This window comes from Coenobita brevimanus, chromosome 46 (assembly GCF_032717465.1).
Source record: "Coenobita brevimanus isolate Jiangsu-jjx chromosome 46, ASM3271746v2, whole genome shotgun sequence".
Classification (NCBI taxonomy): Eukaryota; Metazoa; Arthropoda; class Malacostraca; order Decapoda; family Coenobitidae; genus Coenobita; species Coenobita brevimanus.
The window spans coordinates 42,690,728-42,762,816 of NC_136999.1; positions in this window are offsets into that span (position 1 = coordinate 42,690,728).

Sequence of the window (72,089 nt, forward strand, 5' to 3'; positions counted from 1 at the left end):
ACCCTGAACTAAGTGACCCAATACCAGTTAATAAAGCCTATCTCAGATCATCTCTCACATATCCTATCCTGGATCAATATACTAACAATATGCCTCACTGCAATATAACAAAGTATCATTCGTAAGAATACATACAATAATTTATACATGCTGCATGACTATCACACACGTAAGGTAACTACTGAGAAGAAATCTGTACAGTTGTATAATACAGCACACTGCAGTAAACATAAACAGGTCATTAACTTACACAGTACCTCCCGCCACTGGAGACCCATCAAGATACTGGATCACTCATAGCACCAAATTTGTTCATCCTACATTACAAGTCCTGAATCCATATGCACAAGCGCTGGTTTCTACTCAGAAATCACCAGCCCAGAGCAGCCGGCTTCCACGTCACAACCACGGCTGCCTTGCTAGAACTAGCCTACTGTGTTTCCCTAGTCATGAGGTTACCTCCCAAGATCGTACTTCTTAATACTAAAACAATCCCATTACACAAAAACAAATTACATACAAAAGTAAATCAGATATAGGTAACTATCTATCTATATACCTAGGCTGCTTCCCCCAAGGAAAGGGAGGTAGCCGAGACAGGACAACACACTCCCCATTTACTCATCCATTCAAACACATTCATTCGCATCTTAGCCCCAAGGGGAGAACGGACAGATCCTCACCGCACCACACCGCACAAGGGTCAACTGTACAATGCAATCAGTGACATCCGCAGCAGGCCCCGACAGCAGAGCTGGTTTACCCCTGCCACATCATAACAGACCCATCCTCTTACCCGCACCTGACCTGACTAGCTGATCAGACCAAATGCGGGAGAATATCCCCTCAGGGCTGCATCATCACTTATTCATTCACAATTTCTCTCCATTTATTTCTGTCACGCACAGCCACTCTTCCTTGCTCAACAGACATCCCTCTCACATCCAGTGCTCTCTTCACACTGTCCATCCATCCTATCCGTGGTCTTTCTCTCAGCCTTACACCTCTCACATCAGATCTAGTTATCTTTTTCACCAATCGCTCATTATCCATTCTCTCCATATGCCCAACACAATGTTTATATAATATTATTTAATGAAATAACATATTAAAATTTGTTACTAAAGAAACAGAAAACCTTCCGAACAGATTACACTGCACTAATTCTGCATATCGTCTCTGATGATACATATACTATTGTGTGAAAACCAATATACTCTTGTACTACAAATTAATTCATATCAAATAAATAAATATTTACAATAATGAGTGGTTTGGAATAGTTACCCCTCCCAAGAAAACGTCTTCTGTGGAGCCTGGCCTGAGAGAACACAGTACAAAGGTGAGGGTACTTTCCCTGTATTTGTATTTCTAAACTCACCTGAGCACTTTCGATCCGAACTTTCAATGTTTCTCTCAAAAGCGGAGGTTTTAGAAAAAATAAATAAATAAATAAAATAACTGCTAGGATTGGTGGGGGGGGGGGCATTGGTGAAAAATCTGCCGGGATGTGGTGCATTAAAGAAAGGGAAAACAACACCAAAGCCCACTCCAGTATCAGTCTTAAACTCGTCATTATAGATCGGGGACAGAAGCCTCATGAATGGAGACATGTTCTAAAAAGAGGCAGAGGGACACTTGAGAGGGAAGTGAGCCCTTTTTACACACAACGGGATTTAAAAATGTCACACATGGAAGTTACTAAAAACTCACCCTTGGGATCCAATGTGGACAAACTGTCAGTCTCGGAACACAGATGGCTAATGTACAGACCGGACCCTGTAACCAAAGGGCGTCAAGAAACTAGGACAGGTTTCATAAACAGAAGATTGAGAATCCTGGAAGATGATGGCACAAGAAATTCTGGAATGCAGTGAAGACGATACCAACACCTCATCATCAATGACTGGCAATGCAAGTCCATGGGAAGTACACCATCAGCCACCAACAAACTTGACATCAGGAATGACTTGAATGCCCCGGTTGCCAGCCGTGCCCTCCAATACACCATCAAATACTGAGGATCCCCAAGGCGATGACGAAGTCGAGAGGTGACTCGTTTGGCTATCACTGTTGAACTGCATAGTTCCACCAAGGAACTGGACGTTTAGGAAACTGACCCCTCATTCTTGTAATAAAAAACAGGGCTGCGAAGTGCAACACGTCAGTGAAATAAGACACCACCTCAGTAAGACAGCCAAGATCACTGAAAGAAAGGGCAATGGAACTTAATTCCCTGAAAAGTGGCCAGTCAGCCTTATCTAGAAGCCAGCAAGGAAGACGAGGCTGAGGCCCACCTGCACTAGCAGTTATGAGTAATGGAAAATGGTCACTGCCATATAGGTCTGGCAACACATCCTAGATAAAATCTAAAACAGCATGAGCTGAAGATAAGGACAAATCAATGGCAGTAAAAGTCCCAGTCTAGCTATGGAAATAAGTCATTGGAGTTTAAAATGCCCAACTCCTCATATTCCACTAAAGAGACCAGCATAACACCCCGACGGTTGGCTTCACTGTTACCCTGTAGTGGACTGTGACCATTCATATATCCTAATTACAGAAAGGGAGAAGGAAGGCTATGAATCAGGCATCACCCCCCACCCCCGTTACAAGTAGGCTTGGCGAATGAGCTTGGGTGGGTATAAGAAACTAAATTTAAAGGTGAATATAAGGGAGAGTAAAGTTGTGGTCTTCGAAAGAAATGAAGTCACTGAATCCATAGTTTTTTATGCAAGGAAGAAGGAACTAAAGGCCAGAAGCCTGCAAGATTGTTCCCTCCAAGCAAAAACTAAAACAAGATAACAAGGAGCCGTATCCAAGATCAGTTCATTTCGAGATGCTAGGACACACTGCATTTAAATGACGGGCATTAGGAAATACAGAAAGAGGGAGATTGATTGATTGTAGTAGAAACTGCCGGCACAACTTGCAGGTTCATATGCCACCGGACAACAAGCTTAAAGACGCAGCAAATAAATAGTGCATATTCAAAATAAAGTTAATTTCTATTACTAGAAATAAAACACTGAAAATAATAAAAGAATAGTTAAAAGAAAATATCAATTACTTATAAAAGTGGAAGGAGGCCCGCTTCCTGAAGAAAACTAAAAACATCAGTAAAATCGCTATAGGCTCCACCAAGCATTGAGGAGAGACAGTAGGCACCATCTGCCCCTCTATGCTTATGGAGGAATCTGTGACGCAAGTCCTCCAAACTTGGACACTCGACCAGCAAGTGACGGACAGAAAGCGAAACAAGGCAATCATCACAGTATGGTTGAGTCTCACCACTCATCAGGAACCCATGTTTAAGCCGAGAGTGCCCAATGCGAAGCCTAGCAAGAGCCACCTCCAATCGCCGAGGCATGGAAGGGAGAAGCCTTGGCACAACCACTCTCTGAAAGACCTCTTTCAGCTTATTATAAGCGACACCATCCCAGTGTCTCTGCCAACACATATGAATTCCGTACCGCAAGTAAGGTGTTACATCAGAAGCAGGTAGTAGACACTCAGTTGGGGGCTGTTGGGAAGCCGCAGCCTTGGCCAATGCGTCTGCCTTCTCATTGCCCATCGCACCAACATGTGCGGGAATCCAACAAAAATCCACCCTCTTCCCCCGACGACAAATGAGGAACAGCCACTCCAAGATAGCTAAAACTATAGGAATGGAAGAATTAAAAAGAGTCCAGGGCCAAAAGCGCCCCTTACGAGTTGCTAAAAGTAGTAAAATAATTGTCAGGGTGAACAAGCACCAACTTCAGGGCTAAAATGATAGCTGACAACTCTGCAGTAAAAACTGAGGCAACCAAAGGAAGACTACCTCCACGGCTAAAATTGGGAAATACCACTCCAAAACCAACACCAGATGCGGATTTAGAGCCATCAGCATACACAGGTACAGAACCATCATGATTAGAAGAGTGTTCTAAAAATAACTGTAAAAGACACTGAGGAGCGACAGAATCCTTTGAGCCTGCAAAAGACCTGCAGAAAGTTACCTTGGGCAATATCCATGGCGCAACCCTTTGGATTCAAACAGGACTGACAGGTACTGCTGACAAACCAAACTCCTCCATAATATTCCAAACCCTATAGCCAAATGGGCAAAGCATGCGAGGGTGTCTACTATAATACAAAAAACAAGACTGTTTCATCACACACTCACAGACAAGTGAGTCTGGAAATCGACGAATCCAGAGCCAGCACCGTGCTGCAACAGACTGATCCAGTAGATCTAAGGGAGGCAAACCAGCTTCCACCAACAAGCTGGGAATTGGAGATTACCAAAAAGCCCCAGTTGTGAGAAGAAGACCAGCATGATAGACATCATCTAGAGTTTTTAATCTGGACTCTGTGGCAGAGGAGTATACCTCACAGCCATTTGACAGCTTGGAGGTTACAAAAACCTGAAACAAATGCAAGCATCCTCCAATCAGCACCCCGAGAGGTATGGGACAGAACCCTCAATAGATTGAGAGCCTTCATACATGATGTATTAAGATTTACCAAGTGTGAATCCCATGTCAAACGGCAGTCAAACGTCAGGCCCAAGAATTTCGCCTCTGCCACACAACAGTCTCCTGCCACTAAACTGGAGATCAGGGTCCGTGTGTACCCTTCTCATCCTACAGAAGTGCATAACCATAGTTTTAGAAGTGGAAAAACGAAAGCCCTTGGAAGTGGCCCAGGCAGAAATCTTGTCCAAGGCAAGTTGCATACGCCGCTCAATAACAGACATTTGGGAGCCAGAAAACCATATAGCTAAGTCATCCACATAAAGGGATGAGGATACCCCAGCAAGCACAGTGTCAACGATAACATTGATGGCCACTGCAAACAGGGAAACACTTAAGACACTCCCCTGTGGGACACCCTCCTGACACAGTGGCGCAGAGAGGGTAGAACCCACACGAATCCGATACACACGATAAGACAAGAAGTCTCCAAGCAACACAGGCAGACGACCACCTAAACCAAAGGCATGAACTTGTCGGAGGATGCCATGGCACCAGGCAGTGTCATAAGCCTTCTCAAGGTCAAAGAACACAGCCACAAGATGTTGCCAGAAAGAGGGAGACAGTCCCTGAGTCAACCTGTTGCATACATGGAGGACTGGGAGTAATGGTTAGCTTTTGCATTAGAGAGTTGGATAGAGAATGGATGAGACCTTGCTGCTAGATGAGTGCTGCACACCCTTCGTGATGATGGAGGGATGCAACAAGAAAGTTCAGAGGAAAAATGACCATTGAAGTAACCATAGAAAAGAGACAAGAAGCAAGAGAGCAGCGAAGAGGCAGAGGTTGAAAGGAGCCAGGAAGAGGCGGAGAGTTAATGAGATGAAAAGCCTTTGACTCCACCTTGTTGAGAAGAGCTATGTGTGGGAAGCCTTCCCATGCGGGAGAGTTGACCTGTATGCAGGAGTGAAGAAACCTGTGAAGAAAGTCTACAACTGTGCAGGGGTAACGAAGACACAGAGTCGGCGTACCACCCCTAATCTCTTGGAAGGATATTTTAGAAGATAGGTAATATGATCTTTCCAAAATAAACCCTGAGAGAATGAAACCTGAAGTATGTTTAAAGATGATGCAGGATTGAGTTGGATGTTGTTAAAAATTAGAGGATACTCCTATGAAGATTTTGTTGGGTTGAAAGATGTAAGAACTGAGTTTTTGATGCATTAAATAGAACAAGATTATTTTTACCCTAATCGGAGATATGAGCAAAGTCAGACATTAGGTGTGCCATGGTTTCATCTCTTGTTTGCTGAAGTAACTGCTGAGATGGGCACTCAGAGAAGCGAATGGAAAGGTTATCAGTGGAGTATCAGCATATGATTGGATAGGGTTAGATGTACAGCTTAGAGTGTCACTGATGAATAGAAGAAGAGAGTTGGTGACAGGACAGAGCCCTGTGGAACACCATTACTGATGGCTCTATGAAACAAACAGTGGCCATCCACAACAACAGCTATAGAACGACCAGAAAGGAAGCAAGAGATGAAGGCGCAGATAGAAGGATAGAAACCATTAAGAGGGCATTTTGGATATTAAAGATTTCTGCCAGACTCGATCGACAACCTTTGAGATGTCAAGTGCAGTGGCAAAGCTTTCGCCAAAGTCCCGAGAGGAAGATGACTTGGAGTCTGAAAGGCAGGTTATAAGATCGTCAGTGGAGCGTCCCCGTAGGAACCCATACCAACAATCAGAAAGAAGCTTGTGGGAGGAAAAATGCTTTAATTTTTTGAGTGTTAGGAATAGACTCAAAAACTTACAGAGATACAGGGTGTTAAAGGAATTAAGCGATGGTAAGTGGGCTGGGAATGGTCACTGTTCATTGGGACAGGGTGAATGAGAACAAACTTTTAGGCAGGAGGAAAGGTACAAGTTGGAAGACAAAGGTGAAAGAGTTTACCTAGGCAGTGTGGCTGGATAGTGAGGAAATGGAAACCGTGAGTGCATTTAAGTGCTTGGGAAGTGTGATGAGTGTGGATGGAATTTTGGAGGATTAAGTGCTTGAAATGGTACAAGAGGGAATAAAGGTTTCTTATTCCCTGACAGTAGTAAGTGGGCATGGAAGCAGAAAATGTCGCTGCATGACAATATTGTGATCTGCACTCTAACGAATGGAAGCGAAGCTGGGTCCTGGTTGAAAGCAGACAAGTCAAGAGTGAGAGCAGTGGAAATGAGCTATCTGAGCGGAGCATTAAGAGTTACATGAAAAGACAGACTGGCAAATGAAGTGAAGGGGCGTTGTGTTGTCGATGTGGATGTGATAGAAAGCGTCAGGAGAAATACATTAGGGTGGCTTGGCCATATGGAGAGGATGGTGAGAAACTAACTAGGAGTGTGTACGGAAGTGACGTGGTGGGGGGGCGAGGGAGGAGGAAACCGAAGATCGGATGGAGGGATCGAGTAGATAGGTATACTGATTAGAGAGGGAGTGTAAGTTGGAGGGAGGGCAGCGAAATGGAAGGGGACAGGACGACCTGGTGGAAATTTGTATCTGGCCACCCCTTACGGATTAAGGCGTCTGGCTATAAATACATAGATAGATTGATAGATCTTTTTGCCAACACGTTTTAACTCCCTCCTCATCTTTCATCATTAGCTTAAGCCCGTCATTCCTTCTAAAACCTAAAATTTCAAACCGGTACCAGCCCTCTATGACGTCCTGGCAGAAAGGGCACAATAGAGCAATGGTAGTTGGGTCAGCTTTACCGACTGTGACTGTATAATGCTTAGTTCTGCAAGTGGCATGAAGACATTCTAAACAAAATGGTTTCCAAGTTCAATTGGTTATGAAGTCGAAGTGAAAACGTTTAATGTTTTGAAATACACCTAAAAACTCATTCACGTACAGTGTGAAACTTGGGAGATATAAAACAGAAAATTAACAACCCTTGAAGGAGGGACTCAAGTCGAGAGTGTGAGCAGAGGAAATGAGTTATTTGAGAGGAGCCTGTGGAGTTCACATGCGAGACAGACTGACAAATGAGGATGTGAAAGAGCATTGTGGTGTGGATATGGTTGCGATAGGGACCAGTAGGAGAAGCACACTGAGGTGGTTTGGGCATGTGGAGAGGACGGAGACTGAGAGACTGATGAGGAGAGTGTATGTGAGTGAGGTGGAGGGGAAGAGAGGGAGGGGAAGGCCAAGGATAAGATGGAGGGATGAAGTGGAGAGGTATATGAGAGAGGGTGTGTGTGAATTGGGAGCAGGGCTGTGAAATGGCGGGGGACAGGGTGACGTGGAGGCGATTTGTTTGTGGCCACCCCGTATAACTGATTAAAGCGTCTGGCAATAGATAGACAGATAGATAACAACGTGATATCAGAAGCTCTAAACAACCTTCTTATTAAACTGGTGTCATTTACAGCTGAGAGAGGTGGTTTGGTGCATGACTGTGGTGGTGGTGAGTGATGATCCAGATTTCCTGTCCACTTTTGCCGAGTCTTCCTTCAAAACTCACCTCCTGATAATTCAGACAACGAGGCTGCTTGCCTTCACTCGCCTCCCTCTCCACCGCCTCCACACCCTTCATCACCTTCACAAGACATTCTCTCGCACTGACTCACTCATCGCCATTATCAACGATGATCTGACAAAATTCAGGTAATGCTTTTAAGCCGATATTAACCCCTCCACTACAGGGATTTTCTATGGGTGCACTATTTGAAGATTTTTTTTATTTTTTATTTTTTTTTGTCTTACAGAAATCAACTTTAGCCTTCAGAAATTTCGAGTAAGTCGCACTGATTAAGAAACTGTACCGTCATTCCTCGCACAGGAATTTTCATGGTGTTTCGACATTTTTAGCACTTGCTGCTAGATTAGCTGAAACTGCCATTTCACGCGAGTTGTATTAAATTTGTTAAGTCTACACTCCTAAACTGTCAGTCAATTTATGCTGTATGTTGTGTAATTTTACAGCAGGCCATACTGGAGCCCCAAGGAGGCTTAAAATTGGGGTACAGGGGTAACTTAGCATGGAGAAGAATATAGACATGGTGGCATTGGCCTCCGAGTCTACTGTTATGGCTTCGAGGCTGGGATGGCCGGAACTGCCCTTTGGAGGCCGAATTTGTGGCTAACCACCGAGGCAATTTTCAAATTTATCTTTAGATCTTTCTGTTTTCCATTTATTTTCTGACACAATAGCTTGAGCAAGTGTGTCCATGTTCACGTGGTGACAACGATTCCCAAGGTCGACCATTTCCGGTGAGAGCAGCGTGGCATCAGAGAGCATGCGCACAGAGAGAGAGAGAGAGAGAGAGAGAGAGAGAGAGAGAAACCTGCTCCCACACAGTCGTTTTGCACCAAATTTTGCACACGCCTGTGGATGCGCCAAAAAACTTTACATGCAAAAATTCATTAAACACTAGTCACTTATTTTTTTTATTTATTTTTTTTTTTTTTTAAGAGGGTTAAAGAGTGTCACCTCTTCTTCAACAAATGTCCGCTGCCCAGCGTCACCAGGCGTGTCGTCACCGTGGCAGCCAACAGCCATGCCGCTATCTTGATATTCCTCTCTCTAATGATGGCTGCTGCACCGTAAATCTACTGGTTCCCTGCCGGCTCAGGACATCCATCCACTGCCGGCTCAGGACATCCAACTTCCGAGCTTCATACCTATTTTTAATTTGGCTTTATTTATTTATTTATTTATTTTTTTTACAGTTTATGACGACTTACTTATTGTACTGACTAAAGGGTGAAACGATGGAAGTCTGACATTGCCAGTATAAAGTGGAATAGATAGGTGTTTCAGGAATAAATGCGAGCGAAATGGAGTGTATGAACAATCAGTGGAGAACGCAGTGGGGGAAATTCTAATAATACACACAGAGAAAAAGCTTTACGAGTTACCAGAATTGTAGTGGCAACAAAGAGCGTGTGCGTTAGACACAGAGAGAGGGGAATGGGCGGCCAATTAGCCACCATTCGTAACTGAGCCAATAGAGCTGGCTATCTGTGTGTGATGTGTATTGAGCACCAAAACAGTGCATGCCAACAACTTATCAGCTCATGGTGCATTACAAACACTCAGAACAGCTTGCTATGGCAAGCCTGTGTTTTGAGCACCAAAGTGCTCCAAAAATGCAACAAAGGACAGCTTGCTATCACACAGAAATTTCTTTGACTAGTGGCTAATGTCTACGCCAAGGGGATTTCCTTAACCCTACGTTACTCCTGTGGGGTGTTTTGGCACCCTAAAATTTTTATAAAGCTCATATTTCCTAGGTGGCAACTTGATTAAATTTTCTCTCCGTTCCAGTACTCGCCTGATTCAGTGAGGGGAAGGAGCACGTGGAGTTGCGCGGTCCTGCCTGTGCTGTAGTGAGAGGCACACACACTTTTTTCCCCCCTGGGGTGTCCAGTCACCCCACCAGACTAACCAAGGTATATTTTCACGATTTATGAAATGTTTTTATTTTCAATGGGAAATGAATTTATGTAGATTTGTTATGGAGAATATATATCAGTCCTCTCTCTAATATATGTTTACAATGAATTGCTGCTCTCAGTGTATTTTATTACTCATTCAGTCATATAATTATGAGTTTAGCTAAGACGATAATGCATAATTGCATATAATTGTTTTATAGAAACTTTCTAATTGATAAAAATTATCCATCTTTTCAGGTACAAGATGGATGAAGCCGAGAGGCTAAGGATTCAAAAGATGTTGGAGGAGGCTGTTGTAAGCAGATCAGAAGATGAAGAAGTTGCAGAAGGGGATGAGTATGTTCCTGCCTCCGACACTGAAGGTGAAGATGATATCGCAGAAGAGGATAAACATGTTCCTGACTCCAACTATTATGAATTAGAGCCAGATGATCTACCAGAGGAGCCCCCCCCCAAAAAAAAAAAAAAAAAAAAGTGAAGGATGGATTAGGATATACAAAACAACAAAGTGGAAGAAGAATGTTCCTAATTTAGTAGGTCGTACCTGCACTCACAATGTTATCAAATTTAGAGCAGGGCCAAAAGGACCAGCCCTAAATTCCCATTCACTTACAGACCTCTTGGCACTCTTCATCACTCTAGAAATAATTAATTTATTGGTTGAGTATACAAATTTGACAATCAATGAGATGAAAGTGAAGTATGCTGAGCCCTATAGAACACGAGACACTGATATAATTGAAATGAAAGCATTTCTTGGCCTACTTATGTTAGCTGGTACTTATCACGCCAACAGACTACACCTTGCTGATATATGGAAATTTGATGGTACTGGAATAGAGATATTCAGGCTATGTCACTGAATCGCTCTCTCTTTCTGTTGTGTTGTCTAAGATTTGACAGCAGAGCAACAAGCGAGGCAAGAGAGAAGGTGGATAAGCTTGCCCTAATCAGACAAATATATGAGATATTTGTAGAAAATTGTAAAACGAACTATACTCCATCAGAAACTGTGACAATAGATGAAATGCTTGTAGCCTTTAGGGGCCATTGTTCCTTCAAGCAATATATCCCCAGCAAACCAGCCAAGTTTGGCATCAAAATACATGCACTGTCTGATGCAAAAACTTTCTATGTATCCAACATGGAGATATATGCTGGAATACAGCCAGATGGGCCATACAAGACTGACAAGAAATACAGTTCACCTCACACCGTGGTCACAAGCCTCATCTCTGAGATTTCAGGACCTGGCAGAAATGTAACATGTGACAGTTGGTATACTACCTTTCCACTAGTCGTATCACTACTTCACGACCACAAATTGACTTCCGTGGGGACACTCCAAAAGAACAGACGTGAGATTCCCCAGCAGTTCTTCGTGACAAAGGGTAAACCTTCTTGTGATGGTATGTTTGGATTTAGTCTCATACATACCAAAAAGTAAGAGTAATAACAAGAAGAAAAATGTTGTACTTGTGAGCAGCATGCACAAAAATGGCAAAATAGACCCATGAACTGGTGATTATATGAAGCATGAAATCATCACTTTCTACAGTTCAATCAAAGGAGGGGTTGATGTGGTCGATATGATGGTGGGGAAGTATGACACCTCCAAAAACAGCCGTCGTTGGCCCCTAACTATGTTCTTCGCTCTCCTCAACATCGCCACAGTAAATTCGCATGCCCTATATGCTCACAACCCACAGAATAAGCTGAGGCGCCGCTAATTCACCAGGAAGTATGTCTCGTGCTTATTGAGGACAGTCTAAAGAGGAGACTGCAGACCATGCATCTCCAAAGAGATCTCAGAGCAGGAATTAGAAAACTTTTGCCCACAGCTGTCAGATGTTCAACAACCTCCCAGCCACAGTCATCACAGAGGACAAAGCGATGTGCATTTTGTGCCAGGTCACAGGACCGAAAGGTGAAAACAGTGTGTAGCACTTTTGGTAAACATGTTTGCAGTGATCACAGCAAGGTGATTTTGAGTTGTACTGAGTGCCAAGTGACACTATCAGGTGGTGAATCAGAGTGATCGGAAATGGTGAGGATGTTCGGCAAAACCAATGTCTCATCCATGGCTTTGTAATGAACTGACATAGATTTTTCCTGCATTTCATTTTTGTTGGAACATTCTGTGGCTCTTCTTGATAAGTGATACATTTCTCTGTTACTGTATTGATGTGCTTTAGATAAAGTATACATCATATGTTTACGTAACAAATTTATGTTAATTATCATTACAATGACATATATGTTTAGTTATATTTGTTATTTAGGTCATAATGTGAAACAGATTGGATTGCATTTTACTTTCCCATATTGATTATCATAATACTGATAGAAAAAATAAAAAGCAACATAAAATGTATTATCCTGTGGCTGTTTACCTAATAAAAGTGTTTTGAATACGTATGTTATTTTCTTTTTTACCATTATTATAATTTACTGAATTTTATTGTTTTAAATTAATAAACACCAGCTACAAGGCATTCAATCTGTTCATTAGTGATTGGAGAGATATGCCGAAGCGGTAGTATAAATACATTTAACCCGCCCTGTCCCAACCACTTGTTCACCACTGGTACCCCCCAATCCCGACCATTTTTGGACCCAATTTTTTTTTGCTAAAACTTTCACTTTTGGTCAGAAACAATGGTCAATCACCAAGAAAGTGTTCACCGGGGTCCATAAGTGGCCTAAACAGGTATACCTTCGTCACACCTGATACCGTGTTCTCTGTAGGTGGTCTGAGGCTCTCACGTTTTCTATGGTATTATAAGTCTAGGAAACCAATGAAAGTAAGTAGATATGTATTTATTACAAACATAAAAACATGTGATACAAGAGTAAATTGGATTTTATACAAAAATAGAGCTGAAATAAGCATTGTACCATCGGGCGAACCGAGCGAAATCGGCCAAACTGTTCACGATGAATCGCTAACATTGCTGAATCATGATACATATCATTTTTTCTACTTACATAATACATCTCCAATAACATTATACCATTTTACATTTTACTGAACTGTTTTAACGTATTCACAGGCCTTTCGATAACATTTAGTGTAATGTTAGCGCTTATTTACGTAGTGAGTCAACTCACTGTGACTGTTGTTTCAACTCGTATTGTGTTTTTTCAACTTACATAATACTTTCCTAATAACATTATACACTTTTCCACTTTAGAGAACTGTTTTGAGATAGTTTCAGGCCTTACGTAAATATTTAGCGTAATAATAGCGCATAATAACACAGAGGGTGAAGTCGCTATGAGTATTATTTCAACTTACAACCTATTTTTGTACTTATATAATATTTCTCCACTAACATTACACATGTTTCCACTTGATATAATTGCTATCACATAATTGGAGACCTTACTATTCTACTGAGCGTCATATTATCGCATATTTACACAGTGAGTGTTATCGCGATATCATTTGTTTCATCTTACACTAGTATTCAACTGATGAATTACTTTCCTACTAACATTACACCCTTTTCCACTTTATATAATTCCTATCACATATTTACAGACCAGAATGTTCTACTGAGTGTAATATTTTCGCAGATTTACACAGTGGGTGTACTCGTGACATCAATTGTTACAACTTACACTATTTTTCAACTTATACGTTACTTTCCTGCTAACATTACACCCGTTTCCACTTTATATTCTTGCTATCACATATTTACTGACCAGAGAGTTATACTTAGCGTCATATTTTCGCAGATTTACACAGTGGGTATAGTTTTGATATCACTTCTTTCAACTTACACTATTTCTTAACTTATACATTACTTTCCTGCAAACATTACACCCATTTCAACTTTATATGAGACTTAGAAAATACTAACTGGCCTTACCATTATATTGAGCGTCATATCGCCATCCTACACAGTTTCAATAGTGTAGGAAGTTATGGTACTCTCTGAAACAGGGCTGAAGGCACAACGCAACATTGGTGGTGGTGGGGGTGGTTGGGGAGGTGGAGAGCGGCGCCTTTCATCACTCGCACTTCTCTTCTCTCTCCCTTTTCCTTTATCCTTTCCCTTCCCTTTCCTTCCTTTCCCCACATCCTGGGGCTGTGGGGAGGAAGTTTGGGAATATTGTGTGGCGAAAGACATGCTGGTGAGTGGCTCCACCTCCTCTCCCCTAGGCCTACGTGCACCATGTGCTCATGCTGCCTCCCTCACACCACTTTCCCTTTCACCCCGCACTCCTGCCACACAACTTTCCCTTTCATCCTGCGCTCCCGCCACACCACTTTCCCTTTCACCCCGCACTCCCACCACACCACTTTCGCCTTCCCCAGACAAAACACTAGAACCATACCTTATTTGCCTTCTCGCCCCACCTTCTGATCCTCGGGGTGAGATTTTTTCCTTCCCCAACCACGAGGCAACATCACGTCCTAAGCCGCCGTCCTCATCCTCGTCCTCGTCCTCATCAGAATCTCTCTCTAGGGGATGGAGAGAAGTCCGTGCAGGTGGTTCGGGTGCAGGCTGGCCTTCCCTTGCCTTACGATAGATGACATACCGCTTTTTCCGGGGCGAAGGGACCTCCTCATCACTGCTTGTTATTTCCTCTTCAGGCTGCACGTAATCACGATCCACCACATCATCATCAAGTGGAGAATCACTATCTCCAGTGAAGGCATCCAGGGCAGATTGTATTTCGTCATCTGAGAGACCTTTACACGCCATGTCTGACCTGGGTCACTGCTAACAGGTGAGTGACTGAGACAAGGGCGAGCGCGGGTCACATGGGGTCTGGGATTCTGCCTGCCTGGCAGCAGGTAGGGGAGGCTTGGGTAGGTGGGCGAATCGAAAATCTCGCGCGAATTTTGAAAATTGTGGAAATTATGAACCTTGCAATTGCAGGACATTAAAGTACGTCGACGGGATTGGCAGTGACAAAACGTGAGGACGTGGAAGAACGTCGACGGGACACCGTAGGTTAACATGCTGGTAACATTACACGTATTTTTTTAAATTGGGGTTTTTGTAACACCCCACCTAACCAACCGTGTTCAAAAACCCCACCGGACTAACGAAGGGTTAAAAACGACCCCATGAAGACACTTCATGGGTGGGGATGGAAGTCTTCCTGACTGTCAGGAAGTAACTACTATAAACATGCAGTAATTGCGTAATAATCATAGGAACACTAAAATAGCTTCACCTATCGTGATTTCATCATATATAGCGGGAAGGTGTGAAGTGTGTATGTTACATGCATGCGTTTGTGGAATGAGGGAGTTGCTTTATGAAAGAATGATGAATAATAATGAGTAATGGAAGACTGCTAAAGCATAAAAATAATCAAGATGTATATCACGTCAAGTTCAATCTTAATTCGATGAAAGTGGTATTGATCACTGCAGGTACATCGGGTTCTACTGTAGGTGAAAAGAAGGACAGGTTTGGGGATCAACTAGGCGGAATGATCATCCAAAAGTTACAGGGTTTTGTGATAGTGGACTTAAATGAGGGAGTGGACAATGGCCCTGTGAAAATAATGTAATAAGCTGTTCTGAAGTGGAAGGCAAGACGGACAACGAACATTCACTGAAGGCCGTTTATTAGGATTAATTGTTATAATATTTTAAGCACAAAGAACTACACAAGTACACGTGATATTGTGAGACTGGTAAGAATGGTCAAAGATCCTGACTGAATACATTAAGAAAAATATGTTTGGAAATACTGTTGACATTAGAGTGGGGAGTGAATTATACTGAGGGTTCTTGTTCATATAATTTTTCTATGCGTGGTAAAACCGATAAGTGTGTCGTGGTTAAAGAGAGAAGGGAGTAGCCTACTCTAAGAGAATAACTAAGAGTGAAGAAGCTGAATAAGAAACCAATGTGTATCATCATTATCAACATAATCATTACTGTCGCCTTTGCTGCTATTTTTTGCTGCTGTTGCTAGTGTTAGTTATACATTTTTTAAGGCGTTACTTTTGTTGATGTTTTCAGAGTGAAACTGTACTCGTCGTTGCCGTACAGTGATTCGTCTACTCTGCCACAACGAGTGGCCACCTGGACTGCTGACAGGGGCCTGGTTCTTGCCCCCACCACCCATCTCTTCCCTTCAAAGTTTATGAAGTAAGTGATTTATCCCCAGGTTTGTCAAGTAAATGATGTATACCTGTAGAAAGAGAAAATTTACCTATCCAGTGTAATATTCAACCCATATGAAGAAATACTTTACTTACAAAACTCTACTTTACCAGTTAAATTTTACCTGCACAAATAAATAGTTAACTTATTACTCTTGAGTAATAATTTACTTATACAATCAAGTAGTTACACAGAGAAACGAGTTTATCTTTACAAAGCATTATACTCCCCGTCTATCTATTGCCAGACGCCTTAATCCAAAGACTGTTGGCAACAAACAAATCGCCCTTTACACACCCAGTTCATTGTCATTTACCTTCCCTCCGTCCAACTTCCCCCTCTCTCATATGTATCTCCATTCCATCCCCCAGTCTCATTTTTGGTCACCCGTTCCATGGTCAATCTCTCATTCTCCATCCTCTCCCCATGACCAAACAAATATTTCTTGCGGACAATAGAAACAGATGAGCATGGACCAGATCGCGAACACAGCTGTGATTCGGCACCAGATCGTGAACACAGCTGTGATTCGGCTCCTTACCTCTTAAAGCATATTCATATACGATTAGCCTTCAATTGATACGCGATTAGACTTCAGTGATATACGATTAAATCTCAGGTAATATACGATGACGAGTCAATAAATGTGAAATTATGCCTCAAATGATTCGATTAAGGCTCAAGTTATATACGATTAGGCCTCAACTGATATACGATTAGACTACAATTGATATGCGATTAGGCATCAACAAATTATATACCACTCAGCATCAACTGATGTATAATGGGGCATCAACTGATATACGATTTGGCATAAAGTGATATACAGTTCAACTGATATACGATTAGGCAACGGCTTATTTACTATTAGACATTAAACGTATATTATTAGGCTTAAACTGGTATACAACTATGCATCAACTGATTTACGGGTAGGCTTCAACTGATGTGTGATTAGGTTTCAGCTGATATACGATTAAGTTTCAACTTAACTGAAAATCATTTGATCTTAATCATGTAAGCTTCAGTTGCAGTACGATTAAGATTAAATGATAAACGATTAGGCTTTAACTGATATACGGTTAGGTTGCAGTCATTTATACGACAAGAATTTTCCTCTTGTAAGACACTGGGTAATATCCACATTGATATAAAAAAAATGGAAGAGGTACCCGGCGTTGCCTGGGTAAAACTCTATGATCGTGCATTACGTGGGACCCTGGATGGCCACTCCTTGCAAGGGAAGACCCTCGGGTTCCAATTTTATCCTTAGGCCCATTTCCACAGGGTTATATTCTCCAGGGACCTATTTCTACCATGGACGTATTTTCTCACTACCCACCCACCCACCAACACTGCCTACTCATCCCACCAATCAGTTTACCTACCCATCAGACCCTCTGTTGCTAATAATATGATTGGAGAAGAAATTCAACGGTATTTGGCTGCCATCTTTCCACCACGCTGACTTGAGTATTTCCGACTGACTATAATCTTGGCAATCAGAGGAGCCACTTGAGCTTATGTAATGTACATGTTTAAAAAGTCTAAATTCATTGTAAGAAGTTATACCTGTCAGAGCCATTAAAAGTGTTCTATATGCATCCCCTTTGATTTCCATAGAGACAGACAGACTGGTTGACAAACTCTTATCTCTCTCTCTCTCTCTCTCTGGAGAGACATGAAACTCCACAGATATACCCTGCCGCATTTACCGCGTAATATGACATACAGACGTGTATTACTTAACATTTTGGGTAACTGGAGGCCCATTGCACCCGTTTTATTTATACGCATTCTTAAAGTTAGCAAATCCTAGGTACATTGATTAAAAAATTATTGCGCTGTAATGAACCGTTTTGGTTAATTAGAGGGTACAAACAAAGAGATAAACAGAATGGGCATTTTAGTAGTATATAGATAAGGCCGTGTACCATCCTCGAATTCCAGAGCACAGGATAAAATACAATTCTGAAACAGAGAGGATAATACTCGGACACTTTCATCTATACTGTTGCTGATTTCCATTTTGTGTACCATTGTTGCACCTTTTCTTATCCAGGAAAGACTAGGTTAGCCTTGGCCTCTTCGCTTAGAACTAGGTTAGGTTAGCTTATTAGTCAGTTAGGTTAATCTGTTAAGTTTGGGCAGGGTAAGTCACATTAGGTTAAAAAAAAAAAAAAAGCATGACCTTCTGCAGTATATAGTATACAGGGTGTCCTAGGAAATGTCTGTCAAATTTCATTTTCTTCTAGGGATAATTTTGAGTGGAAAATGCTATATATCAATACGGACTGAATTCTCAGCCGATATCAGGGTACAATTATTATTGATGACCATATCGGTGGAATGGTCTCTATGATTATTAACCCATAAGATTATCGGTCAAAGAATTTTCATATCATTAACTCTCGTTCTCTTACTGACTCCTTTCAGCTTCTGACTTTTTGCTGCACTGTTGCATCTTTATCTCATTTCTATCGTTATTTCAGTGGTCACAGCTCCTCTGGACTTTCTGCTTGCATCTCTCCACCACTACGAAGGGTCTGTAGCACATATCTAGCAGGAAACTCACCCCTTTTCTGTCCAGTTTTCTTATGCACAAGCTAACCAATACTCCCAGTCTTTCATGTATGCAGCAGGTCAACTCTGTACTGTACATGTCTGCCTATGACCTCCAGTCTTTTAAACGTATGTCCAAGGATCTTGAAATGAACGGATGTCGGATTTAGCTCTCTTTTACTCTTTCTTAAAGGAAACACTTCTGTGGGCTTCTAGCCGTTGACTTCTCCTTCCTCAGGAAAAAAAAAAAAAAAAAAAAAGCTCCATTATGGTCGCAAAGTGGACCCACGTTGATAGCATTTTTGACTCAAACTCACCCCTAAAATATCTTCCTGAAGTTTGGCAAACATTTCTTTGGGGACCCTCTACTTTACAATGTCCTCTTTTAAGATGTAGTGCCTATGAGCTAAACGTTAAGTGCTTATAAAGTGAGGACGGTTTCTAATGTGCAGATTATGTCTTTGGAATTATCAGCATAAGATATGCACTTTTTTCAGAGGCTTCGTTTGTTCATTGTCTCTGGAAAAGTGTCTTAAACTTCAATCCACATAACTTCGACATTTTCTTTTCGTGTCCTTCGAGGTCACTGGACTTTGTGAAGCGTGAAACAATTAGTGTAGCGGTAGATGGATTGTGTGTAAATAGTTAGTGACTGGGATTCATTCAGTCTAAGATTGTTAAAGGAGACCATACCCAAGCTTACAGACACAGTCCACATCCTATTCTTTCCTCATACAGGTGTGTTGAGTATACTGAATTCTCTCTAACTTGGCCAAAAATTGCCATCTCTCCATCTTGACTGCCGAGTTGTACCAAGATGTTAGCATTTAAGTATGGGACTAGTCACGAAGAAGTGCCACAAAAAGGATGCAGTCATAATGTGGTCTTACATTGCCAATGGATTACGTGGACTAAGCTAAAGTGTCGATGATCTGGTCCAAGTTAATGTAAAAGATGAATAAGAATATGTTCACTATATTTTGATTCTATTATACCATGAAGCACTAAAATCCAACTGGGAAAGCTAAATGTACCATTCCATCCTAGGTTCTCTCATCGGCCTCATTTGGTGATAACACAAGAAGAATTTCCAACACAAGTAGCAGCGATGGTGGACGACCCCACAGCGCCGGGGGGTAAGCGGCTCACCTTTACGGGACCCATGCATAACGCTATGGACTTCATCGCGAAAAGGATTAATTTCACGTAGGTCACACTGGTAGTCTAGTTTAACCCACTGAGTCCAGGAATAAAGTTACTACCTCCGCCAAGGAGATTATGTTTTTGCCTGCGTTGGTTTATTTATCTGTTTGTCTGTTAGCAGGATCACTCAAAAATTACGAACGTATTTTGCTGATTTTTTATTTTTTTGTGGGGTACGGTATGCCCCAAGGAACAATTCATTAGATTTTGATGGTGAACCGGATCATCATCCGGATCCAGGAATTTTTTTGTTTGTTTGTCCACACAATAATTGCAAAAGTACTTAATGAATTTCAGTGAAATTTGGGGACGAGAGGACCTTGGACAAAGAAAGTATTTAGTACATTTTGGGGCGGATCCGGATCCTACAATGCCATTGGTGGAGGTATGCGCGCTCTGAATGCTTTCTAGTTCTTTATGTACTTTTGTCCTCTACTGACGATTTTATTAAGCGTGGGATAGACGTTTTAAACTACAAGGGTTAGATCTGCCCTTAAGAAGCCTGTTCAGCATCACAAGACTTTCCTTACTTGTATAAAATTTTGAGGTTGCAGCAAGAAAAAACTAAAAAAAAGCGTCACCCTGATTCAAGGCAATCTAGAGAGTATAGGAATGCATTTATCTGTGCTTCCGATCTTTTGTCTCCTGAAAGTAGGAAACATTTACGGATATAGCTACACTTCCATTAATGTATGCAGGATTTACAGTTCTCCCGTAAATTGTGTCATTCATATATTGTTATTCTTTTGCAGTCGGAACCATACCCTTTACAAATATAACATTGCCGTACATGAATATGATGAAAAATATAATGAATGAACTACACAGAATTTTTTAAATAGTTATCTAAAGTCTGACCTTTTAGCCTATTCTGATCATATGATGGGGCAGTGGAAGGTTGACAATAAATAAATAAATAAATAAATAAAAACATGAGATCGAACACTGGCTGGGAGAGAAAACAGTTTGGGAATTCGAGGTAATGGGTCATCCTGATGATAAGTCCGTCATAAAAGTAAAGATAAAAATATTTCTACTATTATCATCACTTTGAGCATCTCGAATCTTTTGACAATGTGACGTGTAGACTACAATTTTCTCCAGATATACGAGCCACACCTTCACTTTGACGACATATAGGAAATAATCCTTGGAATGCAACACGGCGAGAGGGTCATGTGCTTTTCCTAAAGGGAAGACATTCTGCCGATAGGGTTTTTAACTTTCATTTGTAATCCTCCTCATTGAAAGTCAATGATTGAAAACCGATACACCTCAGGCACCGTCTCTAAGTAGCCAGATCATAAAGCAGAAGTTTAATGCATCCTTGATAGTACCAGTCATCCTTATTGTACACGATCAGTAGATGGATGACCAAGGGCTCCTGATTACTTGTGTTAAGCAACTCCTGAACCTGCCCCTCCCCCCCCTCTCTCTCTCTCTCTCTCTCTCTCTCTTCTGCATGCGCCTTTGTGAAATGAAGGTCCTCTGGTGTCGATTTAACACACTGATCACATGTGACCACATCATTCTCACCATTACCTGTGTTCAGTATCTCCTAAGGAAAATAAGGGTGAGTTTGTTTAGCTTTTAACACTTTGGATGCACATTTCCTTAGACTGATAACCTTCACTATACCATACTAAACAGCCATGGCGATATCACAGATCCCTGTCCCACTCTACTATAGACATGGAACCAGCAACTCAAAGGGCGCTGCCACACCAAGGCTGGAACCACATTTACTCTGACGTGAATTGTCCGATTATGTACGTTAGGAATAACACTGGAACAAGAACACCTGGTTTCACTGCGTCACATTCTGACCAACCCATTTTCATTGTTAGACATGATGCACGTAACAGCGAGAAGCATTATGGTCAGAATGTGACCCACTGGTACGAGGTGTTCTTATTCCAGCATTACTCCTAACGTACATAATCAGACAATTAGGATCAGAATAAGCCTGATTCCGGCCTTGGTATGGTGGCATCCAAACATTAGTACTCTTAAACAAGACTTGCTACTTTCATAGAAACTTAATGGAATTAATTTTCCCTTCCCTAATACATACGAAACATCTTTAGATTTATTGTATATAGTAAATTAAAGAGATATTCCGTTAACAACAAAATAACTTCAGGTACTCGTATGTGAGGCCAGATGACAGAGAGTTTGGCTCGCGGTCGAAGGATGGCACCTGGTCTGGCATGTTAGGCCAAGTACTCAGGGAGGTTAGTGTTTCAGCATATTAGTATAAGCCCATACAAATGAGAAAATAATCCTTTGGTATTATTACCTTCAAAATTTCCGCTCCTTCACCTTCAGTTCAGTAACTCATAATTCTTCAGTAGTTTAGATGAAATTCCATACAGTCACCACAGTTTGTCCAGTTTGTTCAACAGTTTTAATCAACAGTTAGTTTTAATTACCCTAACTAATAGTGTCATAAGTTACAGAAAGGCAAGAAGAGGAATGGAACTTTTGGAGGTAACAGTATAGTAGTCTAAAAGGCAGGATGGGGTGAAAATTATTTGTTGTTCACATTCAACTAGAATACCTGTGAGATGAAGTGCAGTATATCTAGTGTCACGAGAGATGGAAATCAGTAACCCATATATTAAAAATCTTGACTACAGTGACCTAGCCTCAGGACCTTTTACCTTTCAAAGTACGTGATGTATGGAACTGATTATTACTGTTTCACACCAATACTTGTAATGTAATTTTTCCAGATCTATAAATACCATACATAGGTTATTCAATAAACATCCAGTTCCTTATTTACCAGTTAAGTTCACTTTATGAAAGTGTGACAAACGAGCGAGCGCCATGTTTTCACAATTTCTGTAATATATTCTTTCTTCATGATGGTAGCTGAACAAAAAAAATGTACTGGAACGAAAGACATTCAGATACACCCCCCCCCCACACACACAAGTAATGGACGCTAACACCATCTTGATGATGGCCTTCACAAAGTTCTTCACCAAACAATGTTTCAAATGAAGTGGAGGCATGAATGCCTTTTCAGGGTCAACAAAAGGTTTGTCAAGACAGCTGAACCTTCCAGCCATATCTTTTGGTCGCATCGGTCATTCCTTTTGTGTGTAATGCTTAGCGTCTGCTCGGCCGTTCCATAAACAAAGAAAACACATGTGCTTTGTTTAAGCTTGCTGAGATCATAGAAGCAAGCAGATCACGTTCAGTCCCCTACAGATGTTCCAATGATGTGTTTTGTGGTCAGTAGCAGTCAGCAAAGTACTCAGTTTCATAACTTTCATTCATTCCATGGGCATTCGCAATTTTTTTTTTTTTTCAAGGAAGAAGAAACCAAACGCCAAAGGCCTGTAAACTGTTCCGTCCAAGAAAAACAAAAAATAAATAACAATACAAAAGAGAGCCAAATTCAAGATCCATTCATTTTGAGATGCCTGGACACATTGTGTTTGAAAGACTGGAGATCATAGGAAGTAGGAAATACAGATAAAGGGAGACAGTTCCAGAGTTGACTTGTTGCACAAACGAAAGACTGGGAGTAATGGTTAACTCTTGCATTAGAGAGCTGGACAGAAAAGAGATGAGAGTTTGTTGTTAGAAGGGTACGACACGCCCATCATAGAGGTGGAGGGATGCTAGCAGACAGTTCAGAGGAGCAGTGACCATTGAAGTAGCGACAGAAAGGAGATGAAGATGCAACAGTGTGACGAAGAGACAGGTTGAAGGGAGCCAGTAAGAGGAGGAGAGTTAATGAAACGAAAAGCCTTTAACTCCACCCTATTGAGAAGAGCTGTATGTGGGGAGCCTCCCCACACATGAGAGTTGTACTTTACTCAGGGGCGAATAAAGCCCGTGTATAAAGTCAACAACTGTGCAGAGGTAAAGAAGATACGGAGTTGGCTTAGCACACCTAGTCTCTTGGAAGCAGATTTTACAAGAGATGTAACATGATCTTTCCAGTGTAAGTCCCGTGTGGAAGATTTTGTCAGGTTGATAGGTGCAAAAACTGAGTCTTTGATGCATTAAAATAATATATATATATATATATATATATATATATATATATATATATATATATATATATATATATATATATATATATATATTTACCCCAGTCAGAGGTACGAGCCATGTCAGACATTAGGTATGCCATAGGCTCATCTCTTGCTTGCTGAAGTAACTGCTGAGATGGACATTGCGGGAATTGAATGGAAAGGTGAAGGAGCATTTTGGGAAATCGTAAAGGTCGGGCTTGGGTTGGCCGAGTTGGAGTGTGACGCCATCATTTTGGCATGCTACCACTGCTCTTAACTTGGCCACTCGTAAAGTAACAAATGCAACAGAAGAGGCCACTAGTGGGAGAAAGTCTCCGTCAGTGTGAGTTCCCAACCGTTCCAGCATGCAGTGGTCATCTTCTGTGACTTGGTTTTTGTCCCTTTTGACCAAGCTAAAGTCTGGATCTCAGAGCATACTCATACAAGTTGTGTTGCAGCATTGGGATGACCTATTAATGTGAAAGTAATTAAACTGATAAGTAATAATTGAGAGGTCATCTAGAGGATTGTCATTAAATTTAATTAAGGTATAGCTCATCTCCCATTTCTCAAAGGTACACGTAGTTTGCATTATATGTAGAATTATAGGGTATCTGTATTTGCAGTGTGTGCTATTTTGGTAACCCCTGGGGGTAGGAGGGTTTCAAGAATACTCCCCCAGTATCCCTGCTTGTCGTACGAGGCGACTAAAAGGGTTGGTGGTGGGTTAGTGCCCCATCCGGTAAAAAGAACTGACTAAAAAAGCAAATGAAGCACCTCGGACCCGGACGGACCATACATTGACGACTAAGGAATGAACAAAGGACATTCTTAGGGTGGGAACATAGAATGTGAGAGGAGTGAATGATGAAGTGAAAGAGAGAGAGATTGTTCAGGTGCTTGAGGATGCAAAAGTGGATATATGTGGATTGACTGAAACCAAATGGAGAGGTGAAAGGGTGAGAGAATGGGAATATGGTTTAGGTATATGTGCAGGAGTCAATGAGAATGAGAGGGCAAGAGAGGGAGTACGTTTGATGATAAGCAAGAAGTGGAAGGTGAATATAAGAGAGTATGGAACAGTGGGTGCAAGGATTGTATGGGTGAGGATGAAAGTAGGTATACAAGTGTGGGCGATTGTATGTGTGTATGCCCCGACAGAGGACCGAGTGGCAAGAGTGAAAGATGAGTTTTGGGCGAGAGTAGATGCATGTATGGACAAGTTTGAGAGGAGCGAGAGAGTGATTTTGATTGGAGACATGAATGGCAAAGTTGGGAATGTACGAGTGGATGGAGTGGTTGGTCAGTGGGGTGTGCCAGCTGAAGTAGATGAGAATGGTAGTGCTTTAGTGGAGGTCTGTGCTTGTAAGGGGTTGGCAATAGCCAACACCTACTTTCGTCATAAGATGATCCACCGGTATACATGGAGAGTAATGAGGAGGATGGATGATGAACTTGTTGAACGAAAGGAAATGATAGACTACGTGTGTGTGGATGAGCGAATGAGAAGACAAGTGTTGGACGCAAGAGTGTGGAGAGGGTGGGGGAATGGAGTCTCGGACCATCACTTAGTGACGGCCAAGGTAAAGCTGCAAAGAAAATGGCTGAGGAGACGAAGGGGAAGACAGTAGGAAACAGCTCCTGTGAGAAGAGTGGAGAAATTGCAAGATAGTGAGAAAATGACAGAGTATAAGAGCATAGTGGAAGTAAGATTGGGAAGGTATGAGCTAGAGCAGATGGAAGGGGTGGAAGACGTATGTAAGATATTCATGGAAGAGATAGGTGCAGCGTGTGAGGCGGCTTGTGGAGTGAGGAGGAGATGCAAGGGTGAGCAAGGGACAGCATGGTGGAATGATGAGGTGAAACGAGCTGTGGAACAAAAGAAGGCATATGGTGAATGGTTAGCGAGTAGAGGTAGGGGAGAAGATGAGAGAGAGAAGAGAGAGGTATATGTGAGCAGGAGAAGGGAGGTTAAGAGTCTGGTGAAGGAGAGTAAGAAGAAAGTGGATGAAGAGTTTGGGAGGAATCTGAATGTGAAATGGAGGGAGAGTAAGAAATTGTTTTGGAAGGAGGTAAAGAAAGTAAAGCAGTGTGAAAGGGGTAATAGTAGGAGAGTGAAAGATAGGAATAATAGATTGTTGGTGGAGAAGAGAGAGAAATTGAGGAGATGGAAGGAGCACTTTGAGGATTTGTTGAATGTAGAGAGTGAGAGCAGTGTGAGTATAAGTGGTTGGGGAATGGCTGGGAGAAGAAAAGACGAGAGGAGGGAGGAAGAGATCAGTAGGGAGGAAGTAGTTGAAGCGATGAAGAAGATTAAGTTGGGAAAGGCCCCAGGAATTGATGGAGTGTGTGGTGAAATGCTTAGGTATGGGGGCGAGATTGCTGTGGAGTGGATATGGAAGTTGTGTAGATTGGCTTGGGAAGAGGGAAGGGTTCCAGAGGACTATAAATCAGGTATAATTGTTCCTTTATACAAAGGAAAAGGGGAGAGAGAAGTATGTGGCAACCATAGGGGTATTTGCCTTCTAGGGGTATTTGCCTTCTTAGTGTGACTGGTAAAATATATGGTAGAATACTCATTGATAGGGTTAGATATATGACAGAGGAGCTAGTTGGAGAAGAACAAGGGAGATTTAGGAAGGGAAGAGGGTGTGTAGATCAGATATTTGTTCTAAGATGTTTAGTGGAGAAGTATCTAGAGAAGGGAAGGAAAGTGTAGGCTGCCTTCATGGACTTGGAGAAAGCTTATGACAGAATAGATAGGCAAGGTATATGGAAGGTATTAAGAATATATGGAGTGGAGGGGAAATTCTTGAGTGCTGTGAAGAGTAAGTACGAGGGAGCTAAGGCTACGGTGCGAGTGGATGGTGAGCTGAGTGAGTTCTTTGATCTCAATGTGGCTCTGAAACAGGGTTGTGTGATGTCTCAATGGCTGTTTAATATATACATGGATGGGGTTGTAAAGGAGGTGCAAGGTAGGGCAGTGGATGTGGGGGTGGCTCTGATGAATGAGGTTGAGATTTGGAAGATTCCATTGCTGCTGTTTGCTGATGATACAGTATTGCTGAATGAAGATGAATGGGAGTTGCAAGGTTTGGTGAATGAATTTGAGACAGTGTGTAAGAGGAGGAAGCCGAAAGTTAATGTAAACAAAAGTAAAGTTATGGTGTTTGAGAGGAATGAAGTCACAGTGTACAGTGAGGTTGGATGGTGAGGATATGGAAAATGTGAGTGCATTCAAGTACTTGGGTAGTGTGATGAGTAAGGATGGAACTTTGGGGGATGAAGTGCATGAAAGGGTAAAGCAGGGAAGGAAAGTTGTTGGTTCACTGAGAGCAGTGATGAGAAATAGGGAGGTGAAATGGAAGTTAAGAAGTCACTGCATGATAGTACTGTGATCCCTATCCTGACGTATGGAAGCGAGGCGTGGACCTTGCAAGAGGGGAACAAGTCAAGAGTGAGAGCAGTGGAAATGAGTTACTTGAGAGGAGCACGTGGAGTGACGTGGAGGGACAGGTTGACGAATGAAGAAGTGAAGGAAAGTTGTGGGGTGGAAGTGGATGTGGTTGAGAAGATTAGGAGAAATACACTGAGGTGGTTTGGACATGTGGAGAGAATGGAGAATGTAAGACTGGCTAAGAGGGTGTATGTAGGTGAGGTGGAGGGAGGGAGAGGGAGGGAGAGGCCGAGGATGAGGTGGAGGGATGGAGTTGAGAGGTATATGAGTGAGGGGGGGTGAGTTGGAGGGAGGGTAGTCAAAGGGTGGATGACAGAGTGACTTTGAGGCGTTTTGTTTGCGGCCACCCTTTGCGAGATTAGGGCGTCGGGCTATAGATAGATAGATAGACTGTTTTGGTGTTGCAGTTGATTGCTTATAATTCATGATGAGGTCCTAGGTGGAAAAATTATTTGACCTTGAAACTGAAATGCATGAAGGATTAGGTGTGAAGCAGAAACCATCTGCAGTTGATGAGTGTTTTGTGCGTATTAGAGCTTTGGAGGAGATGTTAAGCCCACCCGGACTTGCCCCGACCAAGATTGGAGGCCCACCACAGTATACCCCTATAAAGTCTGGAAATTCATTTAGGCAGTCAACTCCACAGTAGTGAAACTTGGTTGTAGGAGGTATGCAGAGCTATCAGGGAAATTCAGTAGTACTAGAGTGCAAGGATGTTGACGTTCTAAGGATGAGTGAAATGTATGGTCTACATACTAGGACCCTAGTGAAGTACTTTTTAATGCAAGTGGAGTCAGTGACTGCTAACTTAGAACAGAGAAAGGCAGTAGCGCTAACCCGTATGGAGATAGAGTTGCATACAAATGTTCTGAGAGAGTTAGCTTATGTGAGGCAGGTAGTACTTACAGAAACAACAAGACATTGTTGCAACAAGAGTTCAGAGGTCCCACAGGGATAGCTGATGCATTCCACAAGCTTGCAGAAATGGAGTATAACTTTGAGAATCCACCTAAGAGGTTTGTTAGACAGTTCAAGAGTAACTTTAGGGCAATTTGTAGAGAACACCCCCATATTAACCCTCCCAATGTGGAGCAGATGTGCAAAGAAAGCTGTGCTACATAATGTACCCCAGGAAATTAGGGAACGATTAGAGTTGTTTAAAGATCTGGGAATGGAAGAGACCTTTATTTCAGAATCAGACAGAGAGAGGGGTTATAGACAGTGGCATAGACTGGCAAAACTTGTGGATGAACAAGAGTCTGGTGTTGTGTTCCAACCCCTACTAGAATCACGCATCCAGTTGTTAATGACAACGCTCATTCATTGACTCAAGTACCAGTACGTCAGGTGTCCTTTAAACCTAGACCTACAATGTGGCCTTGTGGGTGGTGTTCAAATAGCAGTAAACATGACTGGGCGAGTTGTCGAGGGAAACCCGAGCTGGAAAGTTGTTTTGATTGCTTGAAAGCTAACTCTAGAAGGGATGCCCTGGTAGACCTAACATGAGTAGAGAACCAGAGAGAAGTGCGCCAAGTATACCTCCTGCAACAGCTAATTCCCTTCCACAGCAGGATTCTCAATTACATCCAGACTCCCAACCGCCTAGAGAATGACTAGAGGACCCTGAGGTAAGGCAGGCTGCCGGTCATGCTGTGTGTACCATACAGGATGTAGAACAGAATAAGACTCTTCAGAACCTTTCAGATGCTGGGGTGGAGGAAGTCCAAAAATTTCGAGGCAAAGTAGACACTCCAGTGACTCGCTTGATTTTGGGACAGTATCAGGTTTCAGCTTTTGTAGATACCAGCAGTGTAGCAACACTGGTGAAAGAGAGTACAGCAAATAGATTAGGATTAAAGATTAGCAAGTGCCAACGTTCATTGCACTCAGTGTCCAACCATAAGTTAAGTGTTGTTGGCCAGGTTTCCTCGGCAGTGCATATCGCCCCCAGCACAAGTGTAGTGCAGCAATTTGTAATGGTCTCAGACAATTATTTGTCAACAGAAGTGCTCATGGGTGTCGACTTAAATGGTAGGGCGATTTTCACTTGGGACGGAAAAGGTCAGGTGATGCATTGGGGTGGTCAGCAGTACGAGGTCCAAAATAAGCTTTGTTAGATAGTGAATAGAATAGGGTTCCGGTCTAACCATAAAAGAAAGGCAGAAGGAGAGCTAGTACAAGCGAAGTGTAGGACTATGATACCTGCACTGACATTTGTCAGTACCATTGTGTTAAAAGACAGAAACCCCAGAGATGTCTTACATGTTAGTAAATTTCAGAAGGCCAGGGGTAAAGCTTCATTAGCACAAATTGTTCCGTGAAAGTTAGTGAGAACGGAACATGCTATTTACCCATTACCAACGTAACCAAGGGGCCAGTGAAGTTAAATCCAGGACAAGTGTTGGGAATGTACCATGTTGCTGACGAATCGAATATTGCTTATCTTAGACCCAATGAACAGGACAGAAGTCCACCTGAATTAGTGCAACCAGAAGTCGAGGCAGAAGGTGACCTTGTGGCACCAGTAGTTCGGGTCGATAATGCTTTGTTACCCCACATGGATCAGGCATAGGATGAGAGTGACCGATGCGTCGTGCTTAATTCAATTCTCAGAGGGCTGAAGTGGACACATTTGTCTCAGTCACAGAGGGACAAATTGAGAGAACTGATATTGGGTAATGATGCACTGTTCATTCTTGGTCCGAAGGAAATTGGCACCCTTAAAGTACCAGAAGCCCACATTGATACTATCGACTCTGAACCAGTGTGTATGCCTTGTATCGGCATCCTGAGCAAGTAAGGAAGATCATCTCTGAGATAATCAATGAGATGATTGATAAGGATGTGATTGAGGAATCGACCCCTGCATAAATAGCCCCCATAGTCTTAGTCAGCAAGCCAGAGGGCAGTAAAAGGATGTGTATTGATTATCGGGCTCTAAATAAATAGGTCAAGATAGATATCCAACCCCCACCCTTATTACACGAATTAATAGGGGAAAGTGCTGGGAAAATGTTTTACTGTACCCTTCATATGAAAGACACCTACCTCCAAGTTCGGTTGGGCGAGAGCACTCAAGACTTGACAACTGTTTCTGATGGGGTTAATTTGTTTAGATACAAGCGCTTACCTTTCGGATTGTCTGTGAGTCCAGCTATTTTCACTATGAAAATGCAGAAAGTGTTAGCCCCTTTAGTTAGAGAAGGTTGTGCCGTAACTACGTAGACGATGTTGCGATTTGGGCAGACTCTTTTGATCAGATGCTAGACCGACTGAAGATTACCCTTGGAAGATTAACCGAGTTTGGAATGAAGCTGAATGTTAGTGAATGCTCCTTCATAAGGCAAGAAATTAAGTTCCTGAGACATGTAGTGTCGGAGAAAGGAATACACCCTGACAGTAAGAACCCTGAAGCCATTGAACATACCTTATGTCACGACCAACGAAGATCAAGGAAGTGAGACGTTTTGTGGACATGTGTAACTTTTATTGCAAACACATTCCTAACTTTGCTGCCATTGCCAGTCCTCTCACTAATTTGCCTAGGAAGAACGCAATATTTGAATGGTCAGAGGAGTGTAAGAATGCATTCTCAGTTCTTAAACAAAAGTTAAGGTCAGCTCCAGTGCTAGTAAAGGCAGATTAAACTAAACCGTTCGAGTTACACACAGATGCTAGCGACTCGCACATTGGCAGAGCTCTTATGCAGCTGGAGGGTGAGAAAGATCTGAGACCTATTGGATACTTTTCAAAGAAGCTTACCCCGACAGAAAAGAAGATACTCAGTAACCGACAAGGAAGCCATGGCAGTAGTGAGTGCATGTAGATTCTTCAGCCACTATTTTTGTGCAAACCCTTTTCCATCATTACTGACCATAGACCATTAACCACTATCTTTAAGAAAACGACTAAATGCTCACGTATGTCGCGTTATTTGTTGGAGATGAGAGACTACGATTTTGTTACAAAATATAATAAGGGTATGAATCATTATGTCCCAGATCTTTGAGTAGACCAGTAGAAGCAATCGAGGAGGCCTCAGATATAACACAATCTAATGCAGAATTTCGGTGGTTGGGCCTTACGGTGGACAAGGTATGGGAAGCCCAGAGAGCAGACCCAAAATAGAGGCAGGTAATTCAGTACTGAGAAGGAGGTCAGTTACCCAGGAAATTGTCTGGTAATCGTCCCATTTACGTTTTCAAAATGAACGAGGAGCTTCTCTATGTCCGAAAAGAAGACATGGGAAAGTCTAGATTGTGCCTGGTAGTACCCAATTCTTTAGTGGCTATTGTTTGTTCAGTTGTTCATAACCCTTCACAACTAGGAGAACGCAAGACGGTTGCCAAGGCAAGACAGTTTTTCTATTGGCTGTCTCTTCTCATCGATGTGCAGCATTTCATTAAATCATGCAAGTCATGTCAGCAGTTCAAGGGTCACGGGAAGATTGTGCACCATTTTAAGGAATTGCCACCTGCAGATGATAATGGTCAGAGGGTTGCAATAGATCTCATAGATTTCCATAATAGTAGGAGTGGTCACAGGTATTGTCGCACAGTGATAGACCATTATTCTAGGTATCTATGTATCTATCCCCTTTGTTCAAAATCCACCAAAGCCCTAGCTGAAGAATTTAAGGACATCTGTAGGTATGGCAAGCAGCAGGTAGTTATCATGGACAACGGAGGAGAAATTACTAGTGCAGAGTTTAGAGACTTCTGTACGAGAGCCGGGATTATGCAAGGATTCTGTTTGGGGGAGGCGGTGGCTCAATCGGTAGAGAGATGGCCTGCAGTCCTACCGGACCCAGATTGAAATCCACGCTGGGGTAGGGAACAGTTTAAGGATTTGAATTTCATGAAATCAGCCTTTACTGACCTACTAGAAGACCCTCCGACATGTCGTAAAAATACCCCCGCTAATACCAATACACCAGTCCTGTATGAGACAATCCTAGCATGTATTCATTATGGACGGTGGGTGTTAGCGCCGAAATGGTGACATGTAGAGGTGTATGGTGTGTAGGAGGATTACTGGGCCTTGAGAACAGGCTGTGAAGCCTATGCCCAGAGTTGGAAAAAAAAAAATCTACCGTCCCCGAGGCAATTCAGTTATTGAGAGAGTGCATAGGACCTTAAAGACAGTACTGGCAATCTTGAGCCAAGAACACCCGAATATGTGGCCCATGCACCTGTACGACACTGAGAAAGCATTGAAAGAAGCAGTGCATACGTCCCTAGGCACATCACCTTTCTTTGCTTTTTATGGACGTAATCCAAATGGCGAGGTAAGAGATTTGCAGTTGTCTACTGATGAAGAGTGTGTAGAGAAAATAGATGTCAAACAGATGCTCAAGGAGACACAATGTTGGATAACAGCAGTATACCTTAACAGAGCAAATGAGGGACGTAGGAATGACTCTCCAGTAGCAGGTGAATTAGTTTGAAGGTATATCGAAGGGTGATTGCCTGGTATGGCATCAAAACTAAATAGAAAGTGGCACGGTCCTTACAAGATTATCAGAGTTATCGATGAGTTGGAAAATGTGTTTGAAGGCACCATCTTGAGTAGGGCAGCTGAAAAGGTCAAAAGATATGTTGAAAGAGATGCTTTAGTGAGTACAGTGAATCACAAGTTTTTGACCAGTGAGGATGAGGAGTAGATAATGCCTAGTGTAAGATCACGGAGACCGCCTGAGATGATGCAGTACACGTAGATGATGGGTGTATGGTGTATGTACTGTATATACTCATTTTGCTTTTCTCTTAGCACGTCTTGTCCTTGCCTTAACTGGCTGGGAACATGGAGTCAGCTATGCCTTTCCAGGTCTCTGTGGGCTGTACCTGCGTATTTATTTTTTTCTACCAATGCTTATGGGTTGTAATTTCGGGTTGATTAATAGGATTTAGTAGTTGTTTAGGGTATGTCCAGCTTTTGGAGAGATGAGACGTGGAAACTGCGTGTTGTCTTGCCTTGCCTCGAATCTTTTTTGGTTCTTTAGGTTAGATTGTTAGGTTTACTTAGGGAAAATGAGATCTCACAGTTAGGACTTTTTTTTTTTTTTTTCCAGATTTTGGGAATTGTACAGTCAGGGAAAGTTCCACATTACCCGCTGTTCAGAGCATTGGTGGTTGATGAACAGCAGGCCCTACCTGTCCGGTAACTGTGAGTGGGAGGGAGGGTGACAGGCGGTAGGAGGTTTGGCGAGTTGCTCACGTCACAGTATCAATAGCCAATGATAATGCGTCCGAAGTATTCTCAGAATACAAAAGCGGTATGTTGTTTGTATGGTATTACACTGTTCTCTGATTATTATACACGAGTAGTACATGTTTACTGTCAAAGGTATGCTTCTTTGCCTTTGTTTTGTAATGCTCAATAGGAATGATAGTTACAAAGACTGATCTTATAATTAAGACTTCCCATGTCATTCTGTGTAAAGGAAAACGAAAAGTCTGTTAATAATCATAGTCTGTTTTTATTTATTTATTTATTTTTTTTGTTACACACTATTATTCGAGACGAATAATTACCAGAATAACACTGGAAATGTTTGCAGGCGGATGTTTTTAGTGGGATGACAGAGGATAAATAATTAAAGAAATTTATAAGAACTGATATATATATATATATATATATATATATATATATATATATATATATATATATATATATATATATATATATATATATATATATATATATGGTGGCTTTGTTTTCGAGTCAACAGTTATGAATAAATGTTCTATCGTTACGAATATCTCGTGGGGAAACGTCTCATGTTAAAGTTGAGAGGGAATGAAAGCATTCAGACTTCTGTCCGAATCCAGCAAACTTCCATGACATTCCTTACAACACTGACTCTACAGACATCTCTGTAATATTTAAAATCAAATGCAAGCATCATAATTATCACATATCCTTACTAAATTAACTCAAACAGACCGTACAAGCCATACACTGCAGACTTACTGTACATATGATTCCCAACCTACCACCAAACCCTCCTCTTCCACCAGTCCCCCGCCTCCCCGTCCTTCACACACACAGTTACGAGACACATAACGTCCGGCTGCTGCTTCACATTCACCCATCATACACCAGTGCTTCGCAAATTGGGCAATGTGGAACTTTCCCTGATTGTACATGCGAGGGGCAGTTCTACCTAAACGTCTCCACCTGGAGGTTTCCTACTTGCTTTCAGAACCTCGAGCGCCATGAGTATGTAATGCCCAAACTGCAGTATAGGATTGCTCAGAGAGAGAGGGGAAGTTTCCAGTTTCTCTATAGGGCTTGGAGAAGCTGATGTATGGGGCTCTCACATGTTGGGAGAGGTAGGTAGGCTTCGCTCGGCCTCTCTGGACAGAACAAAGTGGAGCGGTTCGTGTTACTCTCAGCTAAGCACAAAGTTTCTCCTTGTTGCAGGGCATTCTTCTTGTGAGTAATATACCTGGCAAGTGACATACGTTGTCGGTTGCATATCGTGAGTAGCATGAGAAAATTTACTCGTGGTAGAGGATTTTTTTTAGGGGGGGCAGACGGGATAGCTGCCAACTGTTCTCGAGCATGGAGCTTATGTAATATCCCACAGTTGCAGTATATGACAGATTTGCTGGTGTCTTTGGAGGCATGTGGATTGGTTTCTCCTCACAAGCAAGGAGCGTGTAGAACACCCTACAGTAGCAGTATTGAGGGAGACTGGTCAAGTAGGTGAATTTACATACAGAGTTTGTTAAGTATGGGTAGGCTACTGGTTATTTCCGAGGGGTTCAGAGCCAGTCGCCCGAACTTTTGGTCTTCCCTAACCGTGGGTGGATGTAGTGCCTGGAAGTGATAATGAGTTGTATCTTGTTCATTTTATGACCAAATGTTCGGTTTAGTGAGAGAGTGTGGCCAGGGTATAGCCGTATCCATGTGAACGTGATCAGAATGTAGATTAAGTTCCCTAGTGCTTAAGTCATTTTTTTCTACTATAATTTATTACTATTAAGTCTCTTTATAATATTAAAATCTCGAGCGGGTAGGAGTATGTGCCTATGGTCACGTAATCCAGCATAATGTACGCATGTGCGAAGGGGTGTGAGGCACGATGATTTTCAACGCTTTATCGATGCAAGGGTATAGAGAAAGGTTGCTGGAGAGTGATTATTGTAACTAGGGAAAGTCATTTTTTTGGGTAGCCAATTGTAAGGGGAAAGGCATCACATTGAGTCTGTCACGAGTCTGTAGTAATGAAAAACTTAAATTGTGTAAGCCATCATCCTCCCCTCCCCTTTCCACCATGTAATACTGGCATGTCACTCGCTCACCGACTGTTAAACGCGGCGAGTGATCGGTGCTGTCCTCCTCCTAAACCCACCCCCCCTCCAAGGAATTCTGTAAGTAATTTGATAATATTGATGTTTGATATGTTGAAGCGCGAATAAGTGATACCCCACGAGTGATATTAGTGACGAAAATAGAGAAATAGACTGGGGTTAGTATCAAGTGTTGTTGTACCCCAGGAAGTGTCATGTTTGATCACGGGAGGTGACGCCACTGGCCTCATTTGACAAGCGAGTCATGAGTTCCTGCTCACCTCCCTTGCATTCTGTAAGCTTGATAGTGAGGTATTTCCCATATATATATGTGTACTCTACTTTATTATTTAGTGTGTAACTGGGTTATGAGAATGCTAGCTACAGAGTTCCGTCTGAGCCTCAGATAATAATGTGATTTTTGTGGGCCAAATATCAGGTGCCCTGGAACTGTGAATTATTTTTTAATGTGTGTTGGGATGACTTTCCAATTCATTACTTATTAGGGCTGTGATAGTTGTGAGTTAATGTTCATGTAGTTACTTTGTGAGGCACATTGATGTCGATGCGATGATGTTTGTCATGGTTAGAGTAGGGTTATTCATGCTTATTTGTTACTTCTCCTCTATGTTATCCCAAGAATATGTATAACTTTGAGCAGACCTAAGTGTCCGTAGTGCCACGTGATATTCTCTTTCTAATTGAAATACCGAGTGTTGTAACTCATGTTTCTTTATTATGAGACCTTCTCGATCACTGAAGAGATTACTTACATTAGGGAGAATAGTTATTCAATGTACAGTACACCTCCGGACAGAAATTCGTGATACAGGGTAATCTGCCACTAGATGTCAGGTTAATCGCACACGTCGACCCCCTAACTCCCCTCCTTACTCCCACCAAAACACTGATTTGTTAGGCGGATAGATGGGAGATATGAAGAGTCGCTCACTCTCACTGCTGCAGGTAATGTTACTTTCATTTATCTTACTATTAGGTGTATTATCAAGTGTATATATCCATCTCCAGTTCCATGAGAAGTGATTATATCGAAGTTTTAGCAGATTTCAATACAATGATCTTAATGTATAGAGTCTGGTTTCCAAATAGTCATCCAACGTGTTCTAAGCGATAGACTAAAATCCAAGTAACACTTAAAAGTTATATGGCCAGATTAATCCCTCTCTTGCCTTGTCATGTGGACAGCCACATATACACTTACCTACTTATCCTCTTACCCACTCAACCCATTTAACACAATCCACTGACCTCATCCCTGCCAGTCACCCAGCCCATCGATCCCTGCTATCCAGCCACTAACCCACGAATGCCACATACGAAGTTCACCCAGCAATGCCGCTCAACTTATTTACTCATTCACTTCACCCTGAACCCACCCAGCCACCCAACCCAACCACCCACGTAGATCATCCCGACCACGCAATCGTCTCAGCGACCCTGGGGACGAACGGTGCCCACTCACCCTGGCGACTCACATTGTCCACACATCCCAACAACCTATCTTGCCCACCGACCCCTACCACCTTCCCACCCTCGAATTCCACCAACCCTGGTCACCCAACAATGCCATTCATCTCATCCATCCACACAACCCTCCCACCTCTCCCTGAGCACTCCCAGCCCACCTCACCCTGTCCATCCACCCATCCTGTCCACCCACTCCTCCCACCGACCCACCCGCCCATCCACCCTTCTTACACAACCCCATTCACTCCGCCACCCCATTCACCCATTTGAACCCGATTTGTCCATCAAACTCATCCAAACCTAATTTACCGACCCCTCCCCGACCACCCACACATCCAGCCACCTACTCACCCAGTCCACCAAACGCATCAACTCACTAACCCAATCACTCTTACAACCCACCCAAAACCACTCCACACACCACGCCCAACAACTGCCCCCCCTCCTCCCCTCCACCATTACCACTGTCCACCCACCCTGGCTGTGCACCGAACTACCACAACCACCAACTGAACCTCATCAACTCCAACCACCCAACCAACTGACTTACACACACACACGCAGAGAGAGAGTGAGAGAGCGAGAGAAACAAAACATGCATAAACAGATAGACAGAAACACTCAGAGAGAGAGAGAGAGAGAGAGAGAGAGACTGACACAGTAAGAGCGCATCCACGCGTGTGCTCGAGCAAGTGCTGGCAACATGTAAGCAACACAGTTATGACTACGCTGCAAACATGTTGTGAACAGCAGCGTCCAGATCATGTTGACAACATCATGATGAAGTCTCAACTGCCTGGTATGGATACACTTATCCCATCGCCTCTCCTGCAAGTGTTCGAAGCTGCACTGAAACATGTTTGCATACATCTGTCCAAATACTGCTTCAAACATGTTCCCGAACATGTTGCCTGCCGTGTTGCCAATATATGTTCGAGAGCACGTGTGGACTCGCCCTAAGAGAAACAACACACACACACACACACACACACACACACACACACGCAGACGCAGGCCGCCAATGCTCCATACCCGGTCAACTTGGTCAGTGGCATTAGTAAATTAGTATCTTTATATGATTTAAGCTCTGTACTAGGTTAGACTAAATGGTGTACTAGGTTAGACTAAATGGTGTTCTAATATATATATATATATATATATATATATATATTTATATATATATATATATATAGATATATATATATATATATACATATAAAATAAGCAAGACTTGTTCAAACAGTAAAGAAATCAAAGTAGCACAAGAATCCCAGTGGGCAAATGTCACATTTTTCATGTGGAAAAGATGTGGACTGGAGATATCTAAAAAATGTGGATATCTGATCTTTTTTTATATGTTCGTTTCTCGAGTATTTAAGCACGTGTAATAGACGAGTTGAAAATCATGGGTAATACACAGTAATATCTGGTGGAATAAATCACATGCATGCAAATTAGGAAGGCTCTCTAGAAACCAAATGCATAAAAATATACATTCACTCCCTAACTCCAACAAGTTTTTCCTGTGCTGAATAAAGGTAATAATTTAGCCACAATAAATTGTCAAATTCATCAATCATCAAAGCATTGTTAGCTTATAAATCGATTAACTCATACAGACTATAATTTATTCAGCTTGGGAAGAACTTGTAGGATCTGGGGATTGAATATAAATTAGTTTTATCTATGTGATTTCTAGAGAGCCTTCCTAATTTAAGTCGTATAAACTTGTCTAATGATTGATAAAATAAACGGTCAAGATGCATCATAATCATCAACGGGTTACTTTTCAATAATGTGCAAACTATATAAATGTCCTGCAAGATTCATATACTGCATACAGTACTGTAACTACATCAGTATAGTTAAGGTATAGTTAATGGTGAACGGAACCCATGAAACTTGGTTTGACTTTAACGTGCAATACATCAATAGTCTGCACAAGATTGGACACTAATGAATATAGGTATGTTTAAAAAATAATACACAGAGTAGTTGTTTAATTCATATATTGTGTATTACAGAAAAATCATTCACATTGCTATCTTAGAGTTGATGAGGTGAAAAGCTTTGGATTCCACCTTCTGCAGAAGAGCTCTATGTTATAAAAAGAAAGTAATCAGAAATTAATTAAGGCAACTAATTAGGGAAAAAATAAAATGCCGTAGGGGAACTTAACAGTATACTAAAGGTTAACAGAGGATCAGATAGGACGGTAAGGATAGCAGACAACCAACAACCATCTTCACATTCAGCAGAGTGTTCGTTTCAGTAGCCAGATCCATTGCTTCTCTTAGAGTAAAAAAAAAAAAAAAAAAAAAAAAATACAATCAGAAACCCTGGGAGCACTGTGAAAAACAAAACACTACTTAGGTGCTACCACCAAGAATAATAATATACAATGTAGGTTCTGTGTGACAAATGGAGAAGCTGTCCACCATCCTCTTAAGGAAAATGCTGGCTGCGTGGTATGTGCAGTTCTATACATGTGGGAGAATTACAGTGTTAGATTATCTGAAAGAGTAAAACATAGACATTAGTTTCAAGACAACAGTAAGTACAGTAAATCAGAGAAATTTTGTTTTTGTTTAGTTCAGTCATAGTACAGTGGGGTTGCACAGTATGCGAGTTCACAGTACGCGAATCACATAGCATGCAAGTGACCAAAAATAATAATCAAAAAACCTTCACTCCACGAGTTTAGCCCCCAATACGCGAGGTAGAGGCAAGGAGTGGCCCAGAACTGCCAAATTCCCTGACTAAGCGACCCCCCTTCCCGCACAATGTGCCCATTGCGACTTAGAGGCTCTTGGGGAAGGTGCTCAAGAGGATTCCACAGTAAGATCTCGCCAATAACGACTTCGACAATAACGTTTTCGGCAATAACATTAAGTTAGAATAGAATCCAGTTTCTTTAATAATGTTTGGATTAACTTGACTGGCAGTTATTTCGTGAATGCTAAGTTGTTATACAGCAAATAAAGTCCATAGCAAGGTAAGGAATGAAGCAGACAAACAAGGACAGATGAAGGAAATTGCTGAAAATACGAGCAATAGCGAGGAGGAGATGGAGGATCCTCCCCTCACCACCTCCCCTGACTCGTCCGCCACCGTCCACTCCACCTCCCTTCCCCCCCCTCCCGACTCACCAGCCGCCTCCACCTCCGAAGTCCCACCTGCTTCACCTGGCATACCTGCAGTCCCCACCACAATGACTGTTACTGCATTCTGGAGGAAATATAGCATTCGAAAGGCCGTAAGTTTCTTCATCAAAGCCTGGAATAATACAACACTGGCAATTGTTAAACACACGCGGTGCGGGGTGTGGTGCAGCAGGGACACTCTAAATGTGTTGCCGCACCTCGGAACCCCTGTTATTTACGTCCATCAGGCCTGTTGTCAACTGTTGTTAAGGTGACTGATTATATTTTTGTTATTGTAGCTATATGTGGGTGGTGGCGACCATCATCCACTCACTTGATGTAGTGCTGCCTACTTCTCCCGTAGCCTGTATCATTCTTTTTCTGTGCCTGTCCTCCTCTCTTCCTGTTTCTCCCATCTTTCCTGTCACTTCTTATTGCTTTTCTTTCCTTTACAGGTAGCTTTACATTGAGTGACAAGCCTAATGGTTTCCTGTAAGCCAAGAAACCATTTACAACGCTAGGTGGTAACCATATAACCAAACCATACGTGCTCCCTACGTGTCAACAAGTGGGTTGGTGGAGGGTTAGTGTCCTTCCTCGTAAAACAACTAAAAGTCAAATGGCCACCCCTTACGGGATTATGGCGTCTGGCAGTAGATAGATAGCTATATGTGCAGTATACAGTATGTCTGAAAATTTTTCCCTTTATTATGTCTCTAACGTTCAAAAAATTTCAAGGTATGAGGAGGTACTGCCCATATGTAATTTTACCATAAGATTATGTATTCACAGTGCGCGATTTCAAAGTGTGTGAGGACCAGGACCACCCATCCACTCTTGTACTGTGCGAGCCCACTGTATTTATTTATTTTTTTCAGTATAGGTAAGAAATAACCCTTTTTTGCATGATTTAAGGAACAACTTCCACCGCAAACGAATCCTAAGGTCTGTAATTGGGTGAACTCAAATTCGAAATAATATCCGTAAACTGGTACTAATATGTATATATATACAAAGTATTTTTTTTCTCTGGGGGTAGGATTTACTCATATTTTGATTTTAACTGACAATACAAGTACTTTCAACCGCAAATGATTACATACCTAACCCTGTCCTAACTCCCATTAAGGGGTTGAAGTCAAATGCGAGATGAAAACTGTAAAATCGAACAAATTTACCTTTTAGTATTAACCTAACCAAGTCTAACCTAACCTAACCTAACCTGGCCTAATACCTGTGCATGGCTGAAGTCATATGATATTAAAAAGGGGAAATAAAACTGATTGAAGTGCTTTTTAACCTGTTAACTGTGGCATTAGGTTTGGTGGCTAATCCCCCCATGCATAAAAAAACATAATTTTTTTTCCTCAAAAATAATTTTTGCTTTTGTAAATGAAAGTGTGCATGAAAAAGAATAGGAAACCAAATATGAGTTCACCATTTACCTAGTTTGGCCGTTGTACGCTATTAGTGGACACGGGTGAAAAATGTAGCATGCCTTTTTCAAACAAAATGAGCTTGATTATATGATGTACGTTGCAGTCACACGCTATTCTTCATACGATGTACATAGCAGCTCTCGGGTTAATTAATCTAATCTAACCTACCAAATCAGACCTAATCCAACAAAATTTACCCCCCAACCTAACCTTCATTAACTGTGAAAGCATCTTATATAACCTAACCTGGCCTAATCCCTGTATGTGGTTGAAGTCATATAAAAAAAAAAAAGACAATCGAATGAAGTGCTTTTTAATCTAACCTAACCTACGAAATCAGACCTAATCCAACCAAATTCAAATCTCAATCTAACCTACATTAACTGTGAAAGCTCATAATTTGGGGGGCAGGGACGGGCTAAGGTCGCCCTCCCCAATCCGTGACTATACAGTGAGTTGTTACTGCACGAACAAAAACACCTAAAGGACATATTTGCGAGGAAAATGTCATATCTGAAACTCCTCCTGATGAGTAAATATCATTGAAAAGGCTGAAATTCCCAAAGGGTGTGACTAAACGAAAACGTAATACTACCTAAATTAGCACTATATAGGCGCCTGACAATTAATGCCTAGCCTATAGGCTACCCTAGGGCCTATACATCATGTGGATAGGCTAGGCTATTTAGACCGAGCCTGTGTGGTTGACCAGTTTATTTAAGGCTAATTTCTTTAACACACTACAGTCTTTATACCTAAAGCTTATATATGAGTAACTTTTGATACTGAAAATTGATAGAGGACTTCAAAAGTCTTACCCTCCCTCAAAGATGGGGCCTTTGTACGTATGGTAAATGCGGGGTTTGAACTTTGAATGTTTGTGCAAGGTTACCATTGAAAATACTCAAACTTCGCTATAGGTAGCAAGTTGGAATGGCAAAAGAGCCAGAATAATGCCAAAGATGTTAAAATATTAAAAATGGCCCAAATATCTGTAACAATTATAGAATGGCATTAGATGTAAAAATTAAATATTTATACATGATCAAAGTCAGTTCCTCTATATCTAGCGAGAAAGTATAGCTAAACTGTACGAGCATGGCAACACTGTATGAGGCGTGTTGTTTACATCGATATTGGTTAATGATACTGTATTATTTCGCATTCGTAAAAAAAAAAAATAATAAAGAAAATGTTTAATAAGCACATAAAAACTATTACTTTGAATATTATGAATATCTATTGTACCATCATTTATATCGCTTAATTAAGAGAGAGAATCATTTTAGGTAACGAATTATCCACAACCACTCCCCTATCTCTCTCTCTCTCTCTCTCTCTCTCTCTCTCTCTCTCTCTCTCTCTCTCTCTCAAATACGGAGTTCATGGAGAAGATTTGGTTAGGCCTTTGTTCAGGACACTAAATGGCTGATGATATATACTGTATATATCATCATCGTCATCAGCAGCAGCATGACATGCCCACCTCTATTTTTGTTCTTTTATAACTTCTATAATGTCTTTTACTAATTTAGTCTGCGCTCTCACCAAAGATGATGTGTTCTGTCCCTCAAGGATATTCCCAAAGAGCAATAGAAACGACAATGTTAGGAATAATATATATATATATATATATATATATATATATATATATATATGTGTGTGTGTGTGTGTGTGTGTGTGTGTGTGGTGTGTGTGTGTGTGTATCTTAATTTCCAATCAATAAATATTATAAAGTGCTAATAGGCAGGCTACAGAATTACTTTCAAATATACCAAAAAAAAAAAAAAAAAAGGCAAACTCACACTGTGCAGAATCACAATCGAAACTAATCTATTTCATGTGAATTTTACCACCACATATATATCTCATACTATTCTGAGAGAATTCACATGAATTCTTCATCCAGTTTTACACGAGATCTTCTCAACTAAGTTTCCACGTGGAAAAGATGTAGAAATCTGGTGAATACTGGCGTACACGAGATTTCACCAAATATCTATGACTAAAAGATGTGGAATTTAAGGGATAAAGGTAGAAAGCAGGATGATGATTTCAACCAAGAACTGGTTGAAATGGAGACTCGCAATAAACTGGTCGAGCGTGTACACAGGCTAGAGATGGCTTTTCAAACTGAGATTGATGAAATTAAGAAACAGATGCACTTGGGAAGAAATAGAAAAATTAAGAAAGGAAGTCAACAAGAATGACAGAACCATAGATAACAGTAGAAGTAGGTTCACTTAGGAGAAAAATTAGTGAAATGGCAAGTACAGTAGTCAACCAAGAGAGTATTATGGAAGAGTTCAAAAATGATACAGAGACAATTAGGCAAGTAAGCAGTCTGATAGACCAGAGCAGTGATACTGAGAAGATAACACAGGTGAATGAAGCTGTGCAAAGGTACAAAAATGATGTGGAAACCACTTATGCTGAAATGGTGAAAGTAAAGAAAGACTTAGAAACAAGGGTGGAAGAAAAAAGCATTAAAAGGGAAGTGAAAAGAATAATCCAAAACAATCCTAAGTTAGTCAGAGATTCAGTAGATATCAACAAATCTATAATAATCATTGATATAGAAGAGGAAGAAGTAAAAAAGATCTCAAGAGACAAAAAGGAGATGTCAAATGTAATGAGCATATTGAAAGAAGTATCAGAGGAAATCAGTAGTAAAGACATAGAGGAACACAAAAGGTTAGGGAAATACGAGAGAAGCAAGTCGAGACCCCTAAAGGTAACTTTCCAGAGTGCAAACACCGTGGAGGAAGTGCTCATGGAAACCTCCAGGTGGAGACGTTTAGGTAGAACTGCCCCTCGCATGTACAATCAGGGAAAGTTCCACATTGCCCAACTTGCGAAGCACTGGTGTATGATGGGTGAATGTGAAGCAGCAGCCGGACGTTATGTGTCTCGTAACTGTGTGTGTGAAGGACGGGGAGGCGGGGGACTGGTGGAAGAGGAGGGTTTGATGGTAGGTTGGGAATCATATGTACAGTAAGTCTGCAGTGTATGGCTTGTACGGTCTGTTTGAGTTAATTTAGTAAGGATATGTGATAATTATGATGCTTGCATTTGATTTTAAATATTACAGAGATGTCTGTAGAGTCAGTGTTGTAAGGAATGTCATGGAAGTTTGCTGGATTCGGACAGAAGTCTGAATGCTTTCATTCCCTCTCAACTTTAACATGAGACGTTTCCCCACGAGATATTCGTAACGATAGAACATTTATTCATAACTGTTGACTCGAAAACAAAGCCACCATATATATATATATATATATATAATATATATATATATATATATATATATATATATATGTGTATATATATATATATATATATATATATATATATATATATATATATATGTTCTTATAAATTTCTTTAATTATTTATCCTCTGTCATCCCACTATAAACATCCGCCTGCAAACATTTCCAGTGTTATTCTGGTAATTACTCGTCTCGAATAATAGTGTGTAACAAAAAAAAAATAAATAAAAACAGACTATGATTATTAACAGACTTTTCGTTTTCCTTTACACAGAATGACATGGGAAGTCTTAATTATAAGATCAGTCTTTGTAACTATCATTCCTATTGAGCATTACAAAACAAAGGCAAAGAAGCATACCTTTGACAGTAAACATGTACTACTCGTGTATAATAATCAGAGAACAGTGTAATACCATACAAACAACATACCGCTTTTGTATTCTGAGAATACTTCGGACGCATTATCATTGGCTATTGATACTGTGACGTGAGCAACTCGCCAAACCTCCTACCGCCTGTCACCCTCCCTCCCACTCACAGTTACCGGACAGGTAGGGCCTGCTGTTCATCAACCACCAATGCTCTGAACAGCGGGTAATGTGGAACTTTCCCTGACTGTACAATTCCCAAAATCTGGAAAAAAAAAAAAAAAGTCCTAACTGTGAGATCTCATTTTCCCTAAGTAAACCTAACAATCTAACCTAAAGAACCAAAAAAGATTCGAGGCAAGGCAAGACAACACGCAGTTTCCACGTCTCATCTCTCCAAAAGCTGGACATACCCTAAACAACTACTAAATCCTATTAATCAACCCGAAATTACAACCCATAAGCATTGGTAGAAAAAAATAAATACGCAGGTACAGCCCACAGAGACCTGGAAAGGCATAGCTGACTCCATGTTCCCAGCCAGTTAAGGCAAGGACAAGACGTGCTAAGAGAAAAGCAAAATGAGTATATACAGTACATACACCATACACCCATCATCTACGTGTACTGCATCATCTCAGGCGGTCTCCGTGATCTTACACTAGGCATTATCTACTCCTCATCCTCACTGGTCAAAAACTTGTGATTCACTGTACTCACTACAGCATCTCTTTCAACATATCTTTTGACCTTTTCAGCTGCCCTACTCAAGATGGTGCCTTCAAACACATTTTCCAACTCATCGATAACTCTGATAATCTTGTAAGGACCGTGCCACTTTCTATTTAGCTTTGATGCCATACCAGGCAATCACCCTTCGATATACCTTCAAACTAATTCACCTGCTACTGGAGAGTCATTCCTACGTCCCTCATTTGCTCTGTTAAGGTATACTGCTGTTATCCAACATTGTGTCTCCTTGAGCATCTGTTTGACATCTATTTTCTCTACACACTCTTCATCAGTAGACAACTGCAAATCTCTTACCTCGCCATTTGGATTACGTCCATAAAAAGCAAAGAAAGGTGATGTGCCTAGGGACGTATGCACTGCTTCTTTCAATGCTTTCTCAGTGTCGTACAGGTGCATGGGCCACATATTCGGGTGTTCTTGGCTCAAGATTGCCAGTACTGTCTTTAAGGTCCTATGCACTCTCTCAATAACTGAATTGCCTCGGGGACGGTAGATTTTTTTTTTTTCCAACTCTGGGCATAGGCTTCACAGCCTGTTCTCAAGGCCCAGTAATCCTCCTACACACCATACACCTCTACATGTCACCATTTCGGCGCTAACACCCACCGTCCATAATGAATACATGCTAGGATTGTCTCATACAGGACTGGTGTATTGGTATTAGCGGGGGTATTTTTACGACATGTCGGAGGGTCTTCTAGTAGGTCAGTAAAGGCTGATTTCATGAAATTCAAATCCTTAAACTGTTCCCTACCCCAGCGTGGATTTGAATCTGGGTCCGGTAGGACTGCAGGCCATCTCTCTACCGATTGAGCCACCGCCTCCCCCAAACAGAATCCTTGCATAATCCCGGCTCTCGTACAGAAGTCTCTAAACTCTGCACTAGTAATTTCTCCTCCGTTGTCCATGATAACTACCTGCTGCTTGCCATACCTACAGATGTCCTTAAATTCTTCAGCTAGGGCTTTGGTGGATTTTGTACAAAGGGGATAGATACATAGATACCTAGAATAATGGTCTATCACTGTGCGACAATACCTGTGACCACTCCTACTATTATGGAAATCTATGAGATCTATTGCAACCCTCTGACCATTATCATCTGCAGGTGGCAATTCCTTAAAATGGTGCACAATCTTCCCGTGACCCTTGAACTGCTGACATGACTTGCATGATTTAATGAAATGCTGCACATCGATGAGAAGAGACAGCCAATAGAAAAACTGTCTTGCCTTGGCAACCGTCTTGCGTTCTCCTAGTTGTGAAGGGTTATGAACAACTGAACAAACAATAGCCACTAAAGAATTGGGTACTACCAGGCACAATCTGGACTTTCCCATGTCTTCTTTTCGGACATAGAGAAGCTCCTCGTTCATTTTGAAAACGTAAATGGGACGATTACCAGACAATTTCCTGGGTAACTGACCTCCTTCTCAGTACTGAATTACCTGCCTCTATTTCGGGTCTGCTCTCTGGGCTTCCCATACCTTGTCCACCGTAAGGCCCAACCACCGAAATTCTGCATTAGATTGTGTTATATCTGAGGCCTCCTCGATTGCTTCTACTGGTCTACTCAAAGATCTGGGACATAATGATTCATACCCTTATTATATTTTGTAACAAAATCGTAGTCTCTCATCTCCAACAAATAACGCGACATACGTGAGCATTTAGTCGTTTTCTTAAAGATAGTGGTTAATGGTCTATGGTCAGTAATGATGGAAAAGGGTTTGCACAAAAATAGTGGCTGAAGAATCTACATGCACTCACTACTGCCATGGCTTCCTTGTCGGTTACTGAGTATCTTCTTTTCTGTCGGGGTAAGCTTCTTTGAAAAGTATCCAATAGGTCTCAGATCTTTCTCACCCTCCAGCTGCATAAGAGCTCTGCCAATGTGCGAGTCGCTAGCATCTGTGTGTAACTCGAACGGTTTAGTTTAATCTGCCTTTACTAGCACTGGAGCTGACCTTAACTTTTGTTTAAGAACTGAGAATGCATTCTTACACTCATCTGACCATTCAAATATTGCGTTCTTCCTAGGCAAATTAGTGAGAGGACTGGCAATGGCAGCAAAGTTAGGAATGTGTTTGCAATAAAAGTTACACATGTCCACAAAACGTCTCACTTCCTTGATCTTCGTTGGTCGTGACATAAGGTATGTTCAATGGCTTCAGGGTTCTTACTGTCAGGGTGTATTCCTTTCTCCGACACTACATGTCTCAGGAACTTAATTTCTTGCCTTATGAAGGAGCATTCACTAACATTCAGCTTCATTCCAAACTCGGTTAATCTTCCAAGGGTAATCTTCAGTCGGTCTAGCATCTGATCAAAAGAGTCTGCCCAAATCGCAACATCGTCTACGTAGTTACGGCACAACCTTCTCTAACTAAAGGGGCTAACACTTTCTGCATTTTCATAGTGAAAATAGCTGGACTCACAGACAATCCGAAAGGTAAGCGCTTGTATCTAAACAAATTAACCCCATCAGAAACAGTTGTCAAGTCTTGAGTGCTCTCGCCCAACCGAACTTGGAGGTAGGTGTCTTTCATATGAAGGGTACAGTAAAACATTTTCCCAGCACTTTCCCCTATTAATTCGTGTAATAAGGGTGGGGGTTGGATATCTATCTTGACCTATTTATTTAGAGCCCGATAATCAATACACATCCTTTTACTGCCCTCTGGCTTGCTGACTAAGACTATGGGGGCTATTTATGCAGGGGTCGATTCCTCAATCACATCCTTATCAATCATCTCATTGATTATCTCAGAGATGATCTTCCTTACTTGCTCAGGATGCCGATACAAGGCATACACACTGGTTCAGAGTCGATAGTATCAATGTGGGCTTCTGGTACTTTAAGGGTGCCAATTTCCTTCGGACCAAGAATGAACAGTGCATCATTACCCAATATCAGTTCTCTCAATTTGTCCCTCTGTGACTGAGACAAATGTGTCCACTTCAGCCCTCTGAGAATTGAATTAAGCACGACGCATCGGTCACTCTCATCCTATGCCTGATCCATGTGGGGTAACAAAGCATTATCGACCCGAACTACTGGTGCCACAAGGTCACCTTCTGCCTCGACTTCTGGTTGCACTAATTCAGGTGGACTTCTGTCCTGTTCATTGGGTCTAAGATAAGCAATATTCGATTCGTCAGCAACATGGTACATTCCCAACACTTGTCCTGGATTTAACTTCACTGGCCCCTTGGTTACGTTGGTAATGGGTAAATAGCATGTTCCGTTCTCACTAACTTTCACGGAACAATTTGTGCTAATGAAGCTTTACCCCTGGCCTTCTGAAATTTACTAACATGTAAGACATCTCTGGGGTTTCTGTCTTTTAACACAATGGTACTGACAAATGTCAGTGCAGGTATCATAGTCCTACACTTCGCTTGTACTAGCTCTCCTTCTGCCTTTCTTTTATGGTTAGACCGGAACCCTATTCTATTCACTATCTAACAAAGCTTATTTTGGACCTCGTACTGCTGACCACCCCAATGCATCACCTGACCTTTTCCGTCCCAAGTGAAAATCGCCCTACCATTTAAGTCGACACCCATGAGGTTTCCTACTTGCTTTGAGAACCTCGAGCGCCATGAGTATGTAATGCCCAAACTGCAGTATAGGATTGCTCAGAGAGAGAGGGGAAGTTTCCAGTTTCTCTATAGGGCTTGGAGAAGCTGATGTATGGGGCTCTCACATGTTGGGAGAGGTAGGTAGGCTTCTGCTCGGCCTCTCTGGACAGAACAAAGTGGAGCGGTTCGTGTTACTCTCAGCTAAGCACAAAGTTTCTCCTTGTTGCAGGGCATTCTTCTTGTGAGTAATATACCTGGCAAGTGACATACGTTGTCGGTTGCATATCGTGAGTAGCATGAGAAAATTTACTCGTGGTAGAGGATTTTTTTAGGGGGGGCAGACGGGATAGCTGCCAACTGTTCTCGAGCATGGAGCTTATGTAATATCCCACAGTTGCAGTATATGACAGATTTGCTGGTGTCTTTGGAGGCATGTGGATTGGTTTCTCCTCACAAGCAAGGAGCGTGTAGAACACCCTACAGTAGCAGTATTGAGGGAGACTGGTCAAGTAGGTGAATTTACATACAGAGTTTGTTAAGTATGGGTAGGCTACTGGTTATTTCCGAGGGGTTCAGAGCCAGTCGCCCGAACTTTTGTTCTTCCCTAACCGTGGGTGGATGTAGTGCCTGGAAGTGATAATGAGTTGTATCTTGTTCATTTTATGACCAAATGTTCGGTTTAGTGAGAGAGTGTGGCCAGGGTATAGCCGTATCCATGTGAACGTGATCAGAATGTAGATTAAGTTCCCTAGTGCTTAAGTCATTTTTTTCTACTATAATTTATTACTATTAAGTCTCTTTATAATATTAAAATCTCGAGCGGGTAGGAGTATGTGCCTATGGTCACGTAATCCAGCATAATGTACGCATGTGCGAAGGGGTGTGAGGCACGATGATTTTCAACGCTTTATCGATGCAAGGGTATAGAGAAAGGTTGCTGGAGAGTGATTATTGTAACTAGGGAAAGTCATTTTTTTGGGTAGCCAATTGTAAGGGGAAAGGCATCACATTGAGTCTGTCACGAGTCTGTAGTAATGAAAAACTTAAATTGTGTAAGCCATCATCCTCCCCTCCCCTTTCCACCATGTAATACTGGCATGTCACTCGCTCACCGACTGTTAAACGCGGCGAGTGATCGGTGCTGTCCTCCTCCTAAACCCACCCCCCCTCCAAGGAATTCTGTAAGTAATTTGATAATATTGATGTTTGATATGTTGAAGCGCGAATAAGTGATACCCCACGAGTGATATTAGTGACGAAAATAGAGAAATAGACTGGGGTTAGTATCAAGTGTTGTTGTACCCCAGGAAGTGTCATGTTTGATCACGGGAGGTGACGCCACTGGCCTCATTTGACAAGCGAGTCATGAGTTCCTGCTCACCTCCCTTGCATTCTGTAAGCTTGATAGTGAGGTATTTCCCATATATATATGTGTACTCTACTTTATTATTTAGTGTGTAACTGGGTTATGAGAATGCTAGCTACAGAGTTCCGTCTGAGCCTCAGATAATAATGTGATTTTTGTGGGCCAAATATCAGGTGCCCTGGAACTGTGAATTATTTTTTAATGTGTGTTGGGATGACTTTCCAATTCATTACTTATTAGGGCTGTGATAGTTGTGAGTTAATGTTCATGTAGTTACTTTGTGAGGCACATTGATGTCGATGCGATGATGTTTGTCATGGTTAGAGTAGGGTTATTCATGCTTATTTGTTACTTCTCCTCTATGTTATCCCAAGAATATGTATAACTTTGAGCAGACCTAAGTGTCCGTAGTGCCACGTGATATTCTCTTTCTAATTGAAATACCGAGTGTTGTAACTCATGTTTCTTTATTATGAGACCTTCTCGATCACTGAAGAGATTACTTACATTAGGGAGAATAGTTATTCAATGTACAGTACACCTCCGGACAGAAATTCGTGATACAGGGTAATCTGCCACTAGATGTCAGGTTAATCGCACACGTCGACCCCCCCTAACTCCCCTCCTTACTCCCACCAAAACACTGATTTGTTAGGCGGATAGATGGGAGATATGAAGAGTCGCTCACTCTCACTGCTGCAGGTAATGTTACTTTCATTTATCTTACTATTAGGTGTATTATCAAGTGTATATATCCATCTCCAGTTCCATGAGAAGTGATTATATCGAAGTTTTAGCAGATTTCAATACAATGATCTTAATGTATAGAGTCTGGTTTCCAAATAGTCATCCAACGTGTTCTAAGCGATAGACTAAAATCCAAGTAACACTTAAAAGTTATATGGCCAGATTAATCCCTCTCTTGCCTTGTCATGTGGACAGCCACATATACACTTACCTACTTATCCTCTTACCCACTCAACCCATTTAACACAATCCACTGACCTCATCCCTGCCAGTCACCCAGCCCATCGATCCCTGCTATCCAGCCACTAACCCACGAATGCCACATACGAAGTTCACCCAGCAATGCCGCTCAACTTATTTACTCATTCACTTCACCCTGAACCCACCCAGCCACCCAACCCAACCACCCACGTAGATCATCCCGACCACGCAATCGTCTCAGCGACCCTGGGGACGAACGGTGCCCACTCACCCTGGCGACTCACATTGTCCACACATCCCAACAACCTATCTTGCCCACCGACCCCTACCACCTTCCCACCCTCGAATTCCACCAACCCTGGTCACCCAACAATGCCATTCATCTCATCCATCCACACAACCCTCCCACCTCTCCCTGAGCACTCCCAGCCCACCTCACCCTGTCCATCCACCCATCCTGTCCACCCACTCCTCCCACCGACCCACCCGCCCATCCACCCTTCTTACACAACCCCATTCACTCCGCCACCCCATTCACCCATTTGAACCCGATTTGTCCATCAAACTCATCCAAACCTAATTTACCGACCCCTCCCCGACCACCCACACATCCAGCCACCTACTCACCCAGTCCACCAAACGCATCAACTCACTAACCCAATCACTCTTACAACCCACCCAAAACCACTCCACACACCACGCCCAACAACTGCCCCCCCTCCTCCCCTCCACCATTACCACTGTCCACCCACCCTGGCTGTGCACCGAACTACCACAACCACCAACTGAACCTCATCAACTCCAACCACCCAACCAATTGACTTACACACACACAGAGAGAGAGAGAGAGTGAGAGAGAGAGAGAAACAAAACATGCATAAACAGACAGACAGAAACACTCAGAGAGAGAGAGAGAGAGAGAGAGAGAGACTGACACAGTAAGAGCGCATCCACGCGTGTGCTCGAGCAAGTGCTGGCAACATGTAAGCAACACAGTTATGACTACGCTGCAAACATGTTGTGAACAGCAGCGTCCAGATCATGTTGACAACATCATGATGAAGTCTCAACTGCCTGGTATGGATACACTTATCCCATCGCCTCTCCTGCAAGTGTTCGAAGCTGCACTGAAACATGTTTGCATACATCTGTCCAAATACTGCTTCAAACATGTTCCCGAACATGTTGCCTGCCGTGTTGCCAATATATGTTCGAGAGCACGTGTGGACTCGCCCTAAGAGAAACAACACACACACACACACACACACACACACACACACACGCAGACGCAGGCCGCCAATGCTCCATACCCGGTCAACTTGGTCAGTGGCATTAGTAAATTAGTATCTTTATATGATTTAAGCTCTGTACTAGGTTAGACTAAATGGTGTACTAGGTTAGACTAAATGGTGTTCTAATATATATATATATATATATATATATATATATGTATATATATATATATATATATATATATATACATATAAAATAAGCAAGACTTGTTCAAACAGTAAAGAAATCAAAGTAGCACAAGAATCCCAGTGGGCAAATGTCACATTTTTCATGTGGAAAAGATGTGGACTGGAGATATCTAAAAAATGTGGATATCTGATCTTTTTTTATATGTTCGTTTCTCGAGTATTTAAGCACGTGTAATAGACGAGTTGAAAATCATGGGTAATACACAGTAATATCTGGTGGAATAAATCACATGCATGCAAATTAGGAAGGCTCTCTAGAAACCAAATGCATAAAAAAATATACATTCACTCCCTAACTCCAACAAGTTTTTCCTGTGCTGAATAAAGGTAATAATTTAGCCACAATAAATTGTCAAATTCATCAATCATCAAAGCATTGTTAGCTTATAAATCGATTAACTCATACAGACTATAATTTATTCAGCTTGGGAAGAACTTGTAGGATCTGGGGATTGAATATAAATTAGTTTTATCTATGTGATTTCTAGAGAGCCTTCCTAATTTAAGTCGTATAAACTTGTCTAATGATTGATAAAATAAACGGTCAAGATGCATCATAATCATCAACGGGTTACTTTTCAATAATGTGCAAACTATATAAATGTCCTGCAAGATTCATATACTGCATACAGTACTGTAACTACATCAGTATAGTTAAGGTATAGTTAATGGTGAACGGAACCCATGAAACTTGGTTTGACTTTAACGTGCAATACATCAATAGTCTGCACAAGATTGGACACTAATGAATATAGGTGTTTAAAAAATAATACACAGAGTAGTTGTTTAATTCATATATTGTGTATTACAGAAAAATCATTCACATTGCTATCTTAGAGTTGATGAGGTGAAAAGCTTTGGATTCCACCTTCTGCAGAAGAGCTCTATGTTATAAAAAGAAAGTAATCAGAAATTAATTAAGGCAACTAATTAGGGAAAAATAAAATGCCGTAGGGGAACTTAACAGTATACTAAAGGTTAACAGAGGATCAGATAGGACGGTAAGGATAGCAGACAACCAACAACCATCTTCACATTCAGCAGAGTGTTCGTTTCAGTAGCCAGATCCATTGCTTCTCTTAGAGTAAAAAAAAAAAAAAAAAAAAAAAAATACAATCAGAAACCCTGGGAGCACTGTGAAAAACAAAACACTACTTAGGTGCTACCACCAAGAATAATAATATACAATGTAGGTTCTGTGTGACAAATGGAGAAGCTGTCCACCATCCTCTTAAGGAAAATGCTGGCTGCGTGGTATGTGCAGTTCTATACATGTGGGAGAATTACAGTGTTAGATTATCTGAAAGAGTAAAACATAGACATTAGTTTCAAGACAACAGTAAGTACAGTAAATCAGAGAAATTTTGTTTTTGTTTAGTTCAGTCATAGTACAGTGGGGTTGCACAGTATGCGAGTTCACAGTACGCGAATCACATAGCATGCAAGTGACCAAAAATAATAATCAAAAAACCTTCACTCCACGAGTTTAGCCCCCAATACGCGAGGTAGAGGCAAGGAGTGGCCCAGAACTGCCAAATTCCCTGACTAAGCGACCCCCCTTCCCGCACAATGTGCCCATTGCGACTTAGAGGCTCTTGGGGAAGGTGCTCAAGAGGATTCCACAGTAAGATCTCGCCAATAACGACTTCGACAATAACGTTTTCGGCAATAACATTAAGTTAGAATAGAATCCAGTTTCTTTAATAATGTTTGGATTAACTTGACTGGCAGTTATTTCGTGAATGCTAAGTTGTTATACAGCAAATAAAGTCCATAGCAAGGTAAGGAATGAAGCAGACAAACAAGGACAGATGAAGGAAATTGCTGAAAATACGAGCAATAGCGAGGAGGAGATGGAGGATCCTCCCCTCACCACCTCCCCTGACTCGTCCGCCACCGTCCACTCCACCTCCCTTCCCCCCCCTCCCGACTCACCAGCCGCCTCCACCTCCGAAGTCCCACCTGCTTCACCTGGCATACCTGCAGTCCCCACCACAATGACTGTTACTGCATTCTGGAGGAAATATAGCATTCGAAAGGCCGTAAGTTTCTTCATCAAAGCCTGGAATAATACAACACTGGCAATTGTTAAACACACGCGGTGCGGGGTGTGGTGCAGCAGGGACACTCTAAATGTGTTGCCGCACCTCGGAACCCCTGTTATTTACGTCCATCAGGCCTGTTGTCAACTGTTGTTAAGGTGACTGATTATATTTTTGTTATTGTAGCTATATGTGGGTGGTGGCGACCATCATCCACTCACTTGATGTAGTGCTGCCTACTTCTCCCGTAGCCTGTATCATTCTTTTTCTGTGCCTGTCCTCCTCTCTTCCTGTTTCTCCCATCTTTCCTGTCACTTCTTATTGCTTTTCTTTCCTTTACAGGTAGCTTTACATTGAGTGACAAGCCTAATGGTTTCCTGTAAGCCAAGAAACCATTTACAACGCTAGGTGGTAACCATATAACCAAACCATACGTGCTCCCTACGTGTCAACAAGTGGGTTGGTGGAGGGTTAGTGTCCTTCCTCGTAAAACAACTAAAAGTCAAATGGCCACCCCTTACGGGATTATGGCGTCTGGCAGTAGATAGATAGCTATATGTGCAGTATACAGTATGTCTGAAAATTTTTCCCTTTATTATGTCTCTAACGTTCAAAAAATTTCAAGGTATGAGGAGGTACTGCCCATATGTAATTTTACCATAAGATTATGTATTCACAGTGCGCGATTTCAAAGTGTGTGAGGACCAGGACCACCCATCCACTCTTGTACTGTGCGAGCCCACTGTATTTATTTATTTTTTTCAGTATAGGTAAGAAATAACCCTTTTTTGCATGATTTAAGGAACAACTTCCACCGCAAACGAATCCTAAGGTCTGTAATTGGGTGAACTCAAATTCGAAATAATATCCGTAAACTGGTACTAATATGTATATATATACAAAGTATTTTTTTTCTCTGGGGGTAGGATTTACTCATATTTTGATTTTAACTGACAATACAAGTACTTTCAACCGCAAATGATTACATACCTAACCCTGTCCTAACTCCCATTAAGGGGTTGAAGTCAAATGCGAGATGAAAACTGTAAAATCGAACAAATTTACCTTTTAGTATTAACCTAACCAAGTCTAACCTAACCTAACCTAACCTGGCCTAATACCTGTGCATGGCTGAAGTCATATGATATTAAAAAGGGGAAATAAAACTGATTGAAGTGCTTTTTAACCTGTTAACTGTGGCATTAGGTTTGGTGGCTAATCCCCCCATGCATAAAAAAAAAAATTTTCCTCAAAAATAATTTTTGCTTTTGTAAATGAAAGTGTGCATGGAAAAGAATAGGAAACCAAATATGAGTTCACCATTTACCTAGTTTGGCCGTTGTACGCTATTAGTGGACACGGGTGAAAAATGTAGCATGCCTTTTTCAAACAAAATGAGCTTGATCATATGATGTACGTTGCAGTCACACGCTATTCTTCATACGATGTACATAGCAGCTCTCGGGTTAATTAATCTAATCTAACCTACCAAATCAGACCTAATCCAACAAAATTTACCCCCCAACCTAACCTACATTAACTGTGAAAGCATCTTTAACCTAACCTGGCCTAATCCCTGTATGTGGTTGAAGTCATATAAAAAAAAAAAAAAATCGAATGAAGTGCTTTTTAATCTAACCTAACCTACCAAATCAGACCTAATCCAACCAAATTTAAATCTCAATCTAACCTACATTAACTGTGAAAGCTCATAATTTGGGGGGCAGGGACGGGCTAAGGTCGCCCTCCCCAATCCGTGACTATACAGTGAGTTGTTACTGCACGAACAAAAACACCTAAAGGACATATTTGCGAGGAAAATGTCATATCTGAAACTCCTCCTGATGAGTAAATATCATTGAAAAGGCTGAAATTCCCAAAGGGTGTGACTAAACGAAAACGTAATACTACCTAAATTAGCACTATATAGGCGCCTGACAATTAATGCCTAGCCTATAGGCTACCCTAGGGCCTATACATCATGTGGATAGGCTAGGCTATTTAGACCGAGCCTGTGTGGTTGACCAGTTTATTTAAGGCTAATTTCTTTAACACACTACAGTCTTTATACCTAAAGCTTATATATGAGTAACTTTTGATACTGAAAATTGATAGAGGACTTCAAAAGTCTTACCCTCCCTCAAAGATGGGGCCTTTGTACGTATGGTAAATGCGGGGTTTGAACTTTGAATGTTTGTGCAAGGTTACCATTGAAAATACTCAAACTTCGCTATAGGTAGCAAGTTGGAATGGCAAAAGAGCCAGAATAATGCCAAAGATGTTAAAATATTAAAAATGGCCCAAATATCTGTAACAATTATAGAATGGCATTAGATGTAAAAATTAAATATTTATACATGATCAAAGTCAGTTCCTCTATATCTAGCGAGAAAGTATAGCTAAACTGTACGAGCATGGCAACACTGTATGAGGCGTGTTGTTTACATCGATATTGGTTAATGATACTGTATTATTTCGCATTCGTAAAAAAAAAATAATAAAGAAAATGTTTAATAAGCACATAAAAACTATTACTTTGAATATTATGAATATCTATTGTACCATCATTTATATCGCTTAATTAAGAGAGAGAATCATTTTAGGTAACGAATTATCCACAACCACTCCCCTATCTCTCTCTCTCTCCTCTCTCTCTCTCTCTCTCTCTCTCTCTCTCTCTCTCTCAAATACGGAGTTCATGGAGAAGATTTGGTTAGGCCTTTGTTCAGGACACTAAATGGCTGATGATATATACTGTATATATCATCATCGTCATCAGCAGCAGCATGACATGCCCACCTCTATTTTTGTTCTTTTATAACTTCTATAATGTCTTTTACTAATTTAGTCTGCGCTCTCACCAAAGATGATGTGTTCTGTCCCTCAAGGATATTCCCAAAGAGCAATAGAAACGACAATGTTAGGAATATCATATATATATATATATATATATATATATATATATATATATATATATCTGTGTGTGTGTGTGTGTGTGTGTGTGTGTGTGTGTGTGTGTGTGTGTGTGTGTGTATCTTAATTTCCAATCAATAAATATTATAAAGTGCTAATAGGCAGGCTACAGAATTACTTTCAAATATACCAAAAAAAAAAAAAAAAAAAAAAAAAAAAAAAAGGCATAAACTCACACTGTGCAGTCACAATCGAAACTAATCTTTCATGTGAATTCTACCACCACATATATATCTCATACTATTCTGAGAGAATTCACATGAATTCTTCATCCAGTTTTACACGAGATCTTCTCAACTAAGTTTCCACGTGGAAAAGATGTAGAAATCTGGTGAATACTGGCGTACACGAGATTTCACCAAATATCTATGACTAAAAGATGTGGAATTTAAGGGATAAAGGTAGAAAGCAGGATGATGATTTCAACCAAGAACTGGTTGAAATGGAGACTCGCAATAAACTGGTCGAGCGTGTACACAGGCTAGAGATGGCTTTTCAAACTGAGATTGATGAAATTAAGAAACAGATGCACTTGGGAAGAAATAGAAAAATTAAGAAAGGAAGTCAACAAGAATGACAGAACCATAGATAACAGTAGAAGTAGGTTCACTTAGGAGAAAAATTAGTGAAATGGCAAGTACAGTAGTCAACCAAGAGAGTATTATGGAAGAGTTCAAAAATGATACAGAGACAATTAGGCAAGTAAGCAGTCTGATAGACCAGAGCAGTGATACTGAGAAGATAACACAGGTGAATGAAGCTGTGCAAAGGTACAAAAATGATGTGGAAACCACTTATGCTGAAATGGTGAAAGTAAAGAAAGACTTAGAAACAAGGGTGGAAGAAAAAGAATTAAAAGGGAAGTGAAAAGAATAATCCAAAACAATCCTAAGTTAGTCAGAGATTCAGTAGATATCAACAAATCTATAATAATCATTGATATAGAAGAGGAAGAAGTAAAAAAGATCTCAAGAGACAAAAAGGAGATGTCAAATGTAATGAGCATATTGAAAGAAGTATCAGAGGAAATCAGTAGTAAAGACATAGAGGAACACAAAAGGTTAGGGAAATACGAGAGAAGCAAGTCGAGACCCCTAAAGGTAACTTTCCAGAGTGCAAACACCGTGGAGGAAGTGCTCATGGAAACCTCCAGGTGGAGACGTTTAGGTAGAACTGCCCCTCGCATGTACAATCAGGGAAAGTTCCACATTGCCCAACTTGCGAAGCACTGGTGTATGATGGGTGAATGTGAAGCAGCAGCCGGACGTTATGTGTCTCGTAACTGTGTGTGTGAAGGACGGGGAGGCGGGGGACTGGTGGAAGAGGAGGGTTTGGTGGTAGGTTGGGAATCATATGTACAGTAAGTCTGCAGTGTATGGCTTGTACGGTCTGTTTGAGTTAATTTAGTAAGGATATGTGATAATTATGATGCTTGCATTTGATTTTAAATATTACAGAGATGTCTGTAGAGTCAGTGTTGTAAGGAATGTCATGGAAGTTTGCTGGATTCGGACAGAAGTCTGAATGCTTTCATTCCCTCTCAACTTTAACATGAGACGTTTCCCCACGAGATATTCGTAACGATAGAACATTTATTCATAACTGTTGACTCGAAAACAAAGCCACCATATATATATATATATATATATATATATATATATATATATATATATATATATATATATGTGTATATATATATATATATATATATATATATATATATATATATATGTTCTTATAAATTTCTTTAATTATTTATCCTCTGTCATCCCACTATAAACATCCGCCTGCAAACATTTCCAGTGTTATTCTGGTAATTACTCGTCTCGAATAATAGTGTGTAACAAAAAAAAAAAAATAAATAAAAACAGACTATGATTATTAACAGACTTTTCGTTTTCCTTTACACAGAATGACATGGGAAGTCTTAATTATAAGATCAGTCTTTGTAACTATCATTCCTATTGAGCATTACAAAACAAAGGCAAAGAAGCATACCTTTGACAGTAAACATGTACTACTCGTGTATAATAATCAGAGAACAGTGTAATACCATACAAACAACATACCGCTTTTGTATTCTGAGAATACTTCGGACGCATTATCATTGGCTATTGATACTGTGACGTGAGCAACTCGCCAAACCTCCTACCGCCTGTCACCCTCCCTCCCACTCACAGTTACCGGACAGGTAGGGCCTGCTGTTCATCAACCACCAATGCTCTGAACAGCGGGTAATGTGGAACTTTCCCTGACTGTACAATTCCCAAAATCTGGAAAAAAAAAAAAAAAGTCCTAACTGTGAGATCTCATTTTCCCTAAGTAAACCTAACAATCTAACCTAAAGAACCAAAAAAGATTCGAGGCAAGGCAAGACAACACGCAGTTTCCACGTCTCATCTCTCCAAAAGCTGGACATACCCTAAACAACTACTAAATCCTATTAATCAACCCGAAATTACAACCCATAAGCATTGGTAGAAAAAATAAATACGCAGGTACAGCCCACAGAGACCTGGAAAGGCATAGCTGACTCCATGTTCCCAGCCAGTTAAGGCAAGGACAAGACGTGCTAAGAGAAAAGCAAAATGAGTATATACAGTACATACACCATACACCCATCATCTACGTGTACTGCATCATCTCAGGCGGTCTCCGTGATCTTACACTAGGCATTATCTACTCCTCATCCTCACTGGTCAAAAACTTGTGATTCACTGTACTCACTACAGCATCTCTTTCAACATATCTTTTGACCTTTTCAGCTGCCCTACTCAAGATGGTGCCTTCAAACACATTTTCCAACTCATCGATAACTCTGATAATCTTGTAAGGACCGTGCCACTTTCTATTTAGCTTTGATGCCATACCAGGCAATCACCCTTCGATATACCTTCAAACTAATTCACCTGCTACTGGAGAGTCATTCCTACGTCCCTCATTTGCTCTGTTAAGGTATACTGCTGTTATCCAACATTGTGTCTCCTTGAGCATCTGTTTGACATCTATTTTCTCTACACACTCTTCATCAGTAGACAACTGCAAATCTCTTACCTCGCCATTTGGATTACGTCCATAAAAAGCAAAGAAAGGTGATGTGCCTAGGGACGTATGCACTGCTTCTTTCAATGCTTTCTCAGTGTCGTACAGGTGCATGGGCCACATATTCGGGTGTTCTTGGCTCAAGATTGCCAGTACTGTCTTTAAGGTCCTATGCACTCTCTCAATAACTGAATTGCCTCGGGGACGGTAGATTTTTTTTTCCAACTCTGGGCATAGGCTTCACAGCCTGTTCTCAAGGCCCAGTAATCCTCCTACACACCATACACCTCTACATGTCACCATTTCGGCGCTAACACCCACCGTCCATAATGAATACATGCTAGGATTGTCTCATACAGGACTGGTGTATTGGTATTAGCGGGGGTATTTTTACGACATGTCGGAGGGTCTTCTAGTAGGTCAGTAAAGGCTGATTTCATGAAATTCAAATCCTTAAACTGTTCCCTACCCCAGCGTGGATTTGAATCTGGGTCCGGTAGGACTGCAGGCCATCTCTCTACCGATTGAGCCACCGCCTCCCCCAAACAGAATCCTTGCATAATCCCGGCTCTCGTACAGAAGTCTCTAAACTCTGCACTAGTAATTTCTCCTCCGTTGTCCATGATAACTACCTGCTGCTTGCCATACCTACAGATGTCCTTAAATTCTTCAGCTAGGGCTTTGGTGGATTTTGTACAAAGGGGATAGATACATAGATACCTAGAATAATGGTCTATCACTGTGCGACAATACCTGTGACCACTCCTACTATTATGGAAATCTATGAGATCTATTGCAACCCTCTGACCATTATCATCTGCAGGTGGCAATTCCTTAAAATGGTGCACAATCTTCCCGTGACCCTTGAACTGCTGACATGACTTGCATGATTTAATGAAATGCTGCACATCGATGAGAAGAGACAGCCAATAGAAAAACTGTCTTGCCTTGGCAACCGTCTTGCGTTCTCCTAGTTGTGAAGGGTTATGAACAACTGAACAAACAATAGCCACTAAAGAATTGGGTACTACCAGGCACAATCTGGACTTTCCCATGTCTTCTTTTCGGACATAGAGAAGCTCCTCGTTCATTTTGAAAACGTAAATGGGACGATTACCAGACAATTTCCTGGGTAACTGACCTCCTTCTCAGTACTGAATTACCTGCCTCTATTTCGGGTCTGCTCTCTGGGCTTCCCATACCTTGTCCACCGTAAGGCCCAACCACCGAAATTCTGCATTAGATTGTGTTATATCTGAGGCCTCCTCGATTGCTTCTACTGGTCTACTCAAAGATCTGGGACATAATGATTCATACCCTTATTATATTTTGTAACAAAATCGTAGTCTCTCATCTCCAACAAATAACGCGACATACGTGAGCATTTAGTCGTTTTCTTAAAGATAGTGGTTAATGGTCTATGGTCAGTAATGATGGAAAAGGGTTTGCACAAAAATAGTGGCTGAAGAATCTACATGCACTCACTACTGCCATGGCTTCCTTGTCGGTTACTGAGTATCTTCTTTTCTGTCGGGGTAAGCTTCTTTGAAAAGTATCCAATAGGTCTCAGATCTTTCTCACCCTCCAGCTGCATAAGAGCTCTGCCAATGTGCGAGTCGCTAGCATCTGTGTGTAACTCGAACGGTTTAGTTTAATCTGCCTTTACTAGCACTGGAGCTGACCTTAACTTTTGTTTAAGAACTGAGAATGCATTCTTACACTCCTCTGACCATTCAAATATTGCGTTCTTCCTAGGCAAATTAGTGAGAGGACTGGCAATGGCAGCAAAGTTAGGAATGTGTTTGCAATAAAAGTTACACATGTCCACAAAACGTCTCACTTCCTTGATCTTCGTTGGTCGTGACATAAGGTATGTTCAATGGCTTCAGGGTTCTTACTGTCAGGGTGTATTCCTTTCTCCGACACTACATGTCTCAGGAACTTAATTTCTTGCCTTATGAAGGAGCATTCACTAACATTCAGCTTCATTCCAAACTCGGTTAATCTTCCAAGGGTAATCTTCAGTCGGTCTAGCATCTGATCAAAAGAGTCTGCCCAAATCGCAACATCGTCTACGTAGTTACGGCACAACCTTCTCTAACTAAAGGGGCTAACACTTTCTGCATTTTCATAGTGAAAATAGCTGGACTCACAGACAATCCGAAAGGTAAGCGCTTGTATCTAAACAAATTAACCCCATCAGAAACAGTTGTCAAGTCTTGAGTGCTCTCGCCCAACCGAACTTGGAGGTAGGTGTCTTTCATATGAAGGGTACAGTAAAACATTTTCCCAGCACTTTCCCCTATTAATTCGTGTAATAAGGGTGGGGGTTGGATATCTATCTTGACCTATTTATTTAGAGCCCGATAATCAATACACATCCTTTTACTGCCCTCTGGCTTGCTGACTAAGACTATGGGGGCTATTTATGCAGGGGTCGATTCCTCAATCACATCCTTATCAATCATCTCATTGATTATCTCAGAGATGATCTTCCTTACTTGCTCAGGATGCCGATACAAGGCATACACACTGGTTCAGAGTCGATAGTATCAATGTGGGCTTCTGGTACTTTAAGGGTGCCAATTTCCTTCGGACCAAGAATGAACAGTGCATCATTACCCAATATCAGTTCTCTCAATTTGTCCCTCTGTGACTGAGACAAATGTGTCCACTTCAGCCCTCTGAGAATTGAATTAAGCACGACGCATCGGTCACTCTCATCCTATGCCTGATCCATGTGGGGTAACAAAGCATTATCGACCCGAACTACTGGTGCCACAAGGTCACCTTCTGCCTCGACTTCTGGTTGCACTAATTCAGGTGGACTTCTGTCCTGTTCATTGGGTCTAAGATAAGCAATATTCGATTCGTCAGCAACATGGTACATTCCCAACACTTGTCCTGGATTTAACTTCACTGGCCCCTTGGTTACGTTGGTAATGGGTAAATAGCATGTTCCGTTCTCACTAACTTTCACGGAACAATTTGTGCTAATGAAGCTTTACCCCTGGCCTTCTGAAATTTACTAACATGTAAGACATCTCTGGGGTTTCTGTCTTTTAACACAATGGTACTGACAAATGTCAGTGCAGGTATCATAGTCCTACACTTCGCTTGTACTAGCTCTCCTTCTGCCTTTCTTTTATGGTTAGACCGGAACCCTATTCTATTCACTATCTAACAAAGCTTATTTTGGACCTCGTACTGCTGACCACCCCAATGCATCACCTGACCTTTTCCGTCCCAAGTGAAAATCGCCCTACCATTTAAGTCGACACCCATGAGGTTTCCTACTTGCTTTGAGAACCTCGAGCGCCATGAGTATGTAATGCCCAAACTGCAGTATAGGATTGCTCAGAGAGAGAGGGGAAGTTTCCAGTTTCTCTATAGGGCTTGGAGAAGCTGATGTATGGGGCTCTCACATGTTGGGAGAGGTAGGTAGGCTTCGCTCGGCCTCTCTGGACAGAACAAAGTGGAGCGGTTCGTGTTACTCTCAGCTAAGCACAAAGTTTCTCCTTGTTGCAGGGCATTCTTCTTGTGAGTAATATACCTGGCAAGTGACATACGTTGTCGGTTGCATATCGTGAGTAGCATGAGAAAATTTACTCGTGGTAGAGGATTTTTTTTAGGGGGGGGGGGGGCAGACGGGATAGCTGCCAACTGTTCTCGAGCATGGAGCTTATGTAATATCCCACAGTTGCAGTATATGACAGATTTGCTGGTGTCTTTGGAGGCATGTGGATTGGTTTCTCCTCACAAGCAAGGAGCGTGTAGAACACCCTACAGTAGCAGTATTGAGGGAGACTGGTCAAGTAGGTGAATTTACATACAGAGTTTGTTAAGTATGGGTAGGCTACTGGTTATTTCCGAGGGGTTCAGAGCCAGTCGCCCGAACTTTTGGTCTTCCCTAACCGTGGGTGGATGTAGTGCCTGGAAGTGATAATGAGTTGTATCTTGTTCATTTTATGACCAAATGTTCGGTTTAGTGAGAGAGTGTGGCCAGGGTATAGCCGTATCCATGTGAACGTGATCAGAATGTAGATTAAGTTCCCTAGTGCTTAAGTCATTTTTTTCTACTATAATTTATTACTATTAAGTCTCTTTATAATATTAAAATCTCGAGCGGGTAGGAGTATGTGCCTATGGTCACGTAATCCAGCATAATGTACGCATGTGCGAAGGGGTGTGAGGCACGATGATTTTCAACGCTTTATCGATGCAAGGGTATAGAGAAAGGTTGCTGGAGAGTGATTATTGTAACTAGGGAAAGTCATTTTTTTGGGTAGCCAATTGTAAGGGGAAAGGCATCACATTGAGTCTGTCACGAGTCTGTAGTAATGAAAAACTTAAATTGTGTAAGCCATCATCCTCCCCCTCCCCTTTCCACCATGTAATACTGGCATGTCACTCGCTCACCGACTGTTAAACGCGGCGAGTGATCGGTGCTGTCCTCCTCCTAAACCCACCCCCCCTCCAAGGAATTCTGTAAGTAATTTGATAATATTGATGTTTGATATGTTGAAGCGCGAATAAGTGATACCCCACGAGTGATATTAGTGACGAAAATAGAGAAATAGACTGGGGTTAGTATCAAGTGTTGTTGTACCCCAGGAAGTGTCATGTTTGATCACGGGAGGTGACGCCACTGGCCTCATTTGACAAGCGAGTCATGAGTTCCTGCTCACCTCCCTTGCATTCTGTAAGCTTGATAGTGAGGTATTTCCCATATATATATGTGTACTCTACTTTATTATTTAGTGTGTAACTGGGTTATGAGAATGCTAGCTACAGAGTTCCGTCTGAGCCTCAGATAATAATGTGATTTTTGTGGGCCAAATATCAGGTGCCCTGGAACTGTGAATTATTTTTTAATGTGTGTTGGGATGACTTTCCAATTCATTACTTATTAGGGCTGTGATAGTTGTGAGTTAATGTTCATGTAGTTACTTTGTGAGGCACATTGATGTCGATGCGATGATGTTTGTCATGGTTAGAGTAGGGTTATTCATGCTTATTTGTTACTTCTCCTCTATGTTATCCCAAGAATATGTATAACTTTGAGCAGACCTAAGTGTCCGTAGTGCCACGTGATATTCTCTTTCTAATTGAAATACCGAGTGTTGTAACTCATGTTTCTTTATTATGAGACCTTCTCGATCACTGAAGAGATTACTTACATTAGGGAGAATAGTTATTCAATGTACAGTACACCTCCGGACAGAAATTCGTGATACAGGGTAATCTGCCACTAGATGTCAGGTTAATCGCACACGTCGACCCCCCCTAACTCCCCTCCTTACTCCCACCAAAACACTGATTTGTTAGGCGGATAGATGGGAGATATGAAGAGTCGCTCACTCTCACTGCTGCAGGTAATGTTACTTTCATTTATCTTACTATTAGGTGTATTATCAAGTGTATATATCCATCTCCAGTTCCATGAGAAGTGATTATATCGAAGTTTTAGCAGATTTCAATACAATGATCTTAATGTATAGAGTCTGGTTTCCAAATAGTCATCCAACGTGTTCTAAGCGATAGACTAAAATCCAAGTAACACTTAAAAGTTATATGGCCAGATTAATCCCTCTCTTGCCTTGTCATGTGGACAGCCACATATACACTTACCTACTTATCCTCTTACCCACTCAACCCATTTAACACAATCCACTGACCTCATCCCTGCCAGTCACCCAGCCCATCGATCCCTGCTATCCAGCCACTAACCCACGAATGCCACATACGAAGTTCACCCAGCAATGCCGCTCAACTTATTTACTCATTCACTTCACCCTGAACCCACCCAGCCACCCAACCCAACCACCCACGTAGATCATCCCGACCACGCAATCGTCTCAGCGACCCTGGGGACGAACGGTGCCCACTCACCCTGGCGACTCACATTGTCCACACATCCCAACAACCTATCTTGCCCACCGACCCCTACCACCTTCCCACCCTCGAATTCCACCAACCCTGGTCACCCAACAATGCCATTCATCTCATCCATCCACACAACCCTCCCACCTCTCCCTGAGCACTCCCAGCCCACCTCACCCTGTCCATCCACCCATCCTGTCCACCCACTCCTCCCACCGACCCACCCGCCCATCCACCCTTCTTACACAACCCCATTCACTCCGCCACCCCATTCACCCATTTGAACCCGATTTGTCCATCAAACTCATCCAAACCTAATTTACCGACCCCTCCCCGACCACCCACACATCCAGCCACCTACTCACCCAGTCCACCAAACGCATCAACTCACTAACCCAATCACTCTTACAACCCACCCAAAACCACTCCACACACCACGCCCAACAACTGCCCCCCCTCCTCCCCTCCACCATTACCACTGTCCACCCACCCTGGCTGTGCACCGAACTACCACAACCACCAACTGAACCTCATCAACTCCAACCACCCAACCAATTGACTTACACACACACACAGAGAGAGAGAGTGAGAGAGAGAGAGAAACAAAACATGCATAAACAGACAGACAGAAACACTCAGAGAGAGAGAGAGAGAGAGAGAGAGAGAGACTGACACAGTAAGAGCGCATCCACGCGTGTGCTCGAGCAAGTGCTGGCAACATGTAAGCAACACAGTTATGACTACGCTGCAAACATGTTGTGAACAGCAGCGTCCAGATCATGTTGACAACATCATGATGAAGTCTCAACTGCCTGGTATGGATACACTTATCCCATCGCCTCTCCTGCAAGTGTTCGAAGCTGCACTGAAACATGTTTGCATACATCTGTCCAAATACTGCTTCAAACATGTTCCCGAACATGTTGCCTGCCGTGTTGCCAATATATGTTCGAGAGCACGTGTGGACTCGCCCTAAGAGAAACAACACACACACACACACACACACACACACACACACACGCAGACGCAGGCCGCCAATGCTCCATACCCGGTCAACTTGGTCAGTGGCATTAGTAAATTAGTATCTTTATATGATTTAAGCTCTGTACTAGGTTAGACTAAATGGTGTACTAGGTTAGACTAAATGGTGTTCTAATATATATATATATATATATATATATATATATATATATATATATATATATATATATATATATAAAATAAGCAAGACTTGTTCAAACAGTAAAGAAATCAAAGTAGCACAAGAATCCCAGTGGGCAAATGTCACATTTTTCATGTGGAAAAGATGTGGACTGGAGATATCTAAAAAATGTGGATATCTGATCTTTTTTTATATGTTCGTTTCTCGAGTATTTAAGCACGTGTAATAGACGAGTTGAAAATCATGGGTAATACACAGTAATATCTGGTGGAATAAATCACATGCATGCAAATTAGGAAGGCTCTCTAGAAACCAAGTGCATAAAAATATACATTCACTCCCTAACTCCAACAAGTTTTTCCTGTGCTGAATAAAGGTAATAATTTAGCCACAATAAATTGTCAAATTCATCAATCATCAAAGCATTGTTAGCTTATAAATCGATTAACTCATACAGACTATAATTTATTCAGCTTGGGAAGAACTTGTAGGATCTGGGGATTGAATATAAATTAGTTTTATCTATGTGATTTCTAGAGAGCCTTCCTAATTTAAGTCGTATAAACTTGTCTAATGATTGATAAAATAAACGGTCAAGATGCATCATAATCATCAACGGGTTACTTTTCAATAATGTGCAAACTATATAAATGTCCTGCAAGATTCATATACTGCATACAGTACTGTAACTACATCAGTATAGTTAAGGTATAGTTAATGGTGAACGGAACCCATGAAACTTGGTTTGACTTTAACGTGCAATACATCAATAGTCTGCACAAGATTGGACACTAATGAATATAGGTGTTTAAAAAATAATACACAGAGTAGTTGTTTAATTCATATATTGTGTATTACAGAAAAATCATTCACATTGCTATCTTAGAGTTGATGAGGTGAAAAGCTTTGGATTCCACCTTCTGCAGAAGAGCTCTATGTTATAAAAAGAAAGTAATCAGAAATTAATTAAGGCAACTAATTAGGGAAAAAATAAAATGCCGTAGGGGAACTTAACAGTATACTAAAGGTTAACAGAGGATCAGATAGGACGGTAAGGATAGCAGACAACCAACAACCATCTTCACATTCAGCAGAGTGTTCGTTTCAGTAGCCAGATCCATTGCTTCTCTTAGAGTAAAAAAAAAAAAAAAAAAAAAAATACAATCAGAAACCCTGGGAGCACTGTGAAAAACAAAACACTACTTAGGTGCTACCACCAAGAATAATAATATACAATGTAGGTTCTGTGTGACAAATGGAGAAGCTGTCCACCATCCTCTTAAGGAAAATGCTGGCTGCGTGGTATGTGCAGTTCTATACATGTGGGAGAATTACAGTGTTAGATTATCTGAAAGAGTAAAACATAGACATTAGTTTCAAGACAACAGTAAGTACAGTAAATCAGAGAAATTTTGTTTTTGTTTAGTTCAGTCATAGTACAGTGGGGTTGCACAGTATGCGAGTTCACAGTACGCGAATCACATAGCATGCAAGTGACCAAAAATAATAATCAAAAAACCTTCACTCCACGAGTTTAGCCCCCAATACGCGAGGTAGAGGCAAGGAGTGGCCCAGAACTGCCAAATTCCCTGACTAAGCGACCCCCCTTCCCGCACAATGTGCCCATTGCGACTTAGAGGCTCTTGGGGAAGGTGCTCAAGAGGATTCCACAGTAAGATCTCGCCAATAACGACTTCGACAATAACGTTTTCGGCAATAACATTAAGTTAGAATAGAATCCAGTTTCTTTAATAATGTTTGGATTAACTTGACTGGCAGTTATTTCGTGAATGCTAAGTTGTTATACAGCAAATAAAGTCCATAGCAAGGTAAGGAATGAAGCAGACAAACAAGGACAGATGAAGGAAATTGCTGAAAATACGAGCAATAGCGAGGAGGAGATGGAGGATCCTCCCTCACCACCTCCCTGACTCGTCCGCCACCGTCCTCTCCACCTCCCTTCCCCACTATCCCGACTCACCAGCCGCCTCCACCTCCGAAGTCCCACCTGCTTCACCTGGCATACCTGCAGTCCCCACCACAATGACTGTTACTGCATTCTGGAGGAAATATAGCATTCGAAAGGCCGTAAGTTTCTTCATCAAAGCCTGGAATAATACAACACTGGCAATTGTTAAACACACGCGGTGCGGGGTGTGGTGCAGCAGGGACACTCTAAATGTGTTGCCGCACCTCGGAACCCCTGTTATTTACGTCCATCAGGCCTGTTGTCAACTGTTGTTAAGGTGACTGATTATATTTTTGTTATTGTAGCTATATGTGGGTGGTGGCGACCATCATCCACTCACTTGATGTAGTGCTGCCTACTTCTCCCGTAGCCTGTATCATTCTTTTTCTGTGCCTGTCCTCCTCTCTTCCTGTTTCTCCCATCTTTCCTGTCACTTCTTATTGCTTTTCTTTCCTTTACAGGTAGCTTTACATTGAGTGACAAGCCTAATGGTTTCCTGTAAGCCAAGAAACCATTTACAACGCTAGGTGGTAACCATATAACCAAACCATACGTGCTCCCTACGTGTCAACAAGTGGGTTGGTGGAGGGTTAGTGTCCTTCCTCGTAAAACAACTAAAAGTCAAATGGCCACCCCTTACGGGATTATGGCGTCTGGCAGTAGATAGATAGCTATATGTGCAGTATACAGTATGTCTGAAAATTTTTCCCTTTATTATGTCTCTAACGTTCAAAAAATTTCAAGGTATGAGGAGGTACTGCCCATATGTAATTTTACCATAAGATTATGTATTCACAGTGCGCGATTTCAAAGTGTGTGAGGACCAGGACCACCCATCCACTCTTGTACTGTGCGAGCCCACTGTATTTATTTATTTTTTTCAGTATAGGTAAGAAATAACCCTTTTTTGCATGATTTAAGGAACAACTTCCACCGCAAACGAATCCTAAGGTCTGTAATTGGGTGAACTCAAATTCGAAATAATATCCGTAAACTGGTACTAATATGTATATATATACAAAGTATTTTTTTTCTCTGGGGGTAGGATTTACTCATATTTTGATTTTAACTGACAATACAAGTACTTTCAACCGCAAATGATTACATACCTAACCCTGTCCTAACTCCCATTAAGGGGTTGAAGTCAAATGCGAGATGAAAACTGTAAAATCGAACAAATTTACCTTTTAGTATTAACCTAACCAAGTCTAACCTAACCTAACCTAACCTGGCCTAATACCTGTGCATGGCTGAAGTCATATGATATTAAAAAGGGGAAATAAAACTGATTGAAGTGCTTTTTAACCTGTTAACTGTGGCATTAGGTTTGGTGGCTAATCCCCCCATGCATAAAAAAACATAATTTTTTTTCCTCAAAAATAATTTTTGCTTTTGTAAATGAAAGTGTGCATGGAAAAGAATAGGAAACCAAATATGAGTTCACCATTTACCTAGTTTGGCCGTTGTACGCTATTAGTGGACACGGGTGAAAAATGTAGCATGCCTTTTTCAAACAAAATGAGCTTGATTATATGATGTACGTTGCAGTCACACGCTATTCTTCATACGATGTAC